At 42.5% G+C, this 72,089-nt stretch overlaps 2 protein-coding genes across 2 annotated transcripts; both read right to left on the reverse strand.

The window, feature by feature from the left end:
* Positions 1 to 460: 460 nt before the first annotated feature.
* On the reverse strand, positions 461 to 4,596 carry csrp3 (cysteine and glycine-rich protein 3 (cardiac LIM protein)). Its single transcript, XM_041937349.1, has 6 exons — positions 4,514 to 4,596; positions 3,024 to 3,135; positions 2,308 to 2,479; positions 1,681 to 1,810; positions 935 to 1,028; positions 461 to 844 (listed from the first exon to the last, which is right to left on the reverse strand). Exons 1-6 carry the CDS (start codon positions 4,592 to 4,594, stop codon positions 771 to 773), a joined length of 663 nt encoding a protein of 220 aa, XP_041793283.1. The 5' UTR covers positions 4,595 to 4,596; the 3' UTR covers positions 461 to 770.
* A 681-nt stretch (positions 4,597 to 5,277) lies between these two features.
* Positions 5,278 to 13,913, reverse strand: e2f8 (E2F transcription factor 8). Its single transcript, XM_041937226.1, has 13 exons — positions 13,625 to 13,913; positions 12,021 to 12,281; positions 11,770 to 11,923; positions 10,929 to 11,240; positions 10,459 to 10,620; positions 9,980 to 10,117; positions 9,644 to 9,859; positions 9,465 to 9,546; positions 8,766 to 9,261; positions 8,363 to 8,629; positions 8,126 to 8,261; positions 7,357 to 7,703; positions 5,278 to 6,866 (listed from the first exon to the last, which is right to left on the reverse strand). Exons 2-13 carry the CDS (start codon positions 12,189 to 12,191, stop codon positions 6,699 to 6,701), a joined length of 2,649 nt encoding a protein of 882 aa, XP_041793160.1. The 5' UTR covers positions 12,192 to 12,281; positions 13,625 to 13,913; the 3' UTR covers positions 5,278 to 6,698.
* Between the last annotated feature and the right edge of the window lie 58,176 nt (positions 13,914 to 72,089).

The raw sequence follows: 72,089 nt of genomic DNA on the forward strand, positions 1-72,089 counted from the left end.
GTGAACAGAGTCCTCTGCTGGGGGGACTTCTGCTCTGCATCCTCAGCTCCTCTAATTTAAAAGTGCGAGTCTGATAACAGCTCTAATTCAGTTTGACAAAAACATCTAATCCCATCCCGCTCTGCACGGCTGCTCACACGTAATTGTTTGGGAGAAATTAACACAATCCCTTTGTTCATCACTTGATTATTCTAATTAATGATTGCAGTGATTGAGTTATTTATGAAAGCAAATAAGATTCTGTTAATAATTACCATTAACAAGATGAGGCACTGCTAACAGCAGGAAGTGACAAAGAAGCAAATAAATTCACAGACTTAACAGCAGGGTCGGACATGTCCATCAAAACTATATTTAGTAATACAAACAAAAGGATTCTGTAAAATATATGTGATATATTCTAATAATGAATAGTTCAACTCTTTCTGCATGTGTGCAAAAAAATGTAATTAAAGACATGGACCTCAGACTCTACCTTTATTTATAAAAATGTCATTTTTGGTAAATAAGCTCCATTCATGTTACATTTCAAGATAAGAAAATTATTTAATTGTATACTCAGAATTAACAATTGTAAGTATTAGGCAATATTTTCCCCAATTATCAAGATAATAGTGATCCAAAAACATTGCTGTTATTGTACCTGCCCCCCCAACACGGTGTCTATCATGCATTACAAACATCATCTAGTGTAAAGTTAAAGGCTGAGTCTCCATGGAAACAGCTTCCATGTGACACAGCGAGTGTGAGTTTTTCAAGACCACGACTGTTCACTGTCTCTCCTCCAACATGGCGGCGTTCCCCAGCCCAAACCCCTTAGGCCCGAAGTTTTTGGCGTAGCAGACTGAAGAGAGAATTAGAAAACAAAGTTGACTTCATTTTCTGCACTTCTGAGCGTGTGTGTGTGTGAGTGTGTGTGTGTGTGTGTGTGTACCTTTACAGTAAAGCTCTCCATCCTTGTCTGTCACGGTGGTCGACTCCAGGCTTTTACCACACAGAGCACAGCGGAAACAGGTCTTATGCCAGGGCTGCTCACACACAGAATAATAAAGAAAAACAAAACTAAGATTAAAAACTGGCTTCTTAACAAAACGTTGAGTCTAAAGCTTAAGTTGTGGCCCCGTCTGAGCAGCAAAGTTCACTATGTGGCACACTCAGACCAGAATCCACCTGGTGTGACCCTGAACGTTCAATCAGACTGAACTCTGCCTGATACAACGATGGCGGCTCAGTTCACGACTGGAAGTGAATGTGTCATCTCAACCGGATGTTTCAAATGTTTCACCATGAATGCATCACGATTCTCTGGAGCCCCCTGCCCCTCAGACAGCCTGAGTCCACCACTGATATGCACATCTGCTCCGTTAAAGGTGAACAAACATGAACTGCTGTGCACATTCTGTGATTTAGAGATGGCAGCGAAACAGGAAACACATTGAATTTGTCCATTCAGGCTTCAGTGGAAGTGAATGGCAAACAGAGTGAGTATTGGAAATGCATTGACTTTAAAGGAAAGATCACGTGATCATTAAAGTCTGAATTTATGTTTTTATGTTAAAGAAGGATGGGTTTTAAAATGCGTGGAAATAGAAAGTGCAGTACAGTGAATCATGTACAGTGAATCATCTGAAAATAAAAGCCAGTGACATATCAGAGTGTCCCAGGAAGGACGTTCCTCACCTTCCCGGCTCCCATCACCTTCTCGGCTGCGTAGACGGCTTTGGAGCAGCGAGGGCAGCGATCTGAACCTCCAAACTTCTGGGAAAATTTATTGGTGCTTGAGTTTGAAGAAGCTGGTTGTGGTTTAGAGCTAGAAGAAAAAAAGACACTGTGTGATCACAGGTGTGGTTATTGTACCTGTAGTTTAGGGGTTGGGTGTGTTTAGATGATGGATCTGCTCTAATCTGCTGACAGTCAATATGCCCTTATTTATTCACTATCTTTGAAGAGTCACTTCTCTAAGTCCCCAATTTTCACACTTTCTGGAAATCTCTCTCTGAAAGAGTCTTATTTTTATTTTTTACTGTAAAAGGTAAACAGCTTTTTTTCAAATAATAGACTTGTTTCTGCAGCTGTGTTCAGAAATGAAGCTTTGTCATCTGAAATTAACCAGTTTGACTTGGATTAATTCACCTAAAAATGATGAAAGGTTGCCAGCAGAAATTTCTAAATCTCAGAGCCAAAACCAAAACTACCTACATGTATGGACTGATTCCATCAGGGAAAAGTGAATAAATTTTCTGTTGGGTGAAATGACTCTTTAATATAATGCCAGACTTGTGTTTTAACTGCAGTGTGACCACGTACTCTTGAGGCTGCAGGTCTGCGTTGGGTCCAGGAGGATCAGAGCTCAGAGCTCCAGCTCCTTGCCCGTATCCGTAGCCTTTTGGCCCATATTTCTTGCCGTAACAGGACTTGCAGTAAATCTCAGACTCGTGCGCCGCCACCGTGGTGCTGTCCAGCCCTTTTCTGCAGCTCACTGTGTGAAGGAAACACAAACGCATCACACACATGAAACCGTGTCTGACCACGAGGCTGGAAAGCTCTCAGATTGTCCAGACTGGGGGATGTCACGGTGGAGCGCTGGAGGTTAAATAAAGCTCCCACCTAACTAGTTTTATCAGTCAACAGTGGCATTACACATAGTCAGATGTGCTGTGTTGCTATTTAAGGAGAGTGTGAGGTGAATGCTCGAGTAAAGATGAACACTCAGCAGATGGGTGAGCTCATCTCAGAGGCCTTTCAGGGCTGGAACGACCCAGCAGCCTCACAAGCTCACGTCCAACCGACTGCAGACTGTTTGTGCAGAGATCAGTGAATGCATACGAGGTGTCCGGTCTGAGTCCAGATCAGACCGCTGCAGCAGGGAGATCTGGTTATTATGGCCAGACAACTTTGGCTGTATCGCAACGGAACCACAATCGAAATTCAGGTCAGGACCCAGAAACCCAGAAAGATGGAGCGTTAGATGTCCCAGATCCACCATCACACCGTCCCTGCTGGACCAGAACCGGTCTACTCACTGCAGATGAAGCAGGTCTTGTGGAAGCTCCTCCCATTACACTGCATCTCCTCTGCATGGTACACCGTCTTCTCACAGGCGGCACAACTGGCACCTCCACCCCAGTTTGGCATCTTAGAGAAACAAACAAACAAAAAGACACCGATCAATCTATAGCTTTACCAATCATTTGTTTTCGTGAAATATGTCCGTTCCCTGAATGCAACGTGGTGCCTTCAGAGTGCTTCCTTTGTCTGCCCAACAGGCCAAAACTCAACAGTACTCAGGTTACAATGGTGAGAAAAACCTCAGAGTTTCACATTTGAGGAGCTGAAATCAGACAATTCATTTTCTGTCAATCAACTAATCAATCAATCGGCTTATTATCTAAGCTGTAGTGTAACGTCCTGCCTTGAAATAGTTAAATTTATCATTTCTAAGGATGTGAAATGTAGATGAGCTCACAGCTCTTTCCATTTTAAGATCTAATTTCATCTGTTATTTCCACAAGTGATGTTTTGGTCACACTTCATGTGAAGGTACACATTTTCATCATTAGCTAGTTGCTCATTAGCATTAAAATTAGCAGCATGTTACCTCTTTATTAGTCATTGTAGGGCACTTATTAATGCCTTATTCTGGAGGTTATTAAGGGTTTGATTATTAAGACTGTAATTAATGTACAACAGTTTCCTTAATTACAAGCAATAAGCAGTAATTAGGAGGATGTTGAGGGAAAAATCTTAGTTAATGACCTTGTATTTATTTAGGTGCTTTATGATAAATAGACAATATGCTACTAATATAAAATAAACAGATCAGCGTGATGGCAGAGACGTCTGTTAGATGTGATTCTAGACTGAATTATATAACTGTAAATTAAACTGGAGAGTTTAATCTTTCCTATGAAGTGAGAGAGCCTTCTTTACAGCGACTCATGTGCTCTGTATACTTTTTAATGTCTACTTTCTCACATTTAAGCCCAATAATAGGTATAAAAATGACGATTGGATTATGAAATTAAGGGCTCAAATAAATAAACCCTTAACCCAAACCTAAACTGCTGTTGGCTGTATTTTTGTTCTTTGTCACATGCAGTCTCAGCTGTACAGTGTTTCTCATATTCCCTGATCAGTTTTGACCGTTCTCGTCTCACTTCGCCTCATCAGATTTGACTCAGGCGTCCCTTAAATGTCAGCTTCTTCACTAAATGTCTGGAGATGTGGCGTTGCTGCCCTGTCCGGCCTTCTGTCTCACATTCCAGTTTCCACTCATATCATAGGCTGCCCGCCTCACAGGACTGCTATGTTATATTCCAGGAATAGTGGCTTTACTGAGACATTGGCCAGACAAAAGCCACTTCTGGAGGACAAATCTCACATGGAACTGACCCCTGATGTCAAACAGATAAAGTAGATGTACTTCCAGCTGTAAAACCTAAAGTAAAATAACCATAGATTAACCACTCAGCTACCGACAGGAAGCTTTAACACAAAGGAAACGAGTCCTTACCTTGAATGCAAGCCTGTGTGCTTCAGTCCTAGCGTGGCAGTGAACGCTCCAGGGTGGCTTAAGTAGTGTCCATCTCTCCATCAGCACAGTCCATCAGTGACGCTCCAATGAAACAATCCTCCTAAAATAACCTGTGACAGAGAAAAGCCCTCTGACCCTTCATCACAGGCTGAAAGAGGCCTGAACATCAGCCATTTGTTTTGGACTCGCAGCAATCAGGCAGCCCTGACAGACAGCTGCATGCAAGCATGTTGCAGGATTATGTGCATAAACGATGGGAACGTAAAGCATGAGAGTGACAACTGCATTCATTCACAGCTCATTACGCACCACAGAACAAAAAAAATGGACAGGGTGGATGGAAAATGCAGAACAAAATGCCTTTTCTTTGATCCCCAGAGGAGAAGTCATGTTGTTACCTACATCAAAATGGTTCATCATGTGTATGGTGGTTTAAGACGTTTCGTGCCACATTTATGTCATATTGGTACAGGAATTAAATGTGCCTGGTTCCAGACCACCAACAGCGCTGATGTCTTCAGGGATTCAAATAGAATGACAGATATCTCCCACTTCAACTCAAGAGTTTTAAGACTTCAACGGAGCTCTAATTTCAGTCTCCAATCAGCTGCGGCATCACCAAGAGATCATTAAAATATGTTCCAGTCAGATATAAATTAAAACGCACTGTAGAAAATATATCAGCAAGTCGTGAATAAGTTGATGGAAAGAAATACAGAAAAGTGATGTCTGAAAAGTAACCATCATTAGATTTAATGTGTATGAAACTTTATATTAATGCTGACAATCCAATCAGGTGATTACAAATGCACATGTGTACATAAAGCTAACTTTACATTTAAATGGTGTAATTAACCATCCTGAAATATACAGACATATATTCTCATTCTGAATGATGCGAATGTGGTGTCTCTCAGCACGTCAGGCGCAGCTCTGCATCGTCAGACTCTGTTCCGCTTTCATTCGTCCAATCACTACTCTGTCAGCCCCGGCTGTCACTTTTCTGCTTCTTTTGGGGTTTTTAAAGCTTTTTCACTGTAAAAAAAGCTGCCTGTCGATGACACCGTGACCCAAACAGTAAAGCTGAGGGCCGGACAGCTAAACAATGAGCTGAAAGTCACTGTAAAGTTGGAGGAAGATGCACATTGAGGTGATAACTGATGTTCATCACTATAATGTGACAATTAGAAAATACTGATTATAGCTGCTTTAAGTATTTATCTACTTGGCTTATTGGCTCTTATGGTACATCAGCATGCTAACATGTTGTGGTTTAGCATGTCAGGATGCTATATTAGCATTACTATCAAAGCAGAAGTGACAGCTTTTCAGTCAAAACGGCCAATTCAACTTTCCTTATTTTGTTTGCTAAACTGAAAAATCAACAGATGAATCTATATTAAAATCATTATAAGTAGCAGCCCTACATGTCTGCAGTAATTATAGTCCCATAGCTGAGGAGAAGTAGACCAAAAGACACACCGACATCACATGATGCTGCTAAAAAATGTATTCAAGTTCAATTAACATTTTACACTTAGCATCAGAAATTCCTTATAAATTAAACTTGTCAAAATGTCTGATCTGTCTTAGAATGAATCCCACATATTCACAAAGATTCTCAATTCCATTCTTGAGGGGTAACAGTTAACATGTACATATGTGCAAAAGACGTCTCATTAGGTTTAACAAAATCAATAACGTTTTCAATCAAACTCATCTTTCAGTCAAATACATCCATCTGGCTTGTTCTCCGTAGTACTGATATGACTTTTACTACTCTTTGAATCTGAAGAAAGATGATAAATTGCTGTGCACATCACTCACATTTGCAGATGTAACTAAAAAACAAACCAATAAAAAAAGAATGTCAACTTTCCTCCGTTATATTCTGAAAGTTTGGTCCTGGGAAAAGTTTCTACCAGCATCACAACGAGCAGGAAAACAGTGTTCATGAGGACGTGGTGAACGTGTCCACGGGCCCACAGCTGCAGTCTGTTTCTATGTTCCATTTCTAGAGCGGGCTGTGAGCGGAGGCAGTGAGGCTGCTGTGAAATGTTCAGAGGTAATCAATACTGACACTCCTAAAGAGACGCAAAATGAAAGACACCCACCCACGACACAAGCACACACATAATGTACACAGACACCGGCCGGGCTCCCTTCAGGAGTCCTCAGTGGCCACGTCCAGCTTCCTCTGAGGGATGTAAACAGTTTTGGTGGCCAGGTGTCCACCGGTGGTTACCATGGCAGCCAGAGGGGAGAGGGGGACCGGCGTGTGGAAGAAGCTGTGCTGGGGGAGCGCAGTCCCTTTGGGGGTGGTCATCAGAGGCTGGACGACAGACAATCCTCAGTTAGTCTCTGATCTCAGATGAACTCTGACAAGTTTTTATTTTGCTGTTTGTGTGAGGCTGCTTCAAATGGCAGAATTACTGCTGCAGTCCCAAAAAATACTATACTTAAATTAGACTTTTTGAAGAATGTATTGTGCTACTTTGGCACATTCAAGTATACTTCAGTGGCTCCAGTGAAAATAATGGATTCATGAGCATTTAAAACACACTTGCAGTACAACTTTTCTATACTTAAATGGTATTTCTAATACACAAGAGAATACTACTAAGTACTACAACTAAGTTTGTTGAACACCATCAATCATCTGATCTGTGACTGGACAACATGCTGATGAACAAGTTGCTGTTTGACTTAACAAATATGGCGATTTAATGCTGCACAGCCATAAAGTTTGGAATTCAACACAATCACAGCAGACATTATACAACTGCTCTCACAATTTGAGTAGTATTCCCTGTTTTCTTTACCTGTTGCACATTGATCAGGGCCACTGGTTGCCCGGATACAGACTGCTGGATGGGCAAAGGGGACACGGGCTTGATGAAAACCATGCCCCTCTGCTGCACAGCGAGTGGGCCTGGCAGCGGGCTGGCCAGGGTGTTGGCACACTCTGGAGTCTGGGGGGCAGCGAAGGCGTTTCCTGGGCCGGAGCCTGAGATCAGACCCAGGTTCTGCAGCGTGAAGTTGAGGATGGCAGGACTGGGGCTGTGGAGGCGGTGGGCCTGCTGGGTGGTGTTTGGCGAGGAGGCGGCAGCGGGTTTGTGAAGACGGAGGTTGGTGGGTGTAATCTCCTGGGCTGGGGAGGGTCTGGAGCCTGTTGACAACAACAGAAAAAAATGGTCTCTTCTCTCGGTGCATCTAATCTGCAGTTTTAATCAAGTTTATTTGCAGATTCAAAAAAATTAAGAAAAAAACTCAGACTCATCTAACAAAAAAACAAGCAAACACCTTAAAAATAAAAAGAAGAATCATTGTCCATGCCTAAAAGAGTAGGCTGTGCATAGATTTGACGATACATTTTTTGTCATTTGTCAAGAAAAAAAATTCTCTGCTTCGAGGTCATGAAATTTGAGGATCTGCCATTCCTCTGTTTAATATCATTGCACATTTAACTATCTTTGGGTTTTTGACAGTTGTTCGGACAAATCAGTTGACTGAGAAGGATTTAACCAATGTTGAACAGTTTGAGGCAAAGTTAAAACCTGGGTGCACCTTGACATTTAGTGCCATATTTACCTGCTGTTGGTGTTTGGTAGATGTTGTAAGTGGGAGTTGAGGCCTTGTTGTTTTCTCTCCCTGAACCTTGAATTTCCCTGTAGCTGATGAGGGACTGCTGGGAGATTGGGATGAGGTATCCGGCTGGTACTAAAGTCTGGAGAGAGAGAAACAAATGTCATGAATGCTGCTGTTCAAACACAACAAAGGTCTTAAAAGCCTCTGTGGTGTTAACTGAAGCGCAGTAGGTGCATTTACCTCAGTGTGGAGCTGTCCTGGGGTCAGAGGTATGGCTCTGACAGGCGTCAAGCCCGCCTCGCTGTCAGAGTTCGCCGCCTTGTCCTCTCTGTCCAGAAAGGTCTCCAGGCTCTGCTCTAGTGTCTGATTGGCTACAGCACCACCGGGGGTGTTTACAAACTCTGGGTCCAGGTGGAGGGCGCGAGGCGAGGGCCGGCTTGAGAGCTGAGTGCTGCGACGGGACTTCAGACGTGCCTGCAGGATCTCACACAGCTTTGGAGAGGTATCCTACAGGAGGCCGACAAGAAGAGGGGAACAGAGCGGGAGGGAAATACGGCATGTCAGAAATAAATAACAACATAATCATCATCATCTTAAAATGCTTAAGGGCAGAACAACTTTCCTTTAATCTCTCAAATAGTACCTTAAAGTTGGGGTCTGTCCTCTTGTTTTTGGAGGGGCTGCCCTCTGAGGCTGAACCTGAACCCAGCCGTTTGAGCGCCATGGGGCTGCCGTCTGATGCCCTGGAGGCCGGCTGGCCCCTGGCTGTATTCTGGCCAGTCGGGCTCTGCCCGGTCTTATCCTCAAAGGTCATAGAGCGCACAGCGAGGCTGGTCGGCTGCGGCCTGGCCAGAGGGTTTGGCCTGGGGGAAGAAGGCTGCAAGTACACGGCGTAGGGCCCGGCCCCCCTCTGCTGAGGTAACAACACGGGGATCAGGGATGAACACTGTGCAGGGATGTATGTGACGGAGCCTGTGGGCAGGGCTGACAGTGGGGTGTGGGGGGTGAGGTGGACAGTAGTGTTGACTCCAGGCTCCTGGGTTGGAGTTAGTAACGGCGCCTGAGAAGAGGTCGGCTCTAACCTCACAGCAGCTGCGTCCGCCTCAGCAGAAGCGGGCTTTGGATGTTTAGCTCCAGTCCTGAAACAGAAGCCGGACTCTCATTTAACACAAGGATCTACAACGACCTTATTATAAATTCATAAGTAATGCAGCTCTTAGAAGAGTTACATTCAGTAGTGTATATTCAACAGCATTCTTACCAGCCTCATCAACTCTATTAATGGACAAAAATGGCTTTAAAGAGCCCTAAACAGATTGGAGCTAAATGGAACCAAACTTACGCAGACTCCTGGTCAAGTTCAATCTGACAAATAGCAGCGAGTTGGGCCATTTTGTTTGGAAAATCAGTGTTTGATGGATCGCCTGAAGAAAAAAAAGAAGAATTGTATGTTCAGCGTCATCACACCATTCATAAACATACACGCCACAACAGTAACCTGCAGACATGCTCGATACGCACTGAGGGCACTCTTGACAGGACTGCTGGGGGCGGAATTGATCTTGCGACGGTCATCCTGAATGCTCCTGGCCAACTTTATGAGGGAGGGGTGTCGGGTGAAGCTGCGTTTACTTCCAGGTGATGAAAACAGGTTTTTGGCACAGTTATCTATAGTTGCACGGGACTCCAGTACACTTTTCTTCTTGGAAGAGCATTCAGATGCGGTGTTCTGCAAGTCTGAAATAAGAATTTAATGTTAAGTCCGTGAAATTGGGAGACAATAATTCAATCATTAATTATTGCTCAAGACAAACTGGAAGACCTAAAATATGTTTTAATTTACAGCTTTGTCGATACCTTTGACTTGTGGGAATTCTTCGGGGCCGACCCATTCAAAGGCCGGTTTCCTCCCCCTCTCTTCTGTCACGTGGACTTTCTCAATGAGCTTCAGGCTCCGCAGCACATTAGCTATATCATACAGCCGCCGCACTTTGGCTGCAAACACATGAGAGAGATTATCTACTGCCAGTACAGAGACAGGTGTATTTTGTACAGACCTCTTTAAAAGGGTTAAATAGCTTTACATTGCAATGAAGTTTCATGAACACCTGCATGCCTTCAGGCCCTCCACACTATTAAAATTACATCTACCATCTGGCACTAGTACTGCACAGTGTCTCTGTCATTATTTGTTCTTTTCACAAATAAGACATTTTAAATGTGCTGGCACTGAAAGAAAGCCTAAAGTAGATGAGATCTAAAATCATACATCAGCTTTGTTTTACTTTACCGCTAACACTGAGAAACACACTCTATCTGGCAGGCCCTGTACTCACTCTTGAACTTGTTCTTGTCTTGATCTGCACCCTGGTCCTCTCCGATCAGAATCTTGGCGGCCACATCCAGACTGACCACACGAGGACTAGACACCAGGAAGAGCATGACAAACTTCTGGCTCATCACCCTCAGAGATTTGTCTTTCCGACTGTTAACAGAGGCTGAACAGGACAAACAGAGAGATAAAAAATCTGAAAACTGCACCACAAAACCAAGAAGTGAAAAGTTTATAGAACAGAGTAAAAGCACTTGTTTAAATGTTTTCTCTTGTTAACACTTTTGTTCAGAAGGGTCGATAATACTTTTATGATGCATGCAGTGTTTATTAAAACTGTGTATTTCAACAAAAGACGAAACACAAACTCATCTGTTATTTGCAAAAGGTTGATTTTGAGGAAATCTAACACCAGTGAAAATGCAGGATTAACCAAAAAGCCACAACCATTCTGACAACACTCCAGCTTCCCACCTGCTCTGAACTCTACTCCTGGAAGCTCCACAAAGAATAGCTCCTTCTGCCCCTGCTCTCCGCTCTCCAGGTCCACCTCTTCGTTCTCCTTCTCATCCCCGTCAAAGTCAAACTCTTTGTCCAGGAGGCGCTGCCGGATCTGCTGCATCTGCTGGCCGTACCTGTGCTCCTCGCCCACCTGCTTCAAAATGGCCAGAGTCTGAGCCAGTTTGGTCCGGCCATGCCATGCGTAGCGGTTCTTGGCTGAGCGGCTCACCATGTGGAGACTCTCCAGCACGTTCATGATGTCGTAGATGCGCCTGCGTTCCACATCTGTGCACATGGACAGAAAACACATAGAACCTCATGTTAAGAAATTAACTATTGTCACAGTCTTTTGTTTTTTGTCCTCATTAAGCTGTATGTCTTTTTTCAATGCAAGTACATTGAGTGCAATGTCTAAACCAGAGTCTAAATCCTTGTATGTGCACACATGCTTGGCCAAACATAAATTCTAAATTAGTAAAAGAAAGAGATCACAGTGAAGAAATTCAAACCAGCAACAATAAGTTAGAAGATTAGAATGTGTGGATTACCCACAAACTCACATATTTGCACACATGAGAAAAAATTAGACATCTCATTTACGATCAGTGTGGAAAATGTTTGACAATCAATTTTTTAAATTAAAATTACTGATTAATGCAGATATAATGGAATGCATTATTATTATTACTGCAGTTACTGCTGTAGTATTATCAAGATGATGCACAAACTATACACTGAAGCCCTGAAAGCAACCATTCACTGCCAAATACAGTATATGAAAGCTTGATGAATGGACATTGTGTGATTGACATACTGAGCTCAGTGGCCACATCATCCAGGCAGATGTCGTTATTGAGGGCAGGGTTCGGGCAATCTGGGTAGCGGGCGAGGAATTTATGACAGAGCAAACCCAGACTCTTCTCTTTCCTGCTGATCATTTTCTCCGACTCTTCTCCATTTTCAGCGTCCTACAGGAAAAGAAACAGAGAACCACAGATAAGAAATGGAATCCTTTAAACACCCTGAAAGCATCTATCATGTGATGGCGTTAGGATGTTTATGTACCTGTGTGGAGTCAACACCTTCCCGCGCGTCGTTGTCCATACACAGCTCCTTCTCTCGGTTCCGGATGTCAGGACTAGCTGCACTGATGAGCATTTTGAGGTTGGACGTTGGTGTCCAGGGGTCCACAGAACCTACTTCTCTTCCTTTTTTAGGCGTAGCGAGAGGACCCATGGTCGGCTGCTTCTCCACTGATGCTGCACACTGACCGAATAACGTCTTTGGAGTATTTACAGGAACCTGGGATGCTACAAAGCCATCATCCTAGTCAGCAAAATGAGAAACAAAGAGATGATGAGGATTGATATACATACCTACTGAGGTACACTGGGATTAAGAGAACAAGTTATCTCAGACAAACATTCAGATTGCTTTGTACTCTGACCTTTGAATGAGATTCATGGGTCAGCTTTTGAGATTCAAGCGCTGTACTTTTCCACCATAGCATAAGATTTTACAAGAATTATATTAGCTAATGTTAGCTAGGCATTAATACAGTGATTGGAGGTAGACTCTGTTCAGGGGTCATATGAAACAACTGTGAAAATGGCTAAAAAAAACCCCCCAACCTTATAATAGTCTTAACAGTCTGAGTCAAGGCAAAAGGCAGCTAGCATTATTAATTTGAACAAGCTAACATTTGTTCTAACATTTAAACTTGCTCAATGGATTTTTTCCCTTCTTTCTATTACATTTCATTATATGTTATATATTATCTAGTTTCATTAATTTTAACCTTTTGTTTAAAAAGTATTTATAAATGTTACTCATGAATTATTGGATTTACTATTTAGCACGATAATTAAACAGCTAAATTTCGGAGAGTCTTACCGCTTCCTCAGTACAACATATTAATCCAGTACCAACATTTTTAAAACAGCATGACAACGATGAGTTATAAATGTGCCGGTGATCAATTTAGATCACTCCCTACCTTCCTCGGATGGCAAAATTGACGAGAAGATCAGTTTAAACCTAATCAAAACACCAGATTTACAGTGGCGGTAACTGACGTACGTCCCATCGAATCGCCGGGCCCAACGGACGCGGCGGTCCCGCCCTTTTTATTAGAAGAAGCCAATGGGAGCATCACGCGAGGCAGCATAGAGGAAGTGGAAAGAGCGTCCCGCGCAGGTAAACTGTTTTTGAAATCCTTGGCGCGGAACGTCCGTACGGTAACGGCGGCCGCTCGCTTTAAACTCTCATACGTTTGTTGGAAAACCTGAATCATCACGACAAGATGAACGCGGCATTTACAAGACGACATGTTTAAAAAGATTCCCTCCAAAGTTGATACTCGCTGTCACGTAGCCGGCTGCGAGCGCCCGCCGTCTGGTAAGGTCTAGGGCTCACTTACATAACAAAACATACTCCGGCTCACACACACTAAAACTGGATAATCCAGAAACTGCTCATACATTAGCAGCTTTGTTTTAAACGATACCGTAGCGACATAAGCTAACGCTGAATGACCAACAAGTGAAGCGGTTTATGAGAGGAGGCGGTAACCTAAGCTAAACCAAAGCTTTAACTTAGTTTAAACATCCTCATGTTTTTTTTTCCAAATAAAGACTTCTATAGATTAAATACAGGTAAATAAAACTTACCCAGATCCGAAAAATAAGCTTTGCTCCTACGTTAGAGGAAACGTCCCATCTTCACGGTGCTGTGTTGTGGATTTCAGCTAAGTTACGTTATATTCAAATGAGAAGTCCGAGCGCTGAAATGTGGATTTTAATACAAGACCACAAGCAGAAACATAAAACCTCAGAGAGGAAAAGTACAAACTATACGAGGCTCTTAGTGTTTTATCTTCCCTTACTGGTGAGCACTGGCTTCACTGGCCTCTTGGTCAACTTTACTACAGTCGTGAAAAGTTTGCCCAGTTGTGTTAGTGACCACCCGCCCAGTGCGAGCATGCGCGCTCACGTCAGGCCGACACCACACTTCCTGTCTGATAGGCGGATAGGCGGGCCCCATCGGCTCTGGGCGGGCCCAGGTCTGGGTCCCTGGTCTAGGTTTACATTATGATGAGTTATTTCAACTTGGAGTGAAAATCATAATAATTGTTTCCTTGCTCCTCGTGTGTTTTAATGAAAACTCTGTGTGGTCTGAATCCTTCTTAATGTTGGTATAGTATGCCTGCTGGGAGCATATGCAGAGCATACTCTGTTCTAAGTCCTGCATTGCGAATGTTGCATAAGTAAAAGCATGTCTGTATAATCAGGGAAATGTACTTAAAGTATTCAAAATAAAAGTATTCAGTACAGAAAAATGGCTGCTGTGACTGTTCTTCTATTAAACTGATCTCATTAGATTATTCATGTAAAAGCAGGATTTTACTGTTGTAGTTGTCTGAGGTGGAGCTCATTTTGAATTATTTTGTATAGGACCGAAACTGATGATTATTACTGTTGATTACTAAATATTATTTTCATTCTGGATGAATTTTGCTGATTATTTTCTTCATTAATTACCTGATTGTTTTGTTTGTAAACAGTCTAAAAATGTGAGAAATGGCGTCACAATGAGCTAAAGTGATGCCTTTACAATGTTTGTTCAGTCCAACCAACAGTCCAAAGCTCAACATTATTACAAATACATTCAAATCATTCAAAGAAAAAGCAGCAATTCTTTACATCTGAGAAGCTGGAATCATGAAATGTTTTTACTCAAGTAAAGCACAAGTACATCAAATTTGTACTTATGTAGAGTATTTGAGTAAATGTTCTTAGTTACATGCCATCTCTGTTAAAACCTGATCAGTACAGTGTTGGTTTCTGCTCTGGTCCAATGCTGCACACAAAATGGCTCATGCCTCTTACACCAACTTGAATCAATCAGCTCTGTGCAGCAAGTTAACCAAATATAATGTGTGCCAACAGTATCATAAACAATACAGCTAATAAACACATGTCTCATGTGATGTTTAGTCCCTGAATGCACCCGCCCTCATTGGTACCACCAAATGTAAGTATAGAGAACACAGCAGACTGGCACCTTCATATAGAAACTCAAAGGCTACCTATGCGGAAGAATACTTCCTGGCTTTACATTATGGAATACATACTAATATACAATTGAAACTAGATTTTGACAGAGGAACCCTCTACAAGATACGCCCACAAGATAAACTAATAGTGTAGGACCTCCCTTAGTTGATATTGTGCTTTAATGAGATTAATCAAAATACCAAAAAACAGTTGAACCTTGAAATTTGGGGACCCTGAGGTGTCGCGGCAGTTGCTCGATTTGCCTGTTTGGTGATTGAAGTAGATGCATGTTCGCTTTAACTATTGTGCTCTATCTTTTGCCTGCTTTGCTGACGGGAAGGTGTATTAAAATATATGACTTTCATTATTTGTTGTGGCTTTTTTAACCAAAATAGCCACAACAAATAATGAAAGATGTGGGAACATGATAAAATGATCCAGGCCTGCTGGATTTTCATGTGTCTCTTCCAGAAGTTGCTTTTGTCATGTCAGCAGCCATAGAAGAGGTGCAAGGAAACAGGACAGCTGTGAATCATGCATCATGTTTACATGCACGGCTGCATGCTATAACCAGATTACACAGTACATAACCAAATCAACATAATTTTTAGTTTGAAACCATTGTAAGAATTAGACTCAGAAAACCTCATTGATCCCCACAGGGAAATTGCTTTGATCCCTGCAGGAATATTGCTTGAAACTGGTTTGTGGTGCACTCAGGTTTGCATAATTTGATTATTGGGTATTTTCTGCAACCTTGTTTAGCTGCTTACAGGAAATATTTTAGTAGCAGCATGATAAGAGATGCAAAATTGAGGGTCAGTGATTGAGGCTGGATACTGAGCAGCTGCCCCAGAATCCCAGGATTCCCAAATTTGCAAGATTAATTGCATGTCAGTGGATTTGAGTAATTTTATCAGTTGCAAATTTGTTTGGACATTTTCACAATTAAAGCACAATGTCAAGTAAAGCAGATCCTGCATAAGTTGCTAATTTTGTGGCCCTGCAGTTTAGATTGGGCCCTGTGTCAAAATCAGGGGCCAGGAAGGCTGCTAGTCCATCATAGCAGTGCTGGTTGGGTTCATGTCTCTGGGCAAATAGTTAAGGAACACGTAGGGGCCCAGCAGCAAATCCTGGCTCTCCTAATCTTCAGATTATTGTCTCAATTAACCCCAGAGCACAATGTGGCATGTTAAAATGTGTTTGTGGTTTTTTTTCATGTGACCAACAGTCCAAAGCCCAAATCTATTAATTTATTATGAAATATTTCAAGAAAAAGAAGATATAAAAAGAAAGAAAGCTTCAAGCCCTCACACTGAGAAGCTGGAACCAGCCTGTGTGACATTTTTAATTTCAGACCTACTTTAAGGCCACCTTTATTTAAATTTTCCACCACATCACTGTTTGTGTGTTCACAAGCTAAAAAAAGCCCAATTAAATAAATTATTCAGTGACTGAACAAAAGTGAATCTGGCCATGTTAAATCTTGATTTGATTTAGATAATCATGACTCAGAGTTAGGGCCAACGTTATCTCACAGATAATCTGATTTTAATTGATTTGTTAGTGTTGAACTCTAGCTCAGTTTACAGCTGTACATCTTTTCATTGTCTCTGTCAGCGCTAGGTGGCGGTGGAGACCTCCTTACCGGGAGTCGCCATGGAAACCGACAGGCGCCTTCAAGGATGTTGGGAGAGAACGGCGGAGCTTGAAGCACCGACTGACGTAATGTTACGGATGTGAGAGAGAGCGAGTGGGACCCTGATGCCACCTTCAGGGGCTCCTCGTAAAGCAGATCTCCATTATGGGTAAGTGCAGCAATTCAAACGATTTTGATAAAAAAAAAAAACTGACCAAGCCTGTCAGCACGGTATCAGAAAAAGCAATGCAAACACATCTGCCTTGGGCCAAGGAATACTTTTTCATACTATTTAGGCTGTATTATTGTTCTTGTCTTGGATTTCTAACTTTAGACCACTATTTTTACTTTCAGTTATTAGAATATAGCATATTATAACACTAGTAGAGGTAGCTATGTAATTTAATCTCCTAAGAGTGGTATGTTGGTTAAAAAAGTCTGTTTCACGTAAGAGATACACATGTTTGATAGATAGATAGACAGCTCATATTTTATTTGCTCTGGCAGTTTGCATTTGCCAACTTTGCCAAAGCCTGGGCCATTTTTCCCTCCTTGCTCCTAAAATAATAATAATAACAACAAACTTTGATTCCGCCTCACGTTGCAGAACAAGGCCACAAAGTGCTTTACTAAAAACAAAAAAGCCTGGTTAAACATATACACTAAAGAGAAACAGTAAAGAGGAGCAGAATTTAAAAAATTTGACCCATAACCCTTTGGGGCTTTTAAAAGAGGAACAGTTTGTAATGCAAAGGAAAGTGAAGCGGCATTGTGGATCTGTTGGCCATCCCGCGACCGCGATATTTCCGACAGCGTTTGAAAGCAGCAGCTGGCTGCTCCGCTCGCAGCCGGAGGAACGGACAGCGCTTCGCACGAGGCAGGGACCACCTCCACCTCCACCGGGAGCGACAGAACGAGACAAGTGCGAGGTGAGCATCATTTCTTACCGCATATACTGAGCTCTACTGTTTACTCCTCCTCGCAGTTTATTTGCTGTTGTTTAATTGACTCAATTACGAACAGTTTCCAGAAAGCTCGGAGCTGCAGCCGGTCTGTCAGGCAGCCTCTGAGGTCTCACATTCTGCTGTAGGGATGCTGCAGCAGCTCAAACCTTCCGCAAGCAATTTGCTCCAGATTGTAACTCTCGAGTTAATGTTTGTTTTCAAGTGTAGGCGCAATATTCGTGTTTACTAAAGCTTACAATCAGTGCAAAGCACGAAAGCAAGTTTGTGACCATCAAAAAGTTCGCTGTGTTTTTGATAAAGTGTTTTTCGTGGTGTGAATGGTGAAACGCTCACACCTGCAGCAATTAGCTGGAGGTTGGTGGAGATATAAGCCCTGGCTTCCGGCATCTCCCTCCACGAATGAACTATTTCGTAAATGCAATAGATAGAAATTGTACCTCGCAGCATTTAAATGCTTTGCACGTCAAGTGGAACATTGAACTAACTCAAATGTGTTTCTCGTAAGATGTGGTTCATCTAGGCTGCATTTAGGCTGTCTGTGATACTGAACGTGTGTCTGAAGTTGTCATTGACACTACAGCCTTTTCTTTAATGCTTCACTTGATCTCTGTTTTCTCTCTCTAAACACAAGCACCTGATCACTGTCAGGAAACCTGACCTTTGAGATGTGAGTGACACCAGCCGTCACACACCTGCTTTCGCTGGACATTCTTTGCTTTCCTTTTTCATATTGGATGCTGGATGCTCCCCGTCTACACATTTTGCTGCATATAAACTGAAACCTGCCCACATTTGTTCTTTCCAGTGGCAGCCAGTAGAGAGGATCACGATGATTGCATCCTCCCTTAAGATCAAATCTGCATGGCAGGGGTGATGGTTTTGGGAGCGAGAACCATCCTGGTTACCTGAGGCTCCTGTTCTCTGCCCTGATGCTCACTTCAGGCCAGCCCCGCAGGACCAAGAGCCGCAAAGAGAAACCGTCAGGAAACGATATGACTGAGACAAGGCGTGTGGCTGAGGTTGCATCCTCCCAGAGATTGGGTGTCATCTTTTTTATGGAGCAAAGTTGATGGACAGACAGTTTTTCCTATTTTTGCATTGACATTCATGCAACACAACTGGGAACCAAGCGGGAAGGGGACTTAAATACTTAAAGCAGGTATTTCCCTTTATTCCCTGAGAGGCCTGTTGTAAAGGCTGGATATTTAGCTGTGGGGGAGTCTGAGTACTCACTCACTTATGGGAAGATGGAGGCAGGAGCAGAGGCTAGTCCACAACAGCACCCGAGGAGGAAACCTGTGCTGCACTGCTTAGAGGACCAGAAAAGGGTGAGTAAATGACTGATCCTCTCTATCTACCTGTCTGCTCTGTGTTGTGTGTTGGCTTAAGAGGACAGGGAGGCCGAGTGAGTGCTCTGAGGTGTAGAGCAGACAAGCAAGCTCTGAATGTAGAGTCTGAATGCTGGCAGTAGAGTCTGGACAGGTTGATGCATGAGAAACCAACAAAACTGTTGCTACTTACAGATCTGGCTACCCTTGAACTCCAGTGGATGCTGCAATAAACCTTGTCTGGTACATATAAATCAGTTGCTATTCTTTTATCTATGGTTTCAGAACATCCCCTGACCGCCATAAGTCGTTGATATTGTACATTTAGATCCTAAAGAAGATCCAAAACAGATCTGTTTCATTGCAAAAACAGGAACGCCTTTGCTATGTCATGGGGGAGATTACAGTATCTGCACGTGTTGGAATCATTGCATTGTGACCTTCATCAGGAAAACCAACTTAGGTGTCATAGGAAGCATAACTGGATTGATTCAGTCAGTCGTTGAAGGCATGAGGGCGTCTGTGAAGTCTTTGATGCTTTGTGGTTGTGTAGAATTACTTAAGCAGTCTGCGTTAAGATTGATGGAGGACTTCATGCCGCGACTCATTTTCCCTGTTTCAGCTTCACTCTGCATTTTCCACATGATGTTGATGTGGTGCTGTTGTTATATGCCAACCCCACAGCTCAGTTTGACTTCCAATGCAGGATTACACGATTGTATGCTGAGGAAAATCAGCTCCTTGGGTGTATGAACCCTTTCTACATCAGATACATTCAGAAATGTCAGTGTCTGAAAAGCTTGCTTGTCTTCTTGCAGCAGTGCTGGATGAGCAGGGAGATGCAAGGTTTCCACTTGACTCTGAGGATGTGCGGTTGTGATAGATTGGAATGGAGGCACCAGGCGACAACCCTGCACATGCTAAATAGATGTCTGTGTTCATTCAGAGCACATTAGTCTTCTTTTCAGTATGGAGGCAGACTGGATTTCTTCTGCTCGCCTGCAGTTAACTCTGATTCCGCTGGCTTACATGCTACATTCACTGCTCTGTTTACAGTGTGTTTACAGCTAAGATAGCAAAACATGAGGGATCCACAAATCCTCCGGGTGGGTGGCTTCACCCGGGTTTCTGAAGCTTGGGGTCCACTCCTCAGGGCAGCTGAAGATGAGAAAGTTGATGAGGCTCACAAGGTCACAGCTTGCATGCTGGAGTTGTGTCAAAAGTCTGATCTGTTCCACATCATGTGGAGATTTCTTGGACTTCACTACCTCTGGTATATGTGTGCCAGGGATCAGATTTAGGCCTTGATGATATGTATGTGAATAGATGTTGAAACAAATATTTTCCCGTTTCAAAATCTGTCCAAAGAACATTTGTTTTTTAAAACCATATTTGTACACACGAATGATTCCAAGCGCTCAAATAATGTGGACCAGTAGGTGGCGATAAAGTCTACATGAAGGATATCGTAGAATGCCAGAGAAGAACATTGAGCATGCGCAGTGATCAGCGGTAATGACTTAAAAACAGTCGTAGCTAATATCTTTTTATTTGGAGTTATTTAAGACCTTTCTGGTACACGGCCTACTAGCACTGCTAACCAAATGTACACTAACCAGTAGTCCGCCATTGTATTCTCCTGTAAATTATTGATTTGATCAGGTGTGTTAAATTAGTCACTTGGGATTATGTAGGACATGAATATTAATTGATGCAACCAAAGTCCCAGCTGCTGTTTTTCCAATTTTCCACACTACAGAGCCGCTGTGTGGATGCTGTGACACGCCGAGCACCAAAAGGACAACATTTCTGTCCGGTGGTTAGTTTCATGCATGAAGCTCAATGTTTATGAAATCCCACCTGCAGTAATTTTTTCGTGTGCATTGTTGCTGCTATGGTAACAAACCCTGATACATTCATAAAGAGGGTTTTTTTGCCCTTTGCATGCTCGATGGCTTATCAGCAACGACATGTCTAGATTTCATTAGACCCCTCAGTTGCAGCTGCAAAAGTGGCGGCATCATCAGTCAGAGACCAGACGAGGCCAGACGTTCGGTGCTCTCCAGGGAAGAGAGGTTGTGCTGGACTGAGCCAATGCTCACCTTCCCTCTTAATGGACATCAGCCGACTTAAATAAATTGAAAGCACTGAGGTAGTAATGTGGACACATGGGCTCTCATTGTTGGAGAATTACCTGAGGCTTCCATGCAGCAAGGTTCAATGTCCCTCGACAATTACCTAGGCTGCGTCAGTTCAAGATGCTATATGTGATACTTGCCCCAGTAGGAGGTAATTGGATTTTGTTCCCTTTGTAGATTTACTCTCTCACATGTCCCCAGCTCTATATATTAATGTTCATTGAGCAATCATGGACCTACATGGGAAAGTAGCGCTCGTCAGAGGAGAATCAGGGATGTATTGTATTGTGGTGAATAAAGGCTCAGTGTTTGATGGAGCAGAACTGCAGACTTTGCTACGATCAGAAACCTATTGGTATTCATAGGATTCCATGAGATTGGTTCGTTTAGTGTTAGGAATCATCCAGCTGCAGACAAGAAAGGACTATGAAAGTACAGTGTGTTCTTTGTTTTAGCTCTGATTGGCAGACGAGAATCACCTGGAACACGTGTTACCTTTTCAGAAGCTGTTAGAAACATCCACCAAGACCTTTAGAATAGGGGAGTCGAGGTATTTATATCTGTGAAGCAGCAGCATCAGAAGTTTTTCAGCTTGACCAAAAGTTATTTGCTTCCTGAAAAGTTGCACTAAATGGAAATTACTTTTTCCTCGTGCACAGGCGTGGAAGCAGTGTAACAGTTTCTATAAAATCAGACCATTTGTTATTGGGAATTTGAACACATTCACAAGCCAATCATGATGCAAAAAAATCAAAGCAAATCAAAGAAAAATCTGTAGCATTTAAATCATCTTATGGAAGTGCAAAGATACAAGAGTCAAGCCTAAACTCCTTCCAACATTATAGTCAGGTAATTAGGTAGCCTCTAGAATATGATGTTTTGAATCTAAAAAAAGAGATTGCCTTTCCTAGTTTGCCAAAAAAATGTTTTTTGTCTGACCATATACTACATGCATCATTTTTGATTCATACATTGTGTTTCTTCTCTATCACAGATTTGTGTGAGCCAGCGTGAAATTTGGTTGGAATGATTTAAATGCCTGTGAACTGCAGGTTTAGGCAGGCATGCTTAATTTATTGAGCGCAGTCAAAGAAAAGGAGCAGTGTGCTGATCTTTGATTAACAATGTCTGAACGGCATATTGGACAGTTGGCATATTGCTGCCTCCCATCCAGCCTTGTTCTTGAGACAGCCTTAATGAAACACTGAATTCTATGTTATTGAACAGCTGTTTGATTTATAACCCAACCCTAACCCCTAGCGAGTTGTTGTGAATATGTACAGATTTACAACTAATGTTGAATACAGGACAAACGTGCAGACAGTGTTGACAGTGTAATCTTGTGTTTCTGTTAGTCATGCTTTAAAGCTCACACCTTGGTGAGAAAGCAGTGCTCATAATTAAGCCTGCAATGATTAGTCGATTAGTCAAGCTAATGTCAAACATTTGCTGGTTGCTTCTTAAATGTCAGGATTTGCTGCTTTTCTTTCTCAATTCTGATGCATGGAGAGTTTTTGGGCTTTGGACTCATAATTGGACAAACGTAACAATCTGAAGGTGTCAATTTGGCCTCTGGGAACATTTTATTTTATTTCTTATACTTTTTTATAAACGATTAATCGATTCATTGTGAAAATAATTGGCAGAGTAATTGATAATTAAAATAATGACTGGTCGCAGACCCTATCTGCAGTGTGAGAGTTTGACAGCACATTTCAACGCCTTCCACTGGCGTCTGGCAGAGATGATGAAGGGCATTCACAAGGTGATAGAGAGCATTCTGTAATGGAATCTGTTATTGATTCAGCCCATTGAGGTTGAAAGGGATTTGACACTAATTGCTCAATCAGAACCATTGGAAATTATGTATTTATTTTCGCTAGTCGTTTCTGTCTGCTCATTAAGAGGCGTTTGATACGGTTGGGTGGGGTTCTGTAGGATAATGAGGTATTTACAGTGGTTGTGTGTGCTGCTGCCTGCTCTGCTGCAGTCATTCTCTAACAGCTTCATAATTAGCTAAGAAGCACAGATGAGTGGGAAACCCTACATGGCTTTGTTTATTTCCTTCACAAGATGGACTTAATCCTGAACCTCAGGATACACTTCACACACCGTGGGAGACGCCTGGTTAGTGAGCTTTGGAGTTTCTTCCCATGGCTGCCAGGCTCTAGTGACCTCCATCTTTGGAAGACTCGTGGATTTTAAAGTGATCTTAATATAGTAAGCTTAAACTTAAGAACATACAACAACACACACCAGCAGTACCACCATCCATCCACCCATCCATTGTCACGGTGCCAGCAGGCTAAGCATGGAAGCACTAGCTACTTCCTGTCGCTCCTCCTGGGGACTCCCATGGCGTTCCCATTACTTATTGGATATGTAATCCCCCCAACAACAGATTCTCCGTCCCCCTGTTTGCAGAGCCTGGAATACCTGCACAAGCATGCGTCAAGGCAGCATTCTAATCAGATGCAACATGTTTCTGAGGCTGAGCCCAAACAGCCGGAGAATGAAGCTCATTTCATTACTTTTATTGTCCACAGTATTTTGGATTGTGGCACATGGAAACACCTCCATTGCTGGAGGCATGAGATTAGTTTGTGACAGTATTTTTCAGTTACATTAATCACTTTAAGTAATGCTGTTGCTTTAATTACCTTCATATGGATTTCTTTAATAATCTGTATATTACTTAACTGCATCTAGATTAGTGCATCTGGTGACTTGACAGCTGTGGATTGAACAAAACAAATTCGTCTAAGGCAGATGTGCAATGGAAACGCAAAATGGAAAGACAGAATAAATGTTGATACCTCTTCCACAGAAAATGACTTTACGATGAAAGAATTAAGGTGTTTATGTGCTGATTTCAACATACGCTTTATCAAATTAGCGTGCTTGTAAAGATAATGAAAGCAACAGAAAATGAACTTGGATTTACTGCTTTTTCTTCAGTGTTTCCTCCAACAGTGGATGTTTAGTCAGACATATGGACAAGGTCACAGTGGCCATACCCTCCCTGAGCAGCCGACCTGCTCATTAGGATTGCAACATCTGTGCTAACCAGTACGCAGATTGCAGCAGTTAGTGCCCTCTTACATTATTCTCTTAAACAAGCTAACCAAAAATGAAGGCCATATCTCTGTCTGCAGTGGACTGCGCACATTTTTGACCAGTTGCAATGATCATTTGTTGCGGACACCTGAACACATTTGAATAATGACAGGTCTCTCGTCTCTAAGTGAGAACTGATGCTACATTCTGACCCCAAGTTGCGGCATCCACTGGACTTGCTGATCACCGCCTGGAATCATCTCACCACTGTTACGTTGGCCTGTTGCCTGGATATGGAGAGAGACTAGAGGGGTGACAATTTGTCATTGACGGGGTATGATTGATTGTGTGTGCCAGCCGCTCCGCACTGCTGGTATCTGAAACTAATTGAATGTAATGCCAGAGAGATAGGATAGCGTGATGACAAATGAGCAGCCATTCAAGATTATTTAGAACCTATTGTAGACATTATCCCTCTTTAACAGTTGCTCCTTTGCAGCCAGCCCCTGACTGGATCACTCAGATAAGTGATTACCATCTTTAGTGACCATAGTGGCTCGCTCTCATTATCTTATTTAGGTCAGGTACACTGTGGCTGAAGCAGACATAAACCATGTTCTTTTCAAGATTTCCAGTTAGCCAATAAAGAGTCAGCATGAGGAGCAGGTTCTGGCACTTTGTGATAGTGAAAATCTTAATGTCGCGAATGCTGTTTTGCCAGAGATGAGGGCTCTTTTAGAACTGGCTAAGCCTTTCTTGCAAACCAAGGCAGCTGCAGAGGAGAGACAGGGGATTTATTTTGGTGAAGGACTGTGTTTGCCCAGTCATGCAGCACTGACGAGCGCTGGGGCTCAGGGGTTTGGATTGGGGAAGGGGAGGGGGGTCAGAGGGTGGAGGTGGGACCAAGCATGTAGCTCTGAGGCTGGGGGTGGGGAGGATGCTGCACTCAGGATGCTGCTTGGCCCTCAAGAGCCATCTGGCCCTCACCCTCTCCCTGCGCCCTGAGGGAGGGTGAAGGACAGGTGGCAGAGGCTGGTGGGATGGCCTGGACTTCGGCTATGGGGCAACGTGATTGGCTAGCTGCGCCCCCTAAAACACCGACCCCTCACATACCAAACGCCTGCTCAGCTGCGTGTCAGGAAGGACATCATTGATGACCCTGGAAAGAAATCTTTGCCTTCAATCTGAATTTCAGGGTCATTTTTAATCTTTTTCATTGCATGTACATAAAGCATTTCACCAAAACCAAGATTCATTTAAGAAGATTTATTTAAATAATAGAAATAATTGCAGTTTAAATAGTTTGAAAATGAGAAATATTTTGCAAGATTGTTTTTGATGTGAGAAGACACTTGTATCAGTTGCAACACAGCAGTTGCACTGAGACTTCAGTATATATAATTTAACAAAATGAAGGATAAACTGTGTTATCTCATCTAATTTCATCTAACAAAACAAGAGATGAAACAGCCAATTGAAATGCAAGTGTTCACATGAAAGCTGCATATTTCCCCTCATTTTAATGGCATGAACAGTTTTATTTTATTTAAGACAGCATTTTTGCCCTAAGCCTCCAATAATTTTCTGCGCTGCTGGAAAAAAGACTGGTGATAAACGCTCTGTTCCACTGGGCTGTAACAGTACAACATATTGCTGTATTTGAACTGTACAAATAAAAAAGATCTCCACATTTTCCGTAGAGTTGTGACTAAACTTGGTGTGTGTGAGACAGCTCGTGTCTATATGGCTGGATAAATTGTGTTGTCAGTAACACACCCAGCAGGGTGTGTGATGGTCCGGCTGTCCTGACTCGCACAACATTGTAATCCCTGTCTGAGGGTCAGTGGCCAGGATCTGGTTCAGTCTGGTTCAGGGGAGGTGCTCTGTTGATGAACAGGTGCTTCAGCTCGCTCCTGCGGTGATGGGATTTCCTCGGTGCTATGGCCATTGTATCCACATTCAAACACATACACATGGAGAACAACACATTTTTTAGTCGTTAATCATTTCTGCAGGTGGCTGTGAATTGGGAACAGTCTTTATAAATTAAGGACTCTTCGGTCTTAATTTCAGCAAATAAAGAATTAAGAGAAAAGCTAAGAACCAGAATTTATCACATCTGGGGAGATCTTATTGTAAAGCTGTTCAACCCATAGACGTAAATGTTGCCACGACTTTCACGGTTTAATTATTTTATCTCTAAGAGCAGTCATTTTGATGGGTTCTGGCCAGTGGATGTTTTTCATATCATTAGGTATGCATTTGTTTTTTTCATTTCAAGCTCATAAAAATATAAAATGCATGTGCAGCACCTGTTAGGATAGCTTCGGGCTGAGGGTGCATGTGTGTGTGACTGGAATAGATAAAAACAGGAACGTGAGATTCTGCATTAAAACAACATTACATCATTTGTTGCTGCTGGAGTATGAAGACATGCAAAAGGCCAGCAACTCAAGATCAGCATGTATGATGCTGGAAGGTGGTCCTTCTTTACCTCACTGCCTTTATGTGAGTCCACTTTGGCCTTTGTTCTAGAAACACAGTTATGTTGTGTCTGCAGTGTGTGCACGTGTGAGTGTGTGCATCTGTGTGCATGTGTGTGTGTGTGTGTGTAGAAGAGGGATTGAACAGTGTGTTTAAGAGTGGTTTTCCCAGCTTCACCATGTGATGTTTTCCCCAGTCCCTGCCCTCTCATCTTCACCCTGAGAAATACAGTTGGAATTGAATTTTACACACCAGGAATTTTCCAAGTGATAAGGAGAGATGAGGGGTAAAAAAGGTGCTGTTTTTTTATGTGCAGTCCCGAATGTGGAGCTGGAGGTTCCTCATGTTCCTCCAGGCAACCCCCCCCCCCATACACATACACACACACACACACACACACACACTTACTCACACAGCCTCTTAACCCCCATCACTGAGCCCATAGTGTGTATTCATCACATTCGGAGAGGAATTAAAATAGCCAGGACTGTTGTAGGAAGCTGCACACAAAGGAAAGTGGAGGAGAGGGAAGGTGGACAAGCTTTCTCAATGTCAGCCTCCTTTGTTGTAAGAAGTAGAGTTTTCTGCCATGTGTCTTGTTCAATGAGAAATTGCTGGACATTGTTTGCCTGCAGGGCAATAGACAATGGCGCTATAATGATGAATAGTGGTCATGAGGGGGCCTTGTTTTTAAATTCGCTGAAGGCCTGTTTTCCACAATGTAAATGATTTTTTTCTTCTAGCTGCTGCTCAGATGTTTATTTCATTTCATAATTTATCATTTTTTTGCCTGCCTCATATAAGACTGAAGCCACAAACATAAACTTGGACTCAGGTGCCACAGGTGCAGAGATATAAACAGTACTTACAAAGGGTAATTGGATGCGTCTTTATGAAATTCAAGCCCATCAATTGCAGTACCTGTGTTGGTATGTAGCTTCCATGAGATAATTTGAGGTAATTTATTTGTGATCCTATGGAAGGATTAGACCTTGAGGCTTGTTTTATCTTTCTTAATAGAAAATCCTGTTTTATTCATGAAATTGTTTCCTAGTGTCTCTCACCGCATGTAATCCGCTGAACATGAAGTGATGAATCAGACAATGATTTCCTGTCTGCAGTACCTCCCCCCAGCCTCTCTCCACCTTCGCAGACACTGCTGTTGCTTTCCTCTGCATTTTAATGCGCTCTCTAGTCAATGTGCTGCAAGGGACCCAGGGCAGTGTTGAATCTTAAGGATAAATAGCTTCTACAGCATGCAGAGGTGGGAAGTAGCTAATTATGACTGTTTGTTTCTGTACTTGAGGAATGATGCTTGCTGCTTAGAGATTGTTTTTTCTTGCTTTTGCGTGCAGCAAACACCAGCTATGCACCGCTAAGAATGTTTCATTTGACATTGTCATATCACTTAAACAGTTTGGTCATTGAGAACATTTTTAGCTGCTTTAGATGTTTGTTTGTTGATTCTGAAGCAGAAACAGCCTAATCTTCCCTCACACTTGAAATAATCACAACTTGCAAATCAACAATGGCCAAATTCAGCAGTTGCACTTTTGCAAATAAATAAAAGATAAAATGCATAAAATAAAATTGCACTCCTCATTACTGCACATAAACCTTTTTTTTTAGCCAACTTTTGAAAACAACAAAAACAAAAATGTATTATCATGCAATTTATTAACCTGCAATAACTTATTTTTTGGCTACTTTGAGAGAAACAAGACATATTTTCACCTTTTAAGTCGGTGAACTTGTTAGCAAACTGTACACATCCAGTGGTTACCAGCTATGTAATGGCAGATACTTTTGCTACCTTTATTAATCTAATAAACAAACAAAATAACACATAATGTCAGGAAAAGGAAATATTCTTACACATGTTTTCTGTATTAAACAGATTAATACAACTGTACGCCTTCTGAAATTAAGTTTCTCTCTTTAACTGATCCAAATCAAGCTTAACTGCCTTGTCAGGTCATTGTAAAACACACTTAATTCAGACTTGACAGAAACAAAATAAAACCCACCATAACCATTTTGGTTAGTCTATCCACTGTTCTGTCACCAACAGACCATTACATTTGCAAAATAAAATAAAAGTTTGCCTGCCATGGTGAGAAAAATCAAGATAGTAATTACCCTTTTAATTACAGACACATTATCTATGTCTCCTCTGGACTGGTAGTTCATTTAAGTAGAATATGCACAGAATGGTAATGATTTGAAAGGTTGTAGACATGTTCGCACAGCAGGTTCCATACTCAGCACTTTAACACTGTATTCAGTTGTAAGTGCAATGGCTCATTAGTAGGGATATCACAGACATTATATACACTGTATATATACAGATTATCACAGTGAGCCAGGATGTGGAGTTTCTGCTCCCAGGTGACCGTGTCGTGTCCACCGGATGGCTGCAGGCTGCTGCCTCAGCACTATTTTGGAGGGCAGTGCAGCAGTCATGGAGATCTTCTGTAATTGAGCTATTCAATTCCTGGCAGAGCACTAAGCTTGCCGTTAGAACAGATGTTTTTCATGTGACTCTGTCTATCACTAAGACACAATCAGTGTAAATAAAAGCAGCTGGGATGACAGGCGGGACAGGGTTTCTATTTCAGGAGGAGGCTCGCGAGTAAATATGGTACAAAAATCATTCTGAGCACATTTTTAAGATTTCACACTGGTCATGCCCTACTGAATGAATTCCCATACTGCCAATTATATTATCAATTTAGATGATTAACAAATAGTGCTTTTGCAGTCAGTTATTTAAGTTTGAGTTGAAGAGTTGCAGGCTGCTTTTAGGTGTTGGTATTTTGCCATCAGTGGATTTCTTGCATTGTTTGCCACCATGGTTGAAACATGTGAGATAGCAGAATCTACCAAAACATCCCCACATCCAGTTTATCATTAACATCTACAAGCTAAAAAGAAAATTGTTTTCTACTTTGCAGCTTGTAATTTTAAAAATGTAACATAGCAAAATGCAGAGTAAGACATAAATAGCAGAGAATTTCTTAGAGGTTTGGTCCAGAACTATGTAGAAATTTGCCTGACTGGAGACACATTTTCATGTGTTAAATGATGGAAGCTGCTTTTGATGCAGTAGTTTGATGTTGGTCCAAAACTGGCTGCAAAAACAGGGCGATTGCTTAAAATGCAGTGAGTTTGAATGTTAAAACGTTTATTAAATACCTTTGATCATATTCAGATTTAAATGGCAAACTAAACTGAAATTGATTGCCAGAGAAGCAGTTAAGAGAATGCAGAAGGATGGATCATCCCAGTATTGATCAATACCAGACCAGGACACTTTACTTCTTCATTTAGGTTTCAGTATTACATCGATGCAACCCACGATCAATAAAATCACCCCAGACGTAGTCCAGATAATCCAGAATGTCAAAACTGTCTCTGTGGAAGTGTAGCATGTGTTGCTAATTAGTCAAAGGTCTTGTTTGAAGTGAAGTGAGGCAAGACTGTTGGAAGGGTCAGACCAGGACACAGGGGGGAACGTATGGAAGGGGTCAACCTGTATCGGCTAATACGACATCTCTGTGGACACATTTTACACATGCTGCCCTCTGTGACAGACCAGACTATGTGAGAGAATAGAGAAGCTAAATAGCAAGACACACAAACACACACACACACACACACACACACACACACACACACACACACACAGCAGGGTCACCACAAGGCTGTTTCCCTGTTACTTTAATCCAGGACACCTACCTCCCACCTCCCTCCTCCTCTTCCAAAGCAACCCCCATGCAAGTATCACTTACACACATAATCAATACAGGCTCTCTGCTGTTATTGATCCAGAAGCGGTGTATACACAGCTGCTCAGCCCAGACTGTGGCCTCCTGCCTGGAATCACGAAAAGGACACTTGATCACCTGCACCTGGTTCTCCTCAGCCATCTCCAAGATGTGTCGAGCATCAAGAGGGAACGAACATCAAAGGCTTTGCTTGATACGAGGGCAATTAATCAGTGATCGTTAGGAAATCTATTTGTCCCAGTTCAATGACTTTCTTTCACAATATAATGAAGCGCACTCTTGAATTCTAACTGCAAGGCTGTGTGAAGACTGATGAGTAACTCAGAGCACTGACCTTTGATTAGCTATCAAAATGTTAAGGATGCTTTGAATGCCAGTGATTTTCTTGCTTGATAGTGGATACATAGAGAACAGGGCCAGCGAGTTTAGTTGAGTATGATTATTATCAAGTTGCTTACGTCTGCTCCTCAGGTGGGAATAATCCACTTAAGAATGATGTTTCTTTGGAGAGGAATGAGAGGAGAGGGAATGCACTGATAAATGGGAGTAAAGCCAGCTGTCGTATTCTTTATTTGTTTTCAAATGGCATGAACACCAAAGGAGATCGTCCTCATGATCGTCCGTCAGGCTTAGCAATCCGTCCAATAAATGTGCTGCTGATGAGGCCAATGGAGTTTTGTGCACAAGCCAAAGACATAAAATCATGTAGATAGGTTATAAACAATTTACTTCCATGAAGGGCCACCTACTTTGCTGATTTAACTTTTTATTTATTATACATTATTATAACCAGCTCTTCTTATGTTACTTAATTACTAAATGGATTGCCTTGATTAAAAGCAGATTGCACCATAACTTCATCTGATAGTGATGAATGTGGCCCTAGACAAGGTTAGTTGATTAGTGAGTTCAGTATCTGCTTTGTACATTTAGCATCCTGTCATGAGTTTAAGTTGAATTCTGGTTCTGCAGAGACACGCGTAAACATCTCTGTGGATACACACAGAGAAGGGTGTTGTGGGTAACTTTAGGATGTAAAAGCTCAGAGAAGAGCAGGCAGACATACTTCCAAATTGCACTGAGTTGTGCAGCCCTTTACCCACTTACTGCCAGTATGTGGGAAGGAAACAGGTACATTAAAGGTATACATGTAAAATATAACAGCCACTTGAACACTTGAACAACAAAACCCGTGCATACTCGACCATTGTATGTGACACTGTCTGTGTTTTGTACAGAGTGGTGAATGGCATTGGATGTAGTTCAAGAGTATATAAACATAAAATATAAAAATGCTTCCGAGTAAGCTTTTCTAATGAGGTTGGATCTAAAGAAATCAAACTGTTGGCGTGATTGCATCTTTGGCTGTGACTGATAGTTGCCTGAAGGCTCTTGTATTGCTTGGTGGTAGGAGTGAATATTGCCTGGAGCATCTGAAGGTAGCTTTGCCAATAATGACAGCAGACTGTAACTGCATCCTGGGAATTCAATTATCTTTAATTTTACCTTCCCCGCTTGGACATATTACCCTCTGTCAGAGCTAATCAGTATAATCAAATCAAATCAAATATGACATGTTTGCCTCTGATTGATTCCTGCATGGATTGGGCTGGCTGCCTTGGCGTAATTAAGTTGTTGCAGTAACCTGCAAGAACTGTAAATTTTCACCATCTTATATGTGATATTGACATTAATTTAATCAGAGGACCTGAGATAATGTGGTATTGTAGGAACCTTGTGCCTTCGATAGATTAGAAATGATACTCGGATTAGGGAAAAACTATTCGGTTTTGTAGGGGTTTGGGTAGGGATTAATGGTGGCTGTATTGGCTTTGACGTGTTGCAGGGAAAAGATGCATCGCTGACTCCCATCCACACAGTGTAACCCCAGAGACTGGAGTTCAATCGCCATGTCAGCACTTTGCTCCTCTGTTCCCCCTCTTTCATCTCTCACTACTGAAAAAATCCCTCCATGCCTTACATTGGCTTCGATGTGCCTTAATGTAGTTTGCATGGATCAGCTTAGCTCTGAAACAAACTGCTTTGAGTCACGTTTGCCGTAACTTTCCTCGTCAACACCTCCAAGCCATATAAAATGTTCTGTCAGCATCTGACATGAATCAGTATTTAACTTGGCAGGCTAACATTGGCTAACATTGTCTAGCAGTTTGCCGATTTCTTTTGACCAAGCAGCAACCTCCGGGGCTGAAAAATGCAGCCAACATTGAAGTGCCAAAAACTGCAGTTCCTCGAATGGCCACTTGAGGCTGGCTCCAAAAGTGAGTCAATCCCCATAGAGCCGCATATTAAAATCCCCAACTTTAATTTATTTTAAAGTATTCTAATTTTCCTGTTCATGGCAACTGAACAGAGGTGAATTTTATATAGCTCATTTAAATTAGATTAATCTATATTAAATATTAACTCGGCCTTCAGTATAAGTTTTGTGGCAAAACATTTTTCTTGAAAAAGGCTCCTGCAGGCTACACTCTGGCTTTCGGGCTTTCAGATCCTTTGGTAATACATGATTGTTCATCATTTCTCCTTTTGCACCTATGCAACCAAAAACAGAGCTCGTCTCTGCTGCCCTACTGCAAAATACCAATACTTTATTCCACCCTGCAAGTTGACTGGATTGGTTCCACAGGTTCTGAGATATAAACTCTTGGCTGTCTGAATCTGTGTTTGTGAGACAGTAGTCCACAGACATGGAATTGACCGCTTATTGTTCTCATTATATATCTTAATGCATACTAAAGACACCATATGGACTTGTTAAAAATGTAATTTTCTTTGGAGGGCGCCTTTAAATGAATCATGAGGAAATAGAAAATGTTCAAGGGCAATTAGTTGCCCTAGATTAACAATTATTCTGACTGAAAGCAACCACATAAATCCAGGGATTAATGGTAACAACTCCCAGCAACACAGTCAAATGAATAAATCTGAAAGAGACAATAATCCACTGATACAACCTGTACCTGCTTTTCAAAAGATGCTAGCAGAGATACTCGTTATTAAATTCAGTGAGGTTATTAGTCACCCTGGAAAAGCACAGCTCGATTAATGTGAGTTGGATGGAAAGTCTTCAGGCTTCTTTGCGGTTGCGGAGGTTTTTTCAACATGTTAATTTCAATGGATCTTACCTTTCCTGCCTCATTATATTCCATTTCTGATTTGCGAGCTTGTGAAATCACGCCACAGTGTTCCATTGCAGCTGATGGGGCATTTGGCTGTGTTCATGCAAACAGTCACACTGCATGTAATGCGATGGTTCATGTTTCATTTTAACACTGTTACCTGTAGCAGCACACCCACACCAATGTAACTTTTGTAACATAGTGCTATTTTTGTCTTATTCCCAGGAGCGACCACTGTTTGCTGCTGGTGCTTGTTTATTTGATTCTTACAGTGGTCAGGGTCAGGTCGGAATTATGTGTCTCACCTCACGACACAGTGTTGCTATAGTGCTGTGATCACATTAAATTGGCAAACAAGACTCTTTCTTTTCCATTACAAACCGCACATGCACACTCGTGTGTTGGTGGTTCCCATCATTTTTGAAGGCAGAGGTGCTTGTATAAGCACTACAGCATGGGTCACCCACCGTGAGGCTCAAGGACATCGCAGTAATGTAATCTTTGCTGTTAATAGGACTCTGAGGGAGGGTATGATAGCCTAAGAGTGGGAAAGCACTGTAACCTAATAGTGACTACTTATACACACCACAGGGCATGCATACACACACACACAAGCACAGAAGCGCATCTTTTCCTTCATCTGTATTATCGGTGCTTTGCAGTGCTGTTCTTTGAAGAACCTCACAATCTTCTCATTAGAAAATACTTTAGTGAAGCTAATTGCTTTAAGCCTTTAACCTTTCATTCTAATTTGACATTCTGAGGTTACAGGAGTGTGTGTATGGCTGTGTGTGTATGTTCGTCTGCACAGTGATCACAGTCAGGAGGGATCGATAAAGAGCGGATAAGGGCTCCAATCAATACCCATCAGAGTTCCGCTGATCAAATATTTATCCAGGAAGAGAGAGAAGAATAGACTCACTGTCTGTCTGCCTTCTCGTCTGTCTCTCCGACTGCTGGTAATTTCCTTTTCCAGGTCTGTCTGCAGAAGCCTGGCCTCTCTGTCTTTGTAATAAGAGTCAACCTCAGGGTCTTTAGTGCATGTTGACACACAGATGCTTCGCTCTGGAAAAAGGCTGCTGAACTCCACGTATCTTGATTGAAGACTGTAGCTCATGGTATTGAGGTTGGGCGCGGCGGCACTGTGACTGAGCATCACTGAGCACAGGATGACAAAAAGTTGAAAATCATTCATTTTCTGAGGAGCTGCATCCTAGATTGCCTGCCAGACCAAAGCACCCACATCCTGTCTTCTTTTTCATTGTTGGTGGGTAAACGCAGGTGTACAAGTGGGTAAAGCAGATTCTTTTCTCCATGTAGTGTGTTTTCAAATGGGGGACGAGAGGCGCTCGAGTCCTGAGCTTAACAATGGTCTGGACAGGTGTGAGCGGATAGCTGTACTGGCTGTTCACTCCCATTCTACACTCTTCTAGGGAATTTTGAAAAAAATTCAGTCAAGAAACTGGATCATCCAGAATAGCAGGGACATTGTTACTGGAAAGGTACTGCAGGAATGTCAAACAGAATCGGTATAGTTTAGGCAGGAGAATGTATATACTGTATATTTTTCTAATTTGGGCGAACAGACCCTTTATTGGAGAAATGTAAATACTTCATCACATTGGTGCTAAAATTTTGTAAAGTCAGTCAGTTCTTCTCATTGGCGTGCATTATTTTATTACATCAAAACATATGTTTAAGGGAAGTTAACCATGCTTTTGTCCATCCCTTGTGCTGATTTGCGTGGTACCTGTAAATATGATGAATTTATTTTTATAATCTCCATAATCTTTCCTTTTATTATGATGATAAGGTACCTGTTATAAAAAATAGCCTTGGAATGTGGTGGACTGTCAAATATTGATCTAAAGAGCATATCTTCACCTTCAGTCTAATTCATTTGTATTAACTCCCCTGTGCAAAGCTTCACTGCTCTGTTGTTCAAACGTCTACAGCGTTGTTTTGTCAGGCGGAGACAAACACATTAGCAGCTCCTCCTCAAAGAAGATTCATCCAAAATGCACATGATAACAGCATGTAAAAACATGTTAATTTATTGGATGTTGGGAGCCTTGTCTCCATCGCTGGGGGAAAAAGGATTACTCCAGAATCTGAGGATGGCTATGTTGGGCGAGGCGATTACAGAGCTGCTCTTTTATCCTGATTGCATTAATAGGTGCGTGTTTATCTGCGTTTTTCTGCCCTCCCTTCACCATCTCCAGCGGATTTAATGCTGTTTGAGTTGTCAGGTTCAGGGGGTTAATTCACTGCTTGTGTTTTCTCTCCCATTGAGCTTCTCCTTCCAGCTGTTTCAGCTATTGGCAGGCAGCTCTTAACACTCTTACATCAGCCCTCCCTGGCCCGCTGAACTGTGGCGCTGGCAAAAGCGAGCGGTGAGGGGAGGAGGTGCTGCAGGAGAGCAGGAGGTGGTGCCAGTTGGCTGAAGCAGTGAGAAAGTGAGGGTTTTCGCTAAAGAGACCCCCTGTAGCTGCAGTGATAACAGAATGATAGTGTGTGACTCAGAGGCAGAGGAGCTGTGTACCTTGATGCAGTGTCGAGCAGGAGATAAGACGCACACACTCTGACACATAAAGGCAGCGTGTTTGGGGGTGTGTGTGTATTTGAAGTGGTCGAGTGGTGCGACAGCAGCAGTGCAGAACATACAGACTTGAATTGTGTACAAAAGCGGCTGGGGATTTTGTGCGTGCGTGCATGTGTTCGTGCATGTGTGTTCAAACCTCTGGCTTTAACAGCATTCCACAGAACAGACAAACCAACATCCAGCAGCTCCGTTACTGTATTTACTCAAATTTTCTGCCTTTCCGTCACTGTGCTTTCTTTGTCAACCCTCCAACTCTTACTGGAAGCAAATGAAATGCCTTGATCTTAATGAAGCTAATATAAAAATACATAAAAGCATGAGTTAAGAGCCCAACTGACATTTGCTGTGCTGGTATTATTTACCGATATTGGCTTAATGCAGCTATATCGGCATCAGTGTGTATGTTGGCAGATATGGAAAAAAATTTAGCACATAAATGTTTTAAAAGCTGTATTTTTTATATATATTTGACTACTTTATGAAGTGGAATACAGCTTCCTTTCTTTATCTTGTTACATCGTTGCATATATGTTGTGTTTATGCATTTCTAGTCATACTGGAGAGTAACTGAACTCCATGTTTCAGCATGCGCTTTATTTTCTCTCAACTTTAAATATATTGTTAATGTTTTCATTTCATGTGACCATCTTAAAAATGAATATTAGCCTATATAGAATTTTGTTATTTATTTCAAATATAGCTTTCCAAATTTGACTTAAATACAGTATCAGTTGGAGTGTTTGTGATATTTCTGGCCTAAAGGGAACCAAACAAATGTTAAAGCATGTATTATGAGAAATGTTTAATTAATTTGTGTCTTGTGATCTGATACAGTTCCGTCAGTGTAGTGTAATGGATGATGTGGATGATTAATTTCTGTTTCGGTATGTAGTCTCACACGTTGCCTCTTCTTACTCCTCTGCCCTCCAATACCAGCTCTTTTCTCTGCATCATCCTTTTTGCCTCAGAGGTTTTAACTGCAGAGCTGTGAATCCTGCTGGTAACTCCAGTAAAATCCCCCTCATCTGTCTGTTTCCCCTCTGTAAATCTTTCAGGTTGAAGTGGTTGGTTTCACCGATCACAGCGAGGTTCTGCAGTTGTTTGTGATTCTGGCTTAAATTTGTATTTCTGGTTGACACAGGTTGTTGTCGTACCATAAAGCGCCGATGCTCGCAGAAACTCAAAGATGCTTTGTTCGTAATTGCAAGCTGTAGCACGTTTTGGATGCGGGATGCAACATTGATGTCACAGCAAACTGTTTTTGGACATTAAAAAACCTAAAATGAACCCACCACATCATGCTAAGTGTGGCTCTATTATTGTTTTTTAAATGAAAAACTCCTCTGTAATTGAAACCCACCTTTCATTGGGTTCTTTCCACTCTTTTCCAAGGCCCCATTCTATTACTGTATTGTATTACATTAGGCTCTCTGTGGGGGTAATTTTCTATCGTCACGACCGAAAATGGCATTTCTACCTGTGAAGGTGCAGATCCTTTGTAATTCTGCCCATCAGGCTAAACTTATTTTCCACACAGCATGTGTGCTGTATTAAACCACAATAGGAAAGCACGTTCGTTTCCATCCTAACTGCAGGTACATACAGGATGAATGTGCTGCAGAGATTCATGGAGAAACCACTGAGTTTGTTTGGAGCTCTTTATCAAGGTCAGCTCGGGCTCCACAGCACCTGTCAAAAATTGAAGATGTTGTCTCATTCCGAATGCAAATGAGGCTGTTTGGGTGTTCGCATATCTTAATTTAGACTACCGTAAGCACTTTTTAATAAAGGTTAACTCAAATTTGTAAGTCAAGCCTGCAGGTAGCTGATTTTCATCTGTTTTGGAGTGATACAGTATTCACAGCAGACAGGATGGGGTGTGTACTCCCTGTTTGTGTGTGTATGTATGTTTGTGTGTATGCATACTGTATATGTATGTCTGTGTGTGTGTGCATGCGTATATAAACGGGTGGTGTGGCAGAGAAGAAAAAGCTCATTTATCACAACATGCTCTGGAAACTTCCAGGGGTCAGCCCGCTGTCCAAGTCTTCTCTAATGAAGAACACAGCTAAGCCAATCAGAGCCTGCTTCCAATGAGGCGGCCCCAACTGCCAGCCAATCAAACGCACAAGGTTCAGGGTAGTGACGGACAGAATTGATGAGAGGAGTAAGTCCTAGTGAAGGATCACCATAAGCTGCCTGAGATAACACTACGCTGGAGCCGAGAAACACTCAGCTGCTTGGAAATGCAATAAAGCCTGAACCATATCTCACTGTTGGGCGATGGGTGATAACAGTCCATAGTGGAGTATGGAAAATAGCCCATTGAAATGCAGAGTGAAATACAGCACCTCCAGAGCTTTACTGTACATGTAGAGCAATGGAAATGGCATGAATACAAGTGGTCTGCAATATTACCTTTTGGTACCCACTATTCTCTAACAAGACAATGAATGAGCAGCTAGGGCGATTTGTTAAATCATTGCTGTGGAGGTGCAGTGTATGGCCTCTGCTGCTGTTGTGAGCAGAATACAGATTACAGTTTGTCTCCATAGTTCAGTCTGAGGGCACATTGACTCTCAGCATTTTCCGGCATCTCAGTTAAACAGTTTTTCATGATACAAAATCCTCCTCCAGTAGAGCTTTGAAACAGTTTGCAATCAGAAGGACGGACAAGAAACCCTGCTGGTTGAATCATCAGTGCGAAAAAATGAGCAACCGTGTGAAAACTGTCTGGTTACTGAATAAAAAGACAAGGTAGAACAAATCAACTACAACTCCCAGCATTTTGTTGAGAAACATCCAATCACCAAGCGTGAAAGTCTGCTGTGTGTGACTCCTACAGCTGAAACTAAACTGTGCAAACAAAGCCATTTAGTTTAGTGTCAGGTTCAGAATTTGGCTGATGGCTGTGAGATGGACCTGTAGTGTTGTTGCATTATTTGGGAAGATACAGCATGTTTGTGTTTGGAACATTAAGGATATCATCAAAGACAAACTTTGCTTTTAGAGTAAAATTTAGAGTGGTCAAAAACTGCTTCCTAAGCAAGTAGCTCTTCTCACTTCACAGCTCTGTTGCATGTTTCTCCATCCCGGAAGAGCGATCCCTCCTCTGCTGCTCTTTCTTGGATTTCTCACAGTTGTTTTTTTTCCCTTTAAAAGATTGTATGCTCCATAATAAAAGATGTTTTATGTTGTACAGATTGCAGAGCCCAATTGTCTGATTTTGGGAGATATTGATAAATTTGACTTGAAACAACATAAAAATCCAAGGATTGATGGGCAAGAGGAGGATGATCTTGACATTTGATAGCCAGAAGGTCTTCATGCTCTGAAAGCAGAGCGTAACAAAATGAAGATAAATACACCCTTCTATAATTACAAAGGCTGGGCCTGGATTTGTTTTGACCGCCTTCACATTAAAGCATTTTCTCAGGTCTGCTTTGACATGATTAATGATCGTTGGTTCGTGAGCCTTGACCAGTGATTATTGGACCGTTGCATCTCTTATCTTATCAACCTGCCAAGATGCCGCTCATCTGGATAAAGGTGTCGGTCACAGGAAATAACTTCTCAAGGACTGAGGTGTGTTGACTGGTAGTAAAAGTGTGTCATTAGAGCAAACTCCAGTAACTTTTTTCCTCACAGAAACTTGGCCTCATTTTACAAGGGCTTTTACGATAAAGGGTTTACAGGCATTACAAATGGGACCTGGAAGACCAGTCTCTCTGCTCCATTTGTTTTATTTTTGGTAGTCCTGGTTTATTTTCCATAATAATTCATCTTATAGGAGAAAGCAGGTGAACGCTTTTCATTTTCTAAACCAGGATGCTTCTTGTAAAAAAAATATGTTGAGATGATGGAAGTGCCGAACCAGCAGAGAGGACTAGCTTGATCCTGTCCTTGCAGCCACATTGCATTCTTAAAATGGTTGCTTTGACATAGAGAAAAAGATCAGTTTGCTGTTGACTTCCATTAGAGACAAATGGTCACGCAGCCAATTGTGCCTCTCATGTGTTGTTGCATTAGCAGCCATTCACTGGGTCAGTTTTGTAAAGTATGTGTGAGATACTTGAAGAGAGAAAAACGGCCATCGAACTCAGATGATATCGACTTGAGTCCGGAGGCGCAGTCGCCTCCTGATGATGTATGAGGTGAGAAGAAGCGTTCATCAACGAGCGGGAAGATTACTCCTCCATCCCGAGACACCTCTCTCTCGCTGCCTCTGTCAGCTCCCCAAGCAAGGATCCGTCACCCTCTCTCCACCCCCACCTCCACACGTCACAGTGGCTCTTCTCGGGCACTTCTCACTGTACTCCCTCTCTGGATGTTTATCGATCCCGCTTCTTTTTCCCCCTCCCCCTTGATCAGGAGCTCAGGGGTTTGTGGCCTACATTAACCTCCCATATCAGCAAATGCTAACCCATCTTGAGTAACAAATTCCAAGGCTATTAAATGACGGTGTGCATTGCATCGAGAAAACATATCTTGTAGAATTTTACATGAATGGGCCTGCAAGGAGCTCTGAATGTGGTTCCCTGTAACACAGGGTCCCTGCAGGTCTTGAAAAGTCTTAAAAGGCATTGCATGCTGCTTTACTCAAAAAGAGGCCTAACAAGGTATAAGCTCTTAAATGCACAGTATGTAATTTCGGCCTCTTGAGGTCTCTCACTCAAACAATGAAAATAAAAGACATATTTTGATGATATTGTGAAGTAGCATGGGATCATGAATTCTTGTAAGTTTATTCGCGTTGCCTTTAGTCACGTTCGCCGTCTTCCTCACTCTCTGAAGTTTCATCTGGTGTTTCCCATGTCGTCAGGCGACTGAATGAAACAGACCGCTTGCTTGAATAAAACTACGTATTTCTTGAACATTGTTGGAAACATTTGGCATCATGTAAGCACAACACAACAAAATTTATGACATAGGTCTTGACTTTTTAATGTGGAAATGTTATGTATTGTGTGTTTAAATATAATTTCTTAAATGTTTTCTCCTTCAAGAATTAAACATTTTAGTTGGTTAATCCATCCATCTATACTATGCCAGGGCAGATAAATCCAACTATCAGGAATTATTGTTATATACTGCTGAGAAATACTGGGAAAAGCAAGGTGTTTTAGGCCATATCATCCCAAATGGTTTTCCATCATACTTTCATGCTTTAGCTGGTGTGATCAGTTTTGAATTGGATTCTCTGTAATATTAAAGAGGTCTTTCATTTAACATAGTGAAACCTTCAGAACCCCTGTATACAAAAACACGAACAGACTAAGTGCCAGTGGAGATTGTTTGCTGTAATGAGTGAATGTTGGAAGTTGTTCAGCGTCCGGAATACTGTTGAAATGATTAGTTGATTCATTGATTTGCCGATTGAAAGTTAGATAGAAAATATAATAAAAACAATAGTATAAAAGTATTATAACAATAATTTCTGAAATAAAGTGGCAATTATTTCTTGGTTCCATCTTCTCCAGTGTGAGGATTTGCATTTGCATTTTCAGCTGTGGGCATTTTTCAGTATCTGTCATTTTGAAAACAAAACAATTAATCAGCTAATGGCTAAATACATATTCAATAGAATAATTAGTCATGCAAATTATCAGTAGTTGCAGCTGTGGTGTAAGGTAATTTGAAAAAAGCTGCATGATGTAATGAAACAAGGTCCACAGTCAATGATGAGAGCTTCTGTGCCGCTGTCAAACATGTACATAATAGATTAAACATTTTAGGTTATTTCCACTAAAGTCTCCCTTTTTTGTTTTGTTGTGGTGGATGCAAGATCTTTTGAGAGAGAGTCTTTGTGCAGAATCTGGATGCACTGTTCAGAATGGCAAGACAAAACACCATCGACACCAGCAAGTCAGGCAAGCAATTAACCGGGTTTCCATCCTCTGATCATTATCCATCACAGTTAGATTTACTGAGAATGAAGGTTTGTAATCTTAGCTAAGGCAGCTAGTAAAACACAGAAAACTGTTCTGGACCAGATCCAGTTGTGTGATCACTTCGTTATGTCCTCATCTTGTCTTTTATCTTTGTATTTGTCTCTTTTTTCAAAATCCTTCCCACTAATCCCATGACTGAATACCCCTTGAATGTAATGAATACAGAGGAAGGTTTTTGTGTCCCAGACTGTGATGGATGCTTACTAACCTGTCAAGTCTGTGAGACGTGTGCTGTTAGCTAAATCAGACTTGAGCACCGTGTGCCACACATGCACACACACACACACTCCAAAAACACACACTTCTCATGGAAGTTTACCATTTCAGCATTTCTGTCGTCTGGTCCCCTGAGGGTAAAGGTCAGCAGATGTGTTGGTCATCAACACATAATCTCAGTCTCCCTTTAATGGACCACATCGCCATTTTTCAACTGTTTATCCTTTTATCTTTCCCAGCATGACAAGCTGCAGTGAGCTCCATTACACTTGTCACTAATCGTGGGAATCATAGCTTTTGGGGCGGCTTTGCTCACCACAAATCCTACACTTCATGATGCAATCACAGGCCAAGCAGTAGCAAGAAAACCTCATTTCAACCTCGAGACCATGAATCATTCTCTCAGTCACACACAACACTGTGAGACTTTGAAACCAGTAAAGATAAAGTTAGAATTTTAAACCAGGGAAGCAGAAGTTAGACTTTGAGACCAAGTTTTTGTTGCTACTGCTCGTCCCGTGACTACATCCATTACCTGTAGGATTTGGATCTAGAGTCTTTCAATGATGTGAAGAGTTTTGTCAAGTGTTTTGTCAGTGTATGTGAAGCGGAATACAAGTGGAGTGGTTGAAAATTTGTGAAATGGGCCTTAAAATTCAAGTCAGGTCAGATTACACCTCCGACCGACTGGTAGCCTCTTGCTCCTTTGTGCTGTTCGTGTGCTGCCATTACCGCTGCTACCCTCTATCTCTGTCTATCTATAAATAATACAGCACATTAATGCATTTTCAAAAACTGAGAAAATCCCAAAGTGAAGTAGAGGTAGATGAGAGGGAATGAAGGACCAATAATGTAAAATCCAGCACTCAAAATAAACTCCTGGACCATGTTCAACATTAGAGACTGATGATGTCTGAGTGTCCAAGTGTCTCTGTGGATAGAAGTGTCTCGTATAAGAGCTATACACTATAAGCAGCGACATTAGGTCCTAATTCTTCTATAACAGCTCTCTTGCATGCAGACAAAATAGTTCAGAGTCATTCATTGTCCCCAGATGAATGATCCTCGTGATTGTTCATCGAGTGCAACCAGCAGGTCAAACTTTACACCTGTTTGGTTCGGTCAAGCATTCACTGTGTATTAAAGTTGAGCCCTGTATGTATATGTATTGAGGCTGACTTTTTCCAGTTTGGACACCTCTTGTGTTCGTGGTGTCACCATGGCAACCACAAGAACAGCGATTTTATTGGTATCTGGATCCCCTGAATGGAGAAACATCATCTTTAAACATGGATTATCCAGTGTTAGCCAGTAAACTATAATTATTTTAATTAGTTAAACTTGCTACCTTTTATTGTGTCATGTTTCCAACTGTTTCATGTATTTTAACGTCTAAAAGTATTTACAATATTGCACGGTGGGGTGAAGGTTGTGGATTTTTCACTAGCCAATAAAGGCTGAGTTACTCTCTGCAGGCTGTACAAACCTCTGTGTAGAACCTCTGTATAATCCATGCCTCACAGCAATTCTATTGTCTTTTCTTTTCCCTCACTTCACGGCACAAATTGCAGCACAAAACAAACACAATCGGTACAAGCTGTGTTGGCTCCAAGTTGGCATATTTACCAAGTTGGCTTTTGGCATCAAAATGTTGAGGAAAAACACCATTTTGTCAGTGGAGGTGTACAACAATGCTGCGCAGCACCGTGAATCTCTCATCTCTGTCTTTTTCTTTATGTGTGTTTGTCCAACAGACCACAAAATAAGTGGACTGCTAATACTTGTGTGTATGGGTGAAGTTGAACAATAGGCCCAAGCTTTCCAGTGAGGAGGGAGATCAGGGATGGAGGGCTGAGAGTCTGATTTCCTCTTCAACCAAACATGAAAGCAGCTAATTTCACCTTCAGCCAGTGAGGAGCTTATGAGTGAAATCAGCTGGTACAGACTGTGGATGCTGCCATATAATTACTCTCCCTGAGACAGACATGCAGGTTGGCTTTCTGCATTCAATGGGAACATTATGTGTGTATATATATTTTTTTATCCATGCTTATCTTTTTGGCTAATTGTCTCAGTCTGGCAATGAAAAACCAGCATGGTTGAATAGTAATGAGCATTTTGAAATTCCATATATCCACAGCAGCCGCCTGCATGACCTCACTATAGATAAACAAATAAATGGAAATGTAAATAATTGGAGGTGAGGTAAATAGAGTCCGAGGAGGTAGAGGCATGAATAGTGCATATTCCAAATTGATTTATGCTTCTCGGCGCTTTAACTCGTTTTCTCAGCTCAGGGAACACCTTACAAACCCTTGGAAATATGTGTGCATGAGTGTGTTTGCGTGTGTGTTTAGGTGCATACTCATGTGTTTGTCCCTATGAGCCCAGATTGTGATTGTGATTTAGGTTGGACTGACAACTGGTTCCACGTTTTATTCCTGAAAGCAAAGTTTGGACCTTCCAGTTGTTGCTTATGTGCACGTCAGCATACTGTATCATCACATCATAGATCACTTGAACGCATCACCTGAAGCCAGTAAGCTTTTGAACATTAAAAGCAGCTTGTGTGTTTTACCCTGAATTGTTTTGTGTTTTTTACGGTGGTGGAGTGGATGATAAATGAAAAAGTGTTAGGTAGCAGTATTTCAGTGTGTTCTACTTACTGCAGGATACAGAACATTAGGGACACCTTTTTGTGTGACAGCTCCATTTCGGATTATTCATGTCCTAGGCATCTTTCTTTAATCTTTCTCCTCTTTGATTTTTCCCCTTTCCATCTCATTTTATGATTGAAGAAACCTTAGCAGATGAAATCAATAATGCATCATAACTTTCATCTTGAATTTTCAGCCCTGTCCCAGCTGCTCAGGAGGTTTTATGTGAGAACAGGTGGTCTTGATATTGTCTTGACATTTTGCATACTTGATGCAGATGTGCACTGTTAAGCATTTGTTGTCTTACCTTGCAACTTGATTTAAAAACTGTCACACAGGGCGATGGTTTCCAGAAGTCTTGTACTGCAGAGGAGAGGTTACATTCTTGTTTTTCCACCTCAGCCAAGAAGGTTTTTGCTTTCATCCCTATAAATGAATTTCAGTTTATCAGCAGGACATCTGCAGGATTTTCTCTATAAGGCTTAGGCGCGACACCCAAGCTGTTTTGGGCTGCACCACCTAAGCTGAATGACTATAAGTGGAAAGCATCAAGTCTAACTAAAGTTAAGTGTTGGTGCTCAGGAAGTTGGATTTCTGCCATTAGATGATAATGTGTCACGTATTACTATAGCAGAAAAAACAAATTACTGTAATTCTGATACTTAAGGGATATTTTTCATGAATCAATTTAAACATTTAAATGCATATGGGTTTCACAGAAAGTTGAAGAACTGCACAACATTTGTGGTCTCAGAATTCCTTTGAGTTGTCTTCTCACACATTTCTTTCTTTTACTGAGAAGAGTTTTTTCCCGGGCAGGCTGATGTGTCTAGGCGGACCGCTTACTGTGCTGCTCTCTGGTAATTGGGGGTTACGGGATGTTTGTGTGATGTAAAGAAGTAGCATCCAGCAGTGGGTGCTCAGGTAGTGCAGCTCATTGACAGTGTTTGTGCTTTTGATGTATCCATCCTTCTCCTCTTTCCCCGTCTCTCGCTTTCTCTACATTTTCTCTGGCGGTTCGCTGTGAGCCAGTTATAGAGTGAATAAATGCTAATGAATGGAAATGCTCACCTGTGTGTGTGTGTGTGTGTGTGTGTGCGTGTGTGCGTGTGTGTGCTTAGAGAGATAGCAGATATCTGGCTGTTAATAAAGCAGCACATCTGTGTCTCCTGTGCTTTCAATTCTTTCTCCTTGTCTTTTTTATCTGTTCTGCATCAATGGATGCTACCAGCAAAAGCTTAATGTCTGACTTTGATTAAATTTCCAAAAGATGAACTCCTGACGAATACCTACATGTGTGTACACTTTCACAAGTGAAGCCTGTATGCATATGTAAATCAGCTACAGCACCCCACCACAGCCACGTTGCTGTTTTAGCTCTTTACACTAAAAAGAGCATTACTTAAAATCTGCATCATTCTATGTCTTATAAAACGAGCCACTCGGATATCCACAAGGAGCCTTCCTGTGGAATTATTTTGCATACTTCCAACTGGGAGGAGACCCTGGGGCAAACCCAGAACACACATCTGGTATGGGAACACTTCTGGATCCTAGAATATGTGGCTAGGGAGAAGGATGTCTGACTGAGACCTAGACCCTGATAAGTGGCAGAAAATTGGATACATGGATGCATAATATTCATAGCAGTGTACAATTAAACCAGTTAGTTTAATAAACTAGAGCTGGGACCTTACTGGAAAGGTAAAATTGCCTCATCTGTTTCTCTTGCATGGGGAAGTACCAAGAAGCCAGTTTGTGTGTCCTCCATCCTCAATGTTGACTAGTTAAAATGCAAATGGTAAAGGTGCTTATTCTCAGAGCACTCACAAAAAAAGTGTTCACCTGCTAATGCATCATCCTATCAGAGCTCATGGCGGTTTGTGTGCTATAAGGCATTGTATTTGCTAAACTTTTCACACGTTCAGCTCCGCAAAGTGTGCCAGTGTTGTCGCATTCGCTGTGTTTCCACCAGAATGTTCTTGAATTTAACAACAGACAGATGTTGCAGTTCTTCTGATGTGAGATTACTTGTTGTTTAGTGGCTTGTCTTTAAAGATGCATGTGCGTTCTTCATGCAGTTTTCCTTTGGGAGTAAAGAATGAACACCTGCATTTGTCAGTTTGTTTATCATCACAATAAATGCAGTGAAATCATTTGTGTCACTGGTGTGGTCAGCTGCAGGGTTACGTCCCAGAGCAGCAACATTGTTTATATTGGCTCATATTATTATTATGTGTGTATTTATATGCATCTTGCCCACCACAGCCCATCCACCACGTCACAGTGGAAGAGATAGCTCAACCTTGCTCCCTCCATTGCTTTCATCTCTCTTCCACCATCTTCTCCTTCTCTTCTGCTTTTGTTCACTTCTGCGCTCTCATGTTTTTCTTTTATTTTTCCCCGCTGACGCTGCTCTGTCATTTCTCTTTCGCCTGAGGCCATTCATGTTTCTGAAGAGGATCCCTCTCCCATTGATTTCCTGCGAGCCCCTCGCTGTGAGCAAGACACTCCAGGCCCCTCACCCCACTGCGCTGATTTACTCAGGCTGTAATAGCATAATGTTTTTGAGATGCACCCCCCCTCGCAGTCACTCACACACACTCTCCTCCCAGTTGTTTGCTCATGACTCCTCATGCCGTGCTGACAGTGGAGGAGCTGGACACCTGGCTCAGGTATTAGCATCGTTGAGACTCAGCGTGAGGCTTCACACATGTGAACACACATGTAAGATGATTTTTTTTTACTCTGTTTGTGAGGACGTTTCACAAGAAAACATTTAGTCCCTTATTTAAAGGTGTGTTCCCACATACAGCTACAAATAGAAAAGAAGCCGCATGATTCCAGTCATTTTAAATGGAAATCTGCACCACAAGGATGCTGTTAGCGTCAGAGTTGGCAACAAGTGGCGTGACAATTGGGACCTGAGAAAAGTTGACATTTATGCAGATGCCCTGTAGTGCACAGGGCTGCAAGACCTTTACAGAAAATGTGGCAGAAAACAACCGACCAGTCAGCACTGAGTATGTAAACAAGCTCAAGCTCTGCAGTAAAGCTACAGATTACCAAAGCAGTAAGACTCAGTCTGTCTCTTAGTATGCACAGTTAGTCCTCTGCATTCATTATGTCTAATCTACCTTTGACTTACTTCACAATAACAATAACTCACCCCCAATTTTAACATTTAATGTAAATTGTTGTCCAGTACAGTTCTTTGTACAGTAAATACTCCCTCTATGGCAGTTTGATGTCTACTTTACTCTCAGCCCTTATGTCCATCCCACAGTGCACTGCTCAGGAATTAGAGTAGAATTTAGATCAGGATTTATTTACACTGCAGTTAACATTATGACAAAGATTAAAGATAAACAGTCTTGTATAAGACTTGTTTTTCTGTCAATACTCTGTTTTTTTGGGTTGCTGTAGGTTGTAAGTGTAAGCTCACTTTTGATATTTGAACCTCGTCTGAGAACTGTTTTGCGACTTTGGGGTTACTATTACAAAGTAGGGAGTGTCTTTAACATGTAACTGATAAACAGGCTCTTCAGTCTAATTTCATTTCAAAATAGGTGTGTGTGTCAGAAATGTATTCAGAAGTATGTTTTTGTCAGTGTATAATCACCTGAAAGTAAGAATTCTTGTGTGTTGGTTACCTTGGAATCAGCTTTACATCTACAGAGGGAGCAGGTCCTTTTGTACAGTCATTTCTACAGGAGCCCAGAATGGACAAACCAGACAGGGGCTCCAGAGAGACTCTTTCATGTTATTTCTCATAGGGTCTCCTACATGCTTGGAAGGGGAGGTTGAGTTGAGGGGTGTTTATTTGGATGCAGTCTGCAACCTTGAATCCTACACAGGGATCCTTTAATTTAATGTTACAGACGTTTAAACTACAGACTTGAGGAATCTGTGGAGTGGCGCTGAGCAGATGCTACTCATGACATTTCATGACAAACTGATGTGTTTGCGTCTGAAGTCGCTCTGTGTCGGTGTGGAGTCGGAAGGGAGGCCACACCTCAGCTGCTGTCTGCACACCTGAGAGGAGTCCTTCACGGGTCTCCATCATCCTCAACAATCTCTGACTGGATGAAACGGATCACCTGCCTCTCCCGTCTGCAGAGAAGCGCTCGGCTTTGTTCAGAGTCAGAAAATACACCAGAGAGCTCAGAAAATGAATCAGTCACATCTCTGGATACACAATGGAATCACTGTGTAAACGCTCTTCCTCTCCTTTCCTTTCCTTTCTTCTCATCTCTTTGTGTCGTCTTTCCTCCCCTTGGGTGATTGTGGAAGCCCAGAAGAGCTGCAACCTCCGCAGAATATCAACGCACTCTGAATGCCATCTCGCGCAGATCCTCCAGAGAGCTGGCGAAAGGAGAAGAATATGAAAGGGCGATGGAACTGAAGGCAGATCGAAACCTTGATAGGGTTGGTTGGAGAAATGACTGGACGTGCACAGTATTCTGACCATCATATCTTCAAATCCTATTATATTTTTTATCTTTCATTTTGTATGAATGGCACTTAGTTTTTCACTGCTCGTGAGGTTTCTGGAGGATCAAAGTGTTTTACAGATTGATGACAGAAAAGGGAATTTAATCTGTTTTTTGGGAAGTTATGGATGATTGCACAGTTTTCAGAGATAGATCAATTCAACGGAACATAATGTGACATTTCTTGTGTCACGTCTTTTCTAAACCCCAGATTTCTCCTCGCCTTCTCACCTCTAGTTATAGCTGAAGCTCGCGTGACTGAAGCCTCCGAGTTGATAAAAACACAGGTGTGCTCATCACCTTCAACTGTTACCTTGTACTTGCAGCAATATCATTAAGCAGCAGCGAGTGTTAGGTGTGATATTTGCTCTGAGTTTTTCTCCATACCTGTCTGAGTGACTCCTGCTACCATCACTTCTATTTTAGGAGAAAAAAAATTATATATTATATTTTGATTAACAGGTAGTAATTTATCAGTATAGCATTCTCCTGAAGAGAGATTAGAAATGAACATCAGTAAAAGTGAAGGCAAGGCCCACCTTGTTTGAAACGTGTTGCTGCATCAAATTCAGAGTAAGAAGATATTTACAAAAATCAGTGAAGCTGATGAGGTCTGGCATTAAATATATTGTCTTTCTGTTTTCAGTTGAGTTTTGGTACAGCGTCCCATCTTTTTTGAGGTAAGGGTTTAAGGTGGATTGTTGGGTATAAATGGTGGATTGTTTTTTAGCCATCTGGTTTCCTTCGTGAAAAACAGGCTGTTTAGAATCTTCCTGAGCTGGAAAAACGGAATGAGCAAAACAGGAAGCAGCCAAACTTTTTAGGCAAAGGAAAGGCAGACTTGTTGAAAGTCACAGAAACCTTCAGTTTATCAAGAACTTCTAGTTTCATAACGAAAACCTACCAATTAATTTTGCTTGTTCAAATTAGGAGTGAAAGTATGTAGAGAGGAGATGAAGGAGGCAACATTTGAGAAAGCTCCCCAGTGTTGCATACAGGATTTTTCTGCTTATACCTCGCTCCCTTTTTCATTTCTGTGTATATCTGCTGGTCCCTGCTGCTCCGGGCCTCATTCATGTCCCCCCACTTGGTTTCCTCTTCCTGAGCTGGAACCACACAGACGGAGGCTTTCTCTAGTTAACTTGTATTGATCGCTAAGCTTGAGATGTGCTGTTTATCAGGCAATCTGATACACACTGCAGGAATAGCAAGAGTGGTGTACACACTCCAAATATTAGACTGACTTCTGCCTTGCTGCGCGCTCAGGTAGTGAGACGAGGTGAGTTCGGGTAAATACAATCAATATTCAGCACACGGGCTGCTGGTGCAGACAGCATCAAGGTAATGTTTGGTGAGAGACCAAGAGAGTGAAATCCTGCTCTGCGTGCAAACGCTCCCTCTGTCTCTTGTCTTATTATCATCTTCCTCTAAACTGCTCATTTAGGATGTTAAACTCTGGCCAGGAGCTTTTTTTTTCATTTGTCAAAACAGTGGTGGCAGTTAATACTTGTACTTAATCAAATGCCATATTGGTCAGAAATATCTTGGCTAAATGTTTTAACACTTCAGCCTTTAACATTCTGACATGCAGGCCGTCTCACAGCAAGTGGAGGGAACTTCTGAATCCTTCTCGTCTTCCTTTGTCTCTTTTTCTTCCTCGCTCTTCTGTCACCTGCGAAGGTTTTGCTTCCACATCCTCCCACTCCTGCATCCAGCGTTACCCGTACACCAGATGCCTGGAGCTGAACAGGTTTATCTAATAACTGGAAGATTTCCACATATTGAAATTCATAAGGCACAACCCTACTATGTGTTACTGTTCGCATGCTTCCGTCTGTGCAAAGCAAAATTTTCTTCTCATATGATGTTTGTACGTCAAGTTGAGCACATTGTATTTATGTTATTGTTGTGTAAGGTGTGAGGTTGTAGTGTGATAAAGTAGAGGAAGCACTGGCGGTCAGAAACAGGTGTGATATTTGAGAAAAATCTTGGGATTTAAGGAAGAGCTCTCTTTGTGTTGTGTCAGGAAACCAAACTTGAAAAATAAATGCTAAAGAAACAATTGTTGGTGCTGCATTCTCTAGTCTGATCGCTACACCGCCGTTCAATGGAAAAGTGCCTCCGTGTTTGTTTTCTATACAGCTGCCCCACGGGAAAGCGATGTCATCCATTTTCTGCAGAAGCATTTGTCAGTGAAAGCGTAGCCGAACTCTCTGCAGCCTTATCTGAGAGCTGTTGATCCTGCAGGTGGAGGGATTTCTTTCTGCTGATGGATGCAGCAGCACTGGCATTGCGGCGACTGCGAGTTGGAGGGACAACAACAGTCTCTTCTTCTCTCCTTTTAAAAAAATTTCCTCTCCTCTTACTCATACTCTCACCTGAAAAGCGAAGCTCAGCTCGTGGAGTGCTGGCAGAGCTCCTGTGAGCTTAGCGTCAGTTGGATTACTCCTTCCTGACCCCGACTGTAAAAATGATTGACGCCAGGCGCCGTCACGGCCTCTGCTCCCTCTCTGTCAGGATATCGACTGATTGGCGGAGATAGCGGATGAAACTAATAAAATATTAAAACGCAGAGGCCGGTGTCTGTGTTAGGCCCCATAACGTGGTGACATGAGCAATTGAACCCAGGCTTTTATCACCACGTTGAGTCACAGCAGTGATTTGGAGTTTCTTTTTGCTCCCTATTTTCATGACTGACACACTCGGGAACTTTTTTGCAAAAGTCCTTTCAAGCCTCGTGCTGTTGCCTCATTTCAACAGTGAAGCTGCTGCAGCAGTCATTGCCCATGTAGGAAACTGGATCTGCTGTCCAGACACACATCCCAGCAGAAACACACTTTCAGAAGTGTGTGTGTGTGTGTGTGTGGTTTTGAGGGAGTGAATGAATGGAGCAGCTTCGGGACTTCAGCCAACAACAAGCCCTGCATCCTGGAAACCTCATCCTCTTTATGAATAATAAAACAAGCATTGTAAAAAAAAACAAAACAAAAAAAAACCTCAGCCCACAATCACGTTCTGCCAGCCTGCCTGGCTGCCTGCACTGACTGCTGCCCCATTATATATTTATTATATGATCTCTTTATGTGTGTCTGTTGTTCGACAGAGGGCAGGTGACGGCACTGCCCCGCCATCAAGGCCGCGTCTTTGTATCAGGCTGAATGGCCGAGGAGCAGCCGTCACAGTACGGAGGAATTCAATCATTTGTCTCCTTTTTTCAGACTGTCTGTCTGCACACCCAGTGAGGCTCTGCAGGTGCATCGAAGACTCAATTAAATCTGCTGGTTTAAGATAAAGGATGCCTGAATAAGGTAGAGGAGCCTTATTTGTTTTCTGCTGCTTCTCGCGTGTGGCAGCTTCGAATGCATTAAACCAACACAGCTATGAGAGATTTGGAATTGGTTTCTTTAGATCCTGACAGATTTTCTTATTATGATAAATCAGCATGTAGTAGTGGACTGCGGTTCAGGCTGACCAGCACCGAGGCAAAGAGACAAAGAGCACGATTAAACAAGAGACCAATCACCTTACACCGCTGACCTGACCTTTGAGAGCAAAGAGGAAGGGGTGTTGCAGAATAATGGAAGGTGTGTTGAGAGAGGAGAGCAGAAGGTCACCCTCAGTGCCCTCTTGCAGGTTGCAGCAGTGTGTTGATAAAGAGTGAGGCTGATGCAGAGAGACGATAAAATGTCAGACTTACTGTGTGAATGTCAGGCCGCCAGCAGGTCATCCACCATTGGACAGTGAGTGAAAACATCTTGTGTTTCTCGCTTCTGGCATTTCATTTTGTGTTACAATACCTGGTCAAATACGAATGCTGTCTGTCACATCCAGATATTTCTCTCCCAGGCTTCCCAGTCCTTCTCCAGGTCCCTCTGCACTGCAGCACTTGTCTCTGCAAACTCTACTTTTGTCCTGCAGAGGACATCGACCTCAACTTCTTTTTACCTGCCAGCGATGAAATGTGCCAGTATTGTGTAACATGCCAGAGGGTAATGTTATACCAGGTTTTCCATCCAACCCGTAGGAGTAGTATCTCAGTTTGACATGTCCAGAACGGATTTAATCAAAAAATAAAAACATCTTTGATTGAAATTATGACTTAAAATTACACTGAACATATTTTTTATCTGGGTATTGGTAGATGGTGCAAATGGTACAAATTAAACTGTAGGTATCGTTAATTCAATTCTTCATGGTTAATTCTTCCTATTAGATTTTAATTAGAGATATCTGAAATGAGAATTTTGACTAGCTGAAATGTAATGATGATATCTTGAAGTTCTGACTACTCATGTATGCATTGAGTGCTCTTTAATGTGAATCTGGTGATGATTACTATGACATCATAACAGATAATTGTTATGACTGATTCCTTGAAATGCTTTTTTACTGACTTGTAACTGTAGATATATTGATTTATAATTCAGACCACTCAAATTGATGAGATGTGTGAAAAAATAATTAGAGATGGTCAAGTGAAACTGTTAAAAGCAGGGTGTTCAGATTCTCTTCTGTCTGTGTCTGTTTGTCGTCGCTCCGTCTCTCTTTTGCCCTTCACTCGACAGCCTGCTCTCTTGTCACGTTAATTTTTGGTTTCCATCACTGACACGTGGGTACATACCATCTCCAGCTGTGCTCAGTGCACTCAGTGGAGAGATCATGCGTGGGTTGTTGTCGCTGCGTGCATGTGTGTGCGTCTGTCTCGATGTCCTGATGCGCTGTTAAAGCTCTCCTCGGGGCTTCATTGTGTGTGACCCATCTCGATGTCAAACTGCGTCCCCTGTATTTTGTTCTTCTTTGTGCCCTTGAGCACTTTCTGGGTGTGTGAGTCTGTGCGAGGTGGGTGGCTGGTGGTGGGGGGTCTCAGAGCAGGTGGTGCACCTCAGGGTATGGCACTGCACGCCTGCAATCGTTTGGGAGTGAGACTAATTCTGCCTGCAACACACTGTTGTTCATTCAGTCCTGTAAATGCCAGAGCTGAGTAGACACAAAACACTCCTGACCTCACTCCAAAAACTAAAAAAGAAGACATTCACAGGGAGGATAATTGCAATCCTGTGCACTTGCTTTAAATTGGAAGCGACCTACCAGCAGCAAAAGCCCACAGACATGCGGGGATATTTTCTTTCACAGAGCTAACAAGCAAAACGAAGAAACAGGCCAGGCGCAGCTGTAAACAGTGTGCATCTCCAGTCTCTGCCATTCTAATCATTGCATTTTCTCCACTCTGTCTTTAAGTTTTACTTTAGTTCTTTGTTGTCCTACAGCAGCTACAATAAAAGTGGGTGCACCTGCCAGTATTGTAGACGGTGTGTCGGCAGGAGGCAAAATCTTTTCTGAAGGAAGGTGTGTGCAATGATTGATGCTTAAAGGAAATGATATGAATTGCAGCTACAATGTTTTGACATCGCAGAAGAGGAAATTCTTTGCATCATGGCAGCAAAAACACAATACAATGTGTGAACTCTATTCATGCAGCAATACAAATACAGTAAAGAGTCCATGTGATTTAAAAAAAGAGTCAGAATTAGGATAAGATGAAGTAGAAATGTTGCATTTGATTTTTATAAACCATCTGTGACCACAGGGAGGATGTCCTGCTCCTTACACACAGGAAGCTGCAGCTTTCAAACCTTTGTTTTGCCTTTTTTTTTTACACATTTCCTCATGTCAAAGGTCAAGTTCTTGTCAATATTAGAACTAAAGGAACTTATAGCACCTTTCCAGACCCTTTAATGATGGTCTGGAAAGTAGAAGTAATGTTTTTCTGAAGTTAGTAGCCGTGTGTTTAGTTTTGGAAATGTCCAGTCTCGGGCAGTGATCGCCACACCGAGGACTTGCAGATTTACAGACTATTTTCCTCACTGATTAATTTCTCAATTTCAATCCAGTGTCTAAAATGCTGGAAAATGGTGAGACATGTGAGGTGATGTCTGTCCAGAAGTCCAAAACTCAGGGAGTTTTTCAGGGAGAGAAAGGCAGCAAATCAGATTTGAGAAGCTGAAACCATCAGCTGTGTCATAGCTGCTTTTTAATTTGTGCATTTATCAACATTGTGGTTAAAACCAACAGAAGTAGCTTGCCTTGTATTCGTCTGCAGATGCTGTAGAGCTCATTCAAGGAAGATGTTGTAGTTAACGGCCTTTACAAGTGCCCGATGATGAAATCACTCTTCTTCTGGCTGTCTTAATCTCCCATTCGGCATCCATCACAGAGAAAGAACTGTCAGGGCCTCGCATCCCACCACTGCCTCCCCGCCTTACCCTCCCCCTCTCTGTACCTGCCAGCCCTCCCACCCCCCCCTTCCTGAGTGAGGGAGTCCTCATTAATGGTGACAGGTGAGTGTACCCCAGAGGGACAGGACCGGTGGGGCCAGAGGGGTGGATGAGCATTTCAATGGAGGCGATGTGGGGATGATCCGCTCTGTATGATCCTGTATCGGGTGCAAAATAAACTGTCCCTGGTGGGGGGCCATTATGATGCCGGGTAGTTTAGAAAGGGAGGAGGGAGCTAGGATGAACAGGTATAATTTGAGTGGAGAGGGCAATGACAGCTTTACAAAACAGAAGGTAGTGTTTGAAGTGCTCCTCCTCCTCGTCTCCTTCCTTGTCATTGAGTCAGTAAAAACTGAGTTAGTTGTGATTTGATGAGGAGTGGGCACACGCAGCAATGTTACTTAGCTGGTTCCAAGCTGGTTAAACCATGTTAAGCTATACAGCAGGCATGTCAAACTCATTCCATAAAGGGCCGTGTGGCTGCAGGTTTTCGTTCCAACCAAGGAGGAGCACACCAGGCTGGAATCATTTAATCAGCTGATCTCAGTCTTCAGCTGATAACTAAGTGATCCCTTGATGTTGATTGGTTGGCCTGGTGTGCTCCTCCTTGGTTGGATAAAAAACCTGCAGCCACACGGCCCTTTATGGAATGAGTTTGACATGCCTGCTATACAGTGTTTAAACTGTTACACAGCATCTGATCGTGTCTGACTGGAGAGCGCAGTCATTGTGTGTGAAAAGCAGCTACTTAATGTGGATAAAAGGCCAAATTTCCGATGAGAAAATGTGTTTTCAGATGCAGCCGCCTTCGTGTGGATGTGGTGTTAATCGCAAACACATTGCAGGTTTGTGATACTGGTGAAGCCCCGGCACACGTCCACAGACTCCCTCACTGCATACAAACAGAGCACAGCTGCCGTTATAAGGCACAAACCATAATATCAGAACACGCACACAAAGCTGGAGGTGTTACTGCTGAGCACACTTACTCACTCAGTACTTACTCACGTGCACCATCACACACTCATGCATTGCTGATCAGATGTTTGGCGCTGTGTTTTGCTGTGATTCTGCTGCAGGGCCAGTGTGAGGAGATCAGAGGCTGCAGATAACCTCCTATCCACAGAGGAGTGGTGTTTTGAAGGAGAGGAGGGTGGGAGGGAGGGGAGCATCTGGAAGCTGACAGAATAACAGATTGACACACAGCACCTTGGGTTAATTTTAGCCCGCCGCTGACACTTTCTTATGGGGAAAACGGGAAAAAAATTCCACCCGGCGAGTCATTTGATAGCAAATATTTTCATTTTAGCAGCATGTTTGTATTAATTTTGTCTTGCTGTCAACACACTCTGGGTTGCTGCTGGGTGGAAATACTGATCGGAATCTGTGTAGAGAGAGATGGAGAACTAATTCAAATTTCCATCCTTTTTGCATGGAGGCTTTTACTCCAAACCTTAAAGTAATGTTGTGTTTTATGGCGAGTCATTTCCATGTGAAAGGCGCTGCTTTTAATGAAAACCTCGTATGCTATAATGGAGTGTTGTTATCCTTGCTGCTCTGCCATTCTGCAAGTGTTTGCTTAGTACCACTAAAGAATTACAGCGGTCCGGTTTCTCCTGGCCGCAGGTTTGACTGTGGTAATTCCACGCTGCCAACATGTCACCTCCACTGCAGACCAGACTTTATTTTATAGCCTCAATGCCTGTTGTCTATGTCAGCTTACTAAATGGAAAGCTGTGGTTTACGCTGTTTGGGGGCCACCTACATAGTGTGTATATACCTTGTGCTCAAATTGCCGACCCATAGTCTGTTTTTAATTACCTGTTTGATGACACAGCATGGAAAGTGTCAGAGGGCCTGCGTGGTTTGCCATCCTGGAGATGGAGAGGCAGAGAGGGTTAGTTCCTCTGAGGTGTAGCTGCACATGTTGAATCCATATTCTGCTACATTTCTACTTTTATTTAATGCTCGACTGACTGGATTTGGGTTGAAAATATACACATGGAATGTCCTCAAGATGCCCTGTGTGGTGTCACGTATTCACTGTAGTTTCAGTGTCCACTATACTATCCACTTCTGTTGGATGATAACTGGCTGTTGTCCCTGTCAGATCGCTTTACTTCGTAACTTTTTTAGTCTAACGAATGCAAATTTAGCTTACAAAATGTCAAGAAAGGAAACGTCCTTCCATCTATTACCACACTTCATTCCAACTGAGCCAAAACCTTTCAGCTGCTTCAACAATCACCAACTGTTTGGTTGAAATAAACCCTTGATTGATAGAGGAACCCCTAAATTTGTTTGCAGTCCATCCGCAACGCATCCCACGGAGCTGATCGCTGCCATTCTAGTCAAAGCGTGCGGTTCTATTGGCTGCGTTTCTCTCCCCTCTGCTCTGCGGAGAATACTTGCCGATTTTGTCTTTAACGGATGAGGTCAATCAGCACAGAGCAGATTGAGCCAGACAGGAAGTCAGACTCAGTAATGGTGTAGAAAATCTGGACATTCTTCAAAATAAAACACCCTGTGCAGACTCCAGATCGTACATCAACAATAAACTTAACAATTAAAACACACACCAAAAAACATGTAACTTAGCCGGCTTACCCATAGTAGAAGAACAAATATCAAGGAAAAATGACCAGATCTGAGCAAGTCAACAAAATCAGACACTCTGCCTCTGAAACGCACCTGGTCGGGTTTGCAGCCGCGTGGACAACGGGACAGAAATGCATTGCAGACGCGATATCGCAGGGATTATTCTCTCGTGGCTGCATATGTCCTGTGTCTGACTTTATGTCCACATGAAACCGGACAGGAAACACAAAGAAATTCATGTAGACATTTATGTGCGAGCGTTTTGTTGTTATACAATGAAGCTGGTGAAGGCTGGGAAATGGTCTCCTTTTCAACGAGATCCACCAGGACACTCACACATGCCACCCAGATGCTGGAAGCTCCTCGACGGGATCGGCAGGAATTAGAGACAGGTTCTCTTCATACCTGTGGGGAACTACAAAGGCTTCCTCCTGCTGCTGGCTGCACACATCATCAGCAGAGAGTCAGCAGAGCCGGTTTACAGCCACACACTGCCGCCAGCCTCGCCGGGCTGACTCCCCCTACATTCCTCATGAATCCCATGATTCCCTTCCAGAGACATTACTATAGGAAGCTGCACAGCATTGTCTGTGATGAAAGCTTAGTTATACACTATGTTTGACATTTGCTGTATTAGAAAGCATGATGCCATGAATGCTTAATGTGTTCATACATGTACAGTGTGTAAATGGCTTAACAGGCCTCTCTGCAGTTTCCAGTGTTGAGCTTTTATTTAAGTAAAAGTAGCAACACCACCATGTAAAAAAACTGAAACTATTATCATTTGACTGACAGAAAATTAATCAAAATTAATGTAATTTCCCAGGCAAAAATGCTGAACATTACATTTTGTTCATTTGGTTCATTCTTATGGGTCTGTTTGCAGTTTGAGGAGACTGTGAAGGGCCATTATCATTGATCAAATCGGCACATAAATCGATAATGAAAACAGTTGTTAGCTGCAGCCCTAAAATATTCACATTTCAAGTAAAAACCCTGTGTGACAGTTTCCCCTTTGCCAATTAGCTTGAAACATGTTGCTACATAAAATTCAGAATAAGCAGATATTTACAAAAATCAATCAGCTGATGAGGTCAAACATTAAATCTATTGTCTTGGTACTGTTGCAATTGAAAATATGTAAAAAACAATTAATAAATCAACACAATCTGTTTTATTTATGTTTACGCTGCGTGCCAGCTGTTGGAATCAAGGCTGTATCAAAAGTGAAGGCACTGTTTGCAGAACTGCATCTATCAGAATGTTATTTTCCATTAGTGAATTATTGTTATTGCCTTAAGCGTTTTAATGTTTTCGGCTGGGATGGAATCAATTGTTACTATTGTACAGTAGTTTCATCCATAAAAATGGTGCATATGTTCTTATGATATTGTGGAGTCGGCATAAAGCTTAAAAATGGAAATGCACATAGAAATACCTCAGAACTGTACCAAAGTACAGCTTTGCAGCGCTGGCAGGCTAAAAATGCAAAAGTTTTGAGGAAATCAGTGCCGTGAGAGCGCTTCCCTCCTCCTCTGCCACCACCTCCTGTCAGCCCACACAGAGGGCTGGCCGGACGTTTCTCATCCAACGTACAGTGCAGACACTGGACGAGTTCCATGCTGTTGTTTCAGAGAAGCTGCGGTTCATTAACGTCTCTCTCTCTCTCTGTTTTGCTTTGTATGAATTCTGCATTTTGATTTAGCATCGCGAAAACTGATGTTAATGTATTATTGTGAGATGCTTTTCACAATTAGACCATCTGCGTATGCATAAATGTATATATGCATTTATTTTCCCACACGTACACACTCACGCACTACACTACCAAGCATTGTGACACAGCTGAGCCCAACAGCTGGTGTCTATATCCTGCGGTGTGTGTTTGTGTGTTACGGGTGTTGAGGGGGGGGTTGCTGGCAGGCTAGCTGGCTGGAGATGGCAAGGCAGCAGCAGTCTGGATTAAGGGATCAGTGCTGGTGTCAGACAAACATTGGATTAGTGCTGTAATCTCGCCCTTGCTGGCCCGAGCCTGAAACTGAGAAGCAGGACTCTCCTCGCCCTGCGTTTACGCACCTGCCTGGTTTAACTCAGAGAATAGCCGGGCCTCATTAAGACCTCTGGCCTTTCATTCTGTAATGAGACCGGTAATTGAGCGCGGGACTATAACTTTGCCTGTGAATGCCAGTCATTGCGCCCCAGGGGTGGATGCGCCAGGAGGTCGGAGATGAGCGTTGCTGTTTGTTGCATAATGTGTTCATATATTTTAAATGGCAGGTTTACCATTTGGCCTGGCATAGATGCAACGAGGGGGGACGCTCAGACCACGTGTCATGGATATTTATGTTAATTTTGTGTTTGTGACGCTGCATTTCTAAGCAGTGGATCATGTGCCGCGAGCTGGCCATGATCATAAAAGAGACCTTCAATCACACACACATTATCACAGTTAAATCACATCTGCTGAGCAAAGACATTTACATCTGAATGATTTAAGATCATTATTCACAAACTTTTTTGCATTTAAATATGGAAATGTATAGTGGGCAGTATCTCCACCTGTCACGCATTGTCACGAATTGTAATGGCAAAAACAGGTTTTGGCTTTTCCTTTAGCCCAAGTCCTATCCATTTTCCCATTAGACAAGAAGGCAGATTTCACAGTGTCAGACACCCTTAATAATCCAAAGAGATGGGTTGACTGGAATTGTTGCCGGTTTTATTACAGTTAAAAGAAAATACAAACAAAAGGATGCAATGGTATGCAAAAGATAAAGTCTATTAAATAGCACAACTGCAAGACACTATTCAGCACAGGTGAGCAGTGTGCATTGTAGATGGGCCAGGTCAATGACTGTCTCCTGCGTCCTGCCTTCCTCCAGTCATGTGCAATTGGCGTCCATTTACCTGTTGGTGGTGGCACCATTCACCACCTATAGAAGGCGCAATCTCGCAAAATGCAGAAAACAACAAAATATGAGTGCAAACAAAATAAACTTAAATGTGGCTCCTACAATCATATATCTATATGACTAAAGAAAATAATAGTAATAGTAATAATGACATTTGACTCTGAAGGTTTGAGGGTCCGCAACCTGCCCAGGGTGTCCCCTGCCTTCGCCCGAGAGACGGCTGGGATAGGCTCCAGCCCCCCCGTGACCCTGCAAAGGATTAAGCGGTGTATAGATAATGGATGGATGGATGGATGGTTTGAGGGTCCGTCTTCTGATTAGCAGCTTGTTGGCTTTTTCTCTTCATACTTCCTTTTATTTTCTAAAAAACAGGAAGCAGGAAGCACAACTTTTGGACATGCAGGCACCTGTAGTGAAAATATGTGTCAGACAAAAAAAGTTCAATGAGCCTGAGTTGAGCTTTGGCGGGACTTTGCTGGAGTTGCTACTTGCTGAAACATCCATGAGATACACTGTCAAACATTTCATCTTACCAAATAACCTAAAGCTAGCTTTGGAAAAAAAAATTAGCAGTTTATATCCTCTGTTATGCGACTGCAATAGTCTTTAAGCCTCTTGTTAATTGTTGAATAATAAAATTAGATGTCAGAGTGCGGCGCCTTGTTCAGAAATGTCCATTCTACTGTGAATAACATAACATAGCACACATATAGGTCTGTATGTTTCATGCATTCTTTCCCCTCCCTCAAAGCACAGAACCAGAGTGGATGTTCTGGCTCAGGTCTAATGCACAGCGCTTGCTTACTGGCCTTTAGAGAAGCCGAGTCACTGTCACATGTACTGCTCAGGGGTTTCTGCTCCGCCATGACATTTGCCTCAGCCTCCTCTTGTCTCCCCTATAGAACAGTCTGAAATTGTAACAGCAGCGAAGCGCTTGAGGGGCCGAACATAAAGAACTTGATGACCTCCAAGAACGCCACTGTTCCACTGATGCTGCTGTTTACAGTAGAGCCTTAAAGCTGCCATCTTTTCTGTACAGTAAACACGGTTTCAGAGCGTGTGACAGTGTGGAAAATGAATGTAACGAATAGCTGCAGATTGAGGACTTTGTTTACTTGCAGACTTACATCCTCAGTCTTGATGAAATATCTCACCTTTCCTCTGTTTCTGGTTGTTTATTGTGTCATTTGGGTTGTAATGGAGCAATTCCTGATAGATCTCTTGGGTCTAAAAGTGGCTTTTCTTGTCATCCACTCCCCTGAAGAGCCAAACCTTTCTTCTCGGTGGGAATTGCGGCTTGCAGGCTTGGAGACGGTGCAGGATAGATGGAGACACGTTGGCAGAGACACAGACATCATTAGGTTTGTTGTCTCCTGTGGAGCTCTGACTGATGAGGAGGGATGAGATTTACATTGGAAGCACTCTACTCTTCCTGAGTGAAGCACAGTGAGGCAGCCAGTGGTAGTAGGATCAAGAAAAAGTGAAGCTAGCTAGCTGTATTCGAATGCATGCAGTTGAATTGTTAGTATCTTGGTGTTATTTTTATGAACATGGCAGATTCAGGGTGAATCTAATATGTGAAAATGCAAACAGTCTGTAAGGGTTGGTTAGGATTTTAGGGGTCGAAGCGGTCATGGTGCCAATCATCAGAACGAAGGTGCAACAGTGGCTGCAGTGTTGTCACGTCCCGGCGCTGGGATGTGACCTGGCTGAAGTTTTGTTTGATTGCTTGGCATGGATCCGCTGTTAGTTATGGCAGAGATGCTTGGCAGGCTGTGGTTACTGGCTCAACCACTGTGCAGTAATTTGGCGATGTGTATGCAAGGGTTCGGTCGAGTTGTATTTAAATGATGCAGGTGATTAGCAGCCTGCAGAGTTACTGATAGTCTGGCTGACAGCGAAGCAGCCGGGATACTCGGAGCCACCAGCCAGACCGACGAGGGAACGTGGCTGACAGGCTGTGACTCAAACATGTCCGATCTATTCCTGGTTACCCTGAGTTGATGTGTTTTATGACTTTCTGTGTATTCCTTCATTACATCTTGCCATCCATTGAACTTGAAATTTCATCCCCTCAGATGGAGACTTGCTGACACTTAAGGAGAAAGTGGCTGAAATCTGATTCTCTGTTATTATGTATTATACTGAGAAATGTTTTTTTAATGAAAATGTGAACATATATCTGGTTTGTAGCAATAGGACAGTTATATTAGAAAAACGCATTTAAGGGCAATGATTCCCCAGCAGATTATTTCCTGTGAATATTCCATCAGAGATGAGTTTTCCTGATATTTTTGGAAACTTTTTATACAATTCTGTGTCTGTATATGCTTTTTTTTTTTTTTTTTACTTTTTAACAGTCATACTTACTAAATAGGCTTGAAAGATTCAGTGTTTTCTTGCCTGTTGCTTGGTCGTTGTTCTATTAGCTCTTTGGATGTTATATAGCTTGTGTTCAGATCTACATCAGTATCCTGTGAGATTTTTTTTTTATCAGAAATTATAATCTAAATCTAATCTAATCTAAACTTTAAAATTAAGAATTTAGTTTATTAACTTCACAGAAATGAATGAAATGCTGAATTATTGGCCTACTGCATATATTTGTTATATATTGTGAAGCTTTGGCAGCCCCTAGTCAGGGTCGGGATCCCCATGTTGGGAGCCAGTGGTTGAGAGCACTCAAATGCAACATTTGTCATGACTCCAAGCTGGTGCTTCAGGAAAGGTGCAGGACACCTGTAATAATGGGTTTGAGTGGAGGGATAGTGCACTTTCAGACTGCTCGACTATTTGGAATGATATATTTAGAATGTGCTTCACAGCATAGAAAAGGAGATGTGGATTCAGTGCCAATGCAAAGCTAAGAGCTCTAAATCATTTCTGATCTGAGCTGTGAATCACGTCGAAGAGCAAAGGACTGCAGTGTGACTGAAGTGGTATGTTGCAGTATTTCTCATGGAAAGAATGATTGAATGAATAGTGCACGTGTTTGCATTTCTGTGTCTTCAGTTTAGTAACAGTCGGCAAAGAAAACAACCTTTGTCAAATTCAATTTTGCCAATCACCTCAAACTTGGAGGATGCACAGTTATGCTGAGTGTTCAACTTTGTTCATGATAAAATACTAAAAGAAAACAGATAAAAACTTAACTGACAGTGAAAACCAGTTAATCTACATCCTGTTTAAAGCTGCTGCATATTGTTTTAGTGGTGAAGGGAGGTATTAAGCTCATGTTAAATACATGCATGTAGTGTGTATTTGCATTTCAGGAATGTGTGTTCATTACAGGAAGTTTCAGATATCCAGGTTGAGCTGCCTGACCCTGCAGTCTCTCAGGTGGACAGAGAAATACTCCAGTGAGCTATCAAGGGGAAAAAAATCTAAATAAAACCAAAATAATGAAGGCTACACATGTTCTCTTCAAGCGTCTATCATCCGACATGCACACTGAGATCTCAGACCTGATGCATATTCATCAATCATGGAATCAGAATCCAGCTAACGCACAATTAGCCTGTGTGAAGTGTCGCCAGAGGCAGAGAAGTTGTGAAAGGTCACCATCATCACTGTTTGAGTCATCCATGAGTCATGCTGTGGGACTGCAAGCTAGCGCTGCCTCATTCATTCAGCATTCAACACACAAACGGAAACCAGAGCGAAGCGAGGAGGAGGCAGCGGACCGAGGAGCAAAAACCTGCGATCATAGTTTTAGTATCAGAGGTCACTGTCATGCTTTTACTCAGGAGTGGATGAAATGATGAAGAAAGAGGGAGGACGGCCATGTTTGATAGTGAATGATGCTGGAGGAAGAAGAAGAAGAATAACTCCTCATCAGATCTCTGCCGCCTGGTCTCTGATAAGGTTTTTGAGTTGGTGCCGAGGTCCAGCGTTCGTGTTTGACTCCACTTTTTCTCCATCAGCACTCCTCCCTACCTTTAAACTTCAAGCATTTGTCAGAATTTGGGAGCACTCGGAAAGCGAGAGGTGCGGATTTATGTTTGTCCCTCGTCAACGTTCCCCTCCGGCTCGTCTCTGGAGGATTTTTCTGGTTCTCGTGCAGTTCTAGTGCGGTTTGTAAATGTGAGAGCAGCATGTGTGAAACCACGGGACTGTTGAGAGGGGCTGAGCGGCCGTCTGAAGCAGCGGCCTGTAGAGCTATAATGGCGAGCGGCCACTCAGCTCGAGCAGCGTTCTTATTACCCTGCCTGTTAGGGACCGGGTTATTACATGGAGGTGACAGCTCGAGACTGAAGACTAGATGGGCTGGGATATGCCAATTTAACAACCTCAGACTGAGATAAAGAGTATGGAGAGGATTGGCAGTGGACAGGATGATGGATATGTTCTGCCAGCCCAACTGAATCATGCTTCAGGCATATATTTCTGACAAGACTCTGGGTTTGTCTATTATAAACATTCACAATCCGTCATAGCATTTCTATCCAACACACAAAACAGCAAAACCAGAGGAACACGCAAAGAGGCCTTATATACAGATATGCAAGCAAATATAATTCAGGATTTGTAGAACAGCTTCCAGCATGTATGTCAGGAAAAATCTGAGGGGTCATGAGGTGATTAATGCAATAGAAGAGAATCAAAAACACATTTCTTATACACAAAATAAACAGTTTTTGCTTATTTTTCTCTTAAAATGTGTGTTTTTTTCTGGATGCTGGATAGTTTTAACCTTTCAAATGGCATAAAATCCTTGTTGGGAAAAAATTAGTTTGGTTTAGTTTGGTTTTACCGGCAGGGTCGCATGTTGAGACATTAGGGTGTTTTAAGGGGACACCAGCAAAAATGCTAATAGCTCTCTGTAACGTAGCTTTGGGATAAATTGAACTACTATATGTAGTGTCCTATTAACCAAAGATGGTGATATATACTGTATCTGTCCATGTTTAACTGAGTTTCACTTCAACATTTGGTATTAGTGTTCCACATATTCTACTACAGCATCTGAAACATCACACTGGCGTGTTCCTGACTCCCAGTAAGGCTAATTTTGGCACCATCCAAGGAGAAATCATCAGTTTTTTCTCTTAACATCCCTCGTCTTTGAAACGCTCTCCGGAGATGAGGTGTTCTTTCCTTTTTTCCATGGTGTGGTTATGAATGCACGCGCCTCCTTTTATGTGTCAAACCATCTCTTGTCAATACCGACTTGAGATGTTTGAAGCAAAATTGTTTGTCTTTGTGTGTCTGTGAGCCCTGAGGTGAGTCAGCTGTGGGAGGCAGCTGTGCAGCAGAGAACCAGCTGCCGGAGAGCCGGTGATCTTTAAATACCACTCCTGCACAGTTGCTACACCCAAAATAATTGTTTTCACAAGTGATCAAACCACCTCAGGACCAGCAACTAGTACAGGATGCTCAATGCATGCTGGAATATGGTCGAGCTGCTTCGACTCTGAGGAGGAGTTTCAGGATTGGATGGATGGATGGTTGTGGAATAACTGGGGTAGGAACAGTTGTTTAATGTTTGTTTAAAACCTGTATGCCTGCTTGCGGCAGTTAAGTTGGTGAGTACAGTTTCTTCTGCGACTGCTAACAGAACTCGTAGGAATAACACCCAGATTGTTAGGTAAACAATGGCACTGCTGTGGTGCTGCTATCTACACCGCTGCAGACAGTCAGGGTCAGTGATCAGAGGATTTACTTGTCGTCTTGAAGAGGCAGCACGCAGTACTTTCTTATCCTTTGCATATTTGTGTTCTCTTTCTCTCTGAACTTCTCACTCTTCAGATTTTCTTTCTTTTTTACCATCCAGTGTTTGTTGTTTTTGCAGCACAGTAGCTCCCACCGTGTTGGGGCGGCTGCCTCTCCAGTTGCCAGAGAGATGGTTGCCGGGGTAACGCACATTTGACATCTGTTATTACTTTGGGTTCCCATCGCTGCTGAACTGTGAGCGGGCACAGTGGCAACAGGGAGCACATTATTGGCACCCCTTGGATCAACGCTAGATCTGAGATGAGTGAAACCACCTCAGGATCCTGGCTAATTAGCACCAACTGGATGAGACCGAGCTGTTAGCGTGTGGGTCGTTCTCTGAAGGGAGCTGCTAAATTGAGGGGATCGACTTCTGCACCGCCTCCTGGTCCGGGCGCTTGGTTATGTGAATGACCACGCTGCAGCGCCGTCTGAAGGCCTGCGGCCAACTGCAAAGCATTTAGAGGCTGTGTGATGGCTCTTTGTGGCTTTGTCGTGGGCTAATGAAGGTTCCCCAGAGATTTACGTGTCCAAGGTCGTTTTTCTATTCACACAGAGGCCAGCGGGGCCCAGCGTATCTACGGCTCCTGTTCATCCGCCGGACTGCTTTATGATAGATCCTAACAGGCTAATAAATCACAGCGCTGGTCATTACGGCTACAGCTCCGCTCAGATCTTGCACAAAATGACTGGAAAGCATAGTGTCTTCCAGTCTTTATTGAACCGCATAATAGAACAATTGTTGGCTCTGTTTTGGCATGCTTTCCTTTTTCTTTGGTTGCTTCAGTTTAAGCTGGAAGCCTGTCGTGTCCTTGCACGCAGTTTCTTTGCTCTGCTCTCGCTAAACCTCATTATTCTGTTCTTGACCATCGTTTTATGAAGCACCCACTTCTTACCCTGCACTGTGTATCAGTCTTCCCCCACCCCCAAGCCTGTCTTCCAGCCTACCAAGGCCTCACAGTGGCACAGACTATGAAGACTGGAGACTGTGCCATATATGCTGTAATCACGCAGCTCTAATTCAATTAGCCTTGGATTCAGAGGGAACAGAGCTGTGGATAGACAGGGAATTAAGGAAGGAGGAGAAAGAGCAGTGAATCCCTCTCCCTTTGTCAAACACCATCATATCACATGTTATATCCATATCTATTATTCCCACCCCTGCTGTAAAATGTGCCATTTATTTCCCACCAGTAATCTGCAGACAGATATAAATGGCTCAGTTTAAGCTTATTTGGAGAAAATTTGCACGCTATCAGTCTCAGAATACCGCAAATGAAATCAATTAGTTGTTAATGAAGTCTCCAGTGAGCTCTTTTGTCCCCCCCACCCAAATGCCATATTACAGCACGTACAGCGAATGCACCAGAGTCCTCATTAAACAGTAAAGACCTCATTTAGAACGTATGCTGTTGTGTGTGTGTGTGGGGGGTGGGTTCAGGTGTGTAGGCAACAGCGCATGTGTGTGAAAGCAAAGGATGAAAGAGAGAAAGAGGAAGATGGACAGTATCCTCTTAAGCCTGTGATCCCTTAATTATCAGACATCAATATTAAATAAGACCAAGCATGTCTTTAATTATCTGGTGCACGATGTCGCTCAGGTTAGCTGATAGTCTTTAGCTCTTGGACGGGATTGCTCACGTGGCGGCTTAGTCCAGCCCTCTTCAGACTGCTTAGTCTCCCGATGGAAATAGAAGTGATTTTGTCCCCGGATGCATCATCAACATTGAGATACTTAGTTTTGTTTTGACCATATAATCCACACTTAAATACAAACAGTGATGATAAACAGCTGTGGGCAGTTTACACTGTGTGTCTGGGCAAAATGCAGATCGGAAAATTGCTTGAATATTCTCATTTGAATCACGGTGGAGTTTAACGGCATAAAATGTTTCTTTGAATTCTGAAACATCAAAGGGAAACTTGTTAACTTGTTAAACTTGTGGAAGAGGCACAGAGAACAAATTTGCGCTCCGAGGGGAACAGGAACACGATGAAGCCAGGAGACATGTTGGGTTGTGACTGCACTCGTGATGAAGGAAGGCCTTAGACTCAAAACTAACGCTGTTTCTCACCTTTATTCACCTGCCGTCTTGCTGTGAGAAGGTGGCGAAGCCAGAATCACATCATGCAGCTCAAGTCGTCAATAAAACAGATTTTTTAACAAGTCGGTTAGGACGTCTGCTTGCCTGCCACAAGTTATTTTCCAACACTTGGTTACAGACAGATCATTTCACTTATGTTTCATTATATCACAATAAAAAACTGAAGTTTACCCATCGAGGTTTGTGCTTCTACAATGAGTAAATAGGCTTCATAGTTAAATGGTTTCTTTTTCTGTCTTTTTTAGTTGTGTTTATTGTTGATGTCGGGAGTCTGCACAAGGTGTTTTATTTTGAAAATTTACTGGATTCTGCACAAAGTTCCTGTGTGTGACTTCCTGTCTAGCTGATCTGCTCTGTGCAGATTGATGCATCTTCCATCCAAAATAGACTTGGCGCGTATTCTCCGCAGAGATTCGCTTGTGGGACGCTTCTGAAACAGAGATGCTACACTCCTGGTGGAATTGCAGGCAGAGACCAGCAGAGGAATTTAGGGGTTAGGGGGATGAGACAGCGTTTGGTCTGTCCAAAGAACCGGATCCCCAAATGTCTCAAGAGAAACGTTGTATATGCTACCAAGTGCAGCGAGGGGTGTAGGGACCTTAATATAGAGGACACTAAACAGCTGCTCAGTCGACGCATGTCTCAACACAGGTCTGCAAACTCCTCGGGACAGTTTTCACACATTTACAACAAAAGAATCATAGTTTTAATGGTCATGAGGTTCATATCAGAGAAGACAGGTGGTTTGAAAGAAGGGCCAAGGAGGCCATCTATGTCAAAGTGGAGCAGCCCTCACTAAACAGAGGAGGGGCTTTGAGACGCCACCTGTCCCCAGCTTACAATGCTGTGCTAAAAGCTAACTCGGCACTTTATGGATGAACCAGCTTGCTCCACCTCATACGCGGGAGGAGGAGCTGCTAGGAACACCACCTCCTCTGGCACTTCAGTGACAGTTCGGCAGTCATGTGACTTACATCTCAGCTGATCATGTGACTTCTTCGCCTGTTTTTCTTGCTAGAGTTGCTTCTTGCCACTTTTTACAGCTGACGATGTTGTTTGGATAAACACAGAAAATGTCTTGTTGATTGTTTCTTTTTAATAGTCAATACACGTTTTTAACAGTCTAGTCTGATTATTGTGACAGTGAGAATCCAGTTTGGACACAGAGACGAAAGCTTAAAACTCAGCATCTGTTCATCATCCTGTGACTCCTGGCAGTTCACGGTGGATGATTCACTGTGTCTGAAACAAATCTTGTACTCATGGAAATTCATACTACAAGCTTAGTTTTCCCTCTTTGTCTGAGGACTGGCTCTGCTGGTGAACTTGATTACTGCTGGAGGTGAATCAAGGTCAGAGTGCTGATTTGGCGCTCAGCAGCCTGTCATTTCGTTTTACGTTTGTTTTCCTTCTCCTGCCATTAATGTGTTGGTTTTATTGCATGAGGTCATCCAACCTCTGTCATCATCCTTGTTAATATTCAACTCCAATCACTCTACAAATTGACATCTTAACAGGAAACAGCAATGCCGAAATCTGTACTTTAAGGTCCAAGTTCATCTCAGTGGCAGCTGCTGATTGGTTGGTTGTAAAGTTTTGAATCCAAACAGTGAGGTCACTGATTAGACGAGGAAGGTGCTGCGGGGTTCGAGACTCTAATCTCATCACTCTGTTCACTACATTTACTCCCACAAAGGCTGAAGTTTGGTAAGCAGTATTTTGCTTTTTCTTTTGCTAGTCTCTGCTGGTTCTCTGTCACTTCAGTGGCCGCTGTGTGGTTTTGAAGCTACTGTATGAGCTCAAAGGGATTCGTTTCACTCCAGGGAAGCTTTTATTCCCTGAGTATAACTGGCAGCCTCTGTCTTTTTGATGGGATTTAGGAATTTGGCCACCTCTGTGTTATTTAACAAGAGCTAATTTGGGCAGTCTTTTGGATTCATGAAAGAGGGAGTGTGTTGCATGCGTTGCGTTTTTTGACTTGTATTTTTTTGCAGCTGTGGCGGTGTAACCTACTGAGTGGCGTTGCTCCGCTGGTTGTGCTCCTTGTGTCCCACACAGATTTAATTATGTGTCACAGGGAGGCACCATCACCCGTGGGAAAAGAGGAAATCCCAGGGGTGGGAGGGTCACTGTCATGTGAAAAGAGCAAGCGAGAAGTTAAAGCGATGGACAGCCTTTGAAGGCTTTGTCTTTTTGTGTCTTTCCGAACAGCACAGAGACTCAGAGTGAAAGAGAAAGAGAAAGCTTTTCTTTTTTGTGTCCAATCTTAATGGTCTTGTCTGGACATCATCTGGGCGTTGTAACAAGCTGATATCTCCCCCCCGTAGCTGAGAGCGAGCATTGATGAAGAGGGGAAAAAAAAGAGGACAGGAAATGAAAGACCAAAGAAGTGGGAATTGAATAAATGCATAATTCAGAGGAGAGGAAGAAGAAAGCCAAGGTAGAGAGATCACCTTGATCTCCCCACCACGCTACCTTTTAATGTGACGCTGATGCCTTCACTGTACTGTCACAACCAATAACGAGGGAGGGAGGGAGGCAGAGAGAGGGCAGGAGAGGCAGTTTATTTATATAACTCATCATCTTCCAAGTAAACTCACAAGAAAGAGGAAGAAAAAGGAATAAACAGATTCAATGATGAGGAAAAGCATTTAATATACTGACACACATTTTAACAGATATTTCCCCTATTTTCATATATTTTTACTTGGCAGCCATACTGTCTGTCTGTCACAACGGCTTTAGATCAGGTTTACCACAATCATAAATCAACTGCTCGTTAAGTTAACAAGAAGCCTCAACGAGCTCTGGTGTCAAAATGATGGAAATAGTGAAAACTGTGAAGTGGACTGGACTAATGACACAGGAAAGATATCGAGAATTGACTTCATGCTGCAGGCACTGAGCTTAGTATTGACTTAATGTAGCCAACCAGCGTTTTCAATGAACAAACCTTTATTGACTGCAAGCAAATCGAACACAGCTGCTTTGGTTTTAAACAAGGACTGCAGCTAACGAT

Source organism: Chelmon rostratus, chromosome 1 (genome assembly GCF_017976325.1).
Source record: "Chelmon rostratus isolate fCheRos1 chromosome 1, fCheRos1.pri, whole genome shotgun sequence".
In the NCBI taxonomy this organism is placed as follows: Eukaryota; Metazoa; Chordata; class Actinopteri; order Chaetodontiformes; family Chaetodontidae; genus Chelmon; species Chelmon rostratus.

Excerpts from the sequence above, each read along its gene's own strand:
- csrp3 (XM_041937349.1), bottom strand. The coding sequence starts at position 4,594 with ATGGAGAGATGGACACTACTTAAGCCACCCTGGAGCGTTCACTGCCAC. Across the intron at positions 1,029-1,680 it reads AGGTGATGGGAGCCGGGAAG|CCCTGGCATAAGACCTGTTT; the intron begins GTGAGGAACGTC and ends GTGTGTGAGCAG. Across the intron at positions 845-934 it reads TGGAGAGCTTTACTGTAAAG|TCTGCTACGCCAAAAACTTC; the intron begins GTACACACACAC and ends TTCTCTCTTCAG.
- e2f8 (XM_041937226.1), bottom strand. The coding sequence starts at position 12,191 with ATGGGTCCTCTCGCTACGCCTAAAAAAGGAAGAGAAGTAGGTTCTGTG. Across the intron at positions 11,924-12,020 it reads AAGGTGTTGACTCCACACAG|GACGCTGAAAATGGAGAAGA; the intron begins GTACATAAACAT and ends CTTTTCCTGTAG. Across the intron at positions 11,241-11,769 it reads TGATGTGGCCACTGAGCTCA|ATGTGGAACGCAGGCGCATC; the intron begins GTATGTCAATCA and ends CCATGTGCACAG.